The following is a 72,089-nucleotide window of genomic DNA, read 5'->3' on the forward strand; positions in this document are numbered from 1 at the left end:
ACATTGATCTGGTACTTCCTGTACTGTAGATAGATCCACATTGATCTGTACTTCCTGTACTGTAGATAGATCCACATTGATCTGTACTTCCTGTACTGTAGATAGGTCCTCATTGATCTGGTACTTCCTGTATTGTAGATAGCTCCACATTTATCTGGTACTTCCTGTACTGTAGATAGATCCACATTGATCTGGTACTTCCTGTACTGTAGATAGCTATACATTGATCTGTACTTCCTGTACTGTATATAGATCCACATTGATATAGTAGTTTTGATATAGTAGTTCCTGTACTGTAGATAGCACCACATTGATCTGATACTGGTACTTCCTGTTTATAGCTCTACATTGATCTGGTACTTCCTGTACTGTATATAGCTCTACATTGATCTGATACTGGTACTTCCTGTTTATAGCTCTACATTGATCTGGTACTTCCTGTACTGTAGATAGCTCGACATTGATCTGGTACGTCCTGTACTGTAGATAGATCCACATTGATCTGGTACTTCCTGTACTGTAGATAGATCCACATTGATCTGGTACTTCCTGTACTGTAGATAGCTCCACATTGATCTGGTACTTCCTGTACTGTAGATGGCTCTACATTGATCTGGTACTTCCTGTACTGTAGATAGCTCCACATTGATCTGTACTTCCTGTAGATAGATCCACATTGATCTGGTACTTCCTGTACTGTAGATATCTCCACATTGATCTGGTACTTCCTGTACTGTAGATAGCTCCACATTGATCTGTACTTCCTGTACTGTAGATAGATCCACATTGATCTGTACTTCCTGTACTGTAGATTGCTCCACATTGATCTGGTACTTCCTGTACTGTAGATAGCTCCACATTGATCTGGTACTTCCTGTACTGTAGATAGCTACATATTGATCTGGTACTTGTACTTTCAGTCTAAAACTCCACATTGATCTGGTACTTCCTGTACTGTCTATAGATCCACATTGATCTGGTACTTCCTGTACTGTAGATAGCTATACATCTATCCGGTACTTCCTGTACTGTATATAGCTCCAAATTGATCTGGTCCTCCCTGTATATAGCTCCACATTGATCTGGTACTTCCTGTATATATCTCCATAGTGCTCTGCTACTTCCTGTATATACAGTAGCTCCCTAGTGATCTGGTACTTCCTGTAGATAGCTCCATAGTGCTCTGCTACTTCCTGTATATACAGTAGCTCCCTAGTGATCTGGTACTTCCTGTATATATCTCCATAGTGCTCTTGTACTTCCTGGAGTGTAAATAGCTCCATTCTTGTGTATTGTATTCCTCATGTTTTACTATTTGTCTTTTTTTGTTATTTTTTTAACAAAAATCGTTGGGAAGCGCTTGTAAGCAAGCATTTCCCGGTAAAGTCTACACCTGTTGTAGTCGGTGGATGTGACAAATACCATTTTATTCATTTTTATTTGAGAAAGAGAGAGAGAGAGCACCATTCATTGAAGCTGCACAATGCTGGTTTTCTTCCCCAGCTCCTGGATACGTGTTCAGTCTCTCTCTCCTCCCTCCTTCCCTCTCTTTCTGCAGCTGTGGTCTACCGGGTGTCAGCGTCACTCAGCTTGCGCCTTTATAGGAGCAGCAGCAGGAGAAAGAGAAGGAAGAGGAGGACAAGCAACCAAAGGAGTCAGTCAGAGCAGATAGAGAGGAGAGGCAGTACCAATTCAGAGATGTGGCAGTCAGTCAGAGCAGATAGAGAGGAGAGGCAGTACCAATTCAGAGATGTGGCAGTCAGTCAGAGCAGATAGAGAGGAGAGGCAGTACCAATTCAGAGATGTGGCAGTCAGTCAGAGCAGATAGAGAGGAGAGGCAGTACCAATTCAGAGATGTGGCAGTCAGTCAGAGCAGATAGAGAGGAGAGGCAGTACCAATTCAGAGATGTGGCAGTCAGTCAGAGCAGATAGAGAGGAGAGGCAGTACCAATTCAGAGATGTGGCAGTCAGTCAGAGCAGATAGAGAGGAGAGGCAGTACCAATTCAGAGATGTGGCAGTCAGTCAGAGCAGATAGAGAGGAGAGGCAGTACCAATTCAGAGATGTGGCAGTCAGTCAGAGCAGATAGAGAGGAGAGGCAGTACCAATTCAGAGATGTGGCAGACGGACCAGACTCTGCTGAGGACTTAGAAGACGGAGCAGCTACCGGTCCTGTTGCTCCTGTTGTAGCATCCTGACAGGAGGAGAGAGAGCGGCACCATGAAACTACCTGGGGGCAGAGAGACTCAGTGAGACACACACACCCTTTTTCTATTACAAACACAGCGGCCCACGGATCTGAGGAGGAGGACACTCGCTGCATTCAAAGGATTCCCTACAACCCACCACACACACACACACACACACACACACACACACACACACACACACACACACACACACACACACACACACACACACACACTATGATTGGCTTTTCGGGGAGAACTATCTTTTTAGAGGATGACAACAATCCTCTTTTCTTCTGATGTTGTCGTGAGTGGAGCTTCAAACAAGAATAATATGGCGTCTGTATAAACTGAACGGGTCTTTAACATCTCTGATTCAGTCTGACTGCTATGTGGATCATCACTCTCTGGACCCCAACACTGGACTCAGAACCTATAACCACTGGGCTCAGAGGACTCTGAACCTACGACCTTACCACCACTGGGCCTTGAACAGCCCCATGGATGGTAACTATCAGCACAAATGAGCACGAGACAGACAGACACAAGTAAGTAGACAAGTAGCCTGCCTCTCTCTCTCTCTCTCTGTCTCTCTATTTCGCTCTCTCTATTTCGCTCTCTCTCTGTCTCCTCTTTCTCCCTCTCTCTCTCTCTCTCTATTTCTCTCTCTCTCTATTTCGCTCTCTCTCTCTATTCCTCTCTCTATTTCTCTCTCTCTCTATTTCGCTCCCTCTCTGTTTCTCTCTCTATTTCGCTCTCTCTCTGTCTCTCTCTCTATTTTGCTCTCTCTCTGTCTCTCTCTCTCTCTCTCTCTCTCTCTCTCTCTCTCTCTCTCTATTTCGCTCTCTCTCTCTATTTCGCTCTCTCTCTCTATTTCGCTCTCTCTCTCTATTTCGCTCTCTCTCTGTTTCTCTCTCTATTTCGCTCTCTCTCTGTCTCTCTCTATTTCGCTCTCTCTCTGTTTCTCTCTCTATTTTGCTCTCTCTCTGTCTCTCTCTCTCTCTATTTTGCCCTCTCTTGCTCTCTCTCTCTCTCCAGCCACTCACTGCACCCGATAGGAAAACACAACTCAAAAACATTGCAGCACATTTGCAATGTTTATTAACATAAGACTTGGTATTATAATTAAAAGACCAAAACAAGGGAAACTGTTTATCTATTGTGAATATGTGTAGAGGATATTATAGGATATTAGAATACAGTAACTCAGATTGATCACGTTGCCGGTGGTGAGGCATGTTGTTTGTTTACAGACCTCTTGCCAAGCAACACAATTTACTAACTTGGGGTCACTGTGTGTCTGTCTGTAGGTGTCTCTGGCTTCAGCCTCTCGCCCAGGACTGATTGATCTGTGGGAATTAGCAACCTGGCTGTTGACCAAGAGAAGGGGAGTAACACACTCTAACAGTAACAGCCAACACAGGGGAGGGAGTAACACTCTCTAACAGTAACAGCCAACACAGGGGAGGGAGTAACACTCTCTAACAGTAACAGCCAACACAGGGGAGGGAGCACCACACTCTAACAGTAACAGCCAACACAGGGGAGGGAGTAACTCTAACAGTAACAGCCAACACAGGGGAGGGAGCACCACACTCTAACAGTAACAGCCAACACAGGGGAGGGAGTAACACACTCTAACAGTAACATCCATCACAGGGGAGGGAGTAACACTATCTAACAGTAACAGCCAACACAGGGGAGGGAGTAACACTATCTAACAGTAACAGCCAACACAGGGGAGGGAGTAACACTATCTAACAGTAACAGCCAACACAGGGGAGGGAGTAACACTATCTAACAGTAACAGCCAACACAGGGGCGGGAGTAACACACTCTAACAGTAACAGCCAACACAGGGGAGGGAGTAACACTAACAGTAACAGCCAACACAGGGGAGGGAGTAACACTAACAGTTACAGCCAACACAGGGGAGGGAGTAACACTAACAGTAACAGCCAACACAGGGGAGGGAGTAACACAAACTAACAGTAACAGCCAACATGGGGGAGGGAGTAACACTAACAGTAACAGCCAACACAGGGGAGGGAGTAACACTAACAGTAACAGCCAACACAGGGGAGGGAGTAACACTAACAGTAACAGCCAACACAGGGGAGGGAGTAACATGAACAGTAACAGCCAACACAGGGGAGGGAGTAACACTAACAGTAACAGCCAACATAGGGGAGGGAGTAACACACACTAACAGTAACAGCCAACACAGGGGAGGGAGTAACACTAACAGAAACAGCCAACACAGGGGAGGGAGTAACACACTCTAACAGTAACAACCAACATAGGGGAGGGAGTAACACTAACAGCCAACACAGGGGAGGGAGTAACACTAACAGTAACAGCCAACATAGGGGAGGGAGTAACACTAACAGTAACAGCCAACACAGGGGAGGGAGTAACACTAACAGTAACAGCCAACACAGGGGAGGGAGTAACACTAACAGTAACAGCCAACACAGGGGAGGGAGTAACACTAACAGTAACAGCCAACACAGGGGAGGGAGTAACACTAACAGTAACAGCCAACACAGGGGAGGGAGTAACACTAACAGTAACAGCCAACACAGGGGAGGGAGTAACACTAACAGTAACAGCCAACACAGGGGAGGGAGTAACACTAACAGTAACAGCCAATACAGGGGAGGGAGTAACACTAACAGTAACAGCCAACACAGGGGAGGGAGTAACACTAACAGTAACAGCCAACACAGGGGAGGGAGTAACACGAACAGTAACAGCCAACACAGGGGAGGGAGTAACACTAACAGTAACAGCCAACATAGGGGAGGGAGTAACACACACTAACAGTAACAGCCAACACAGGGGAGGGAGTAACACTAACAGTAACAGCCAACACAGGGGAGGGAGTAACACACTCTAACAGTAACAACCAACATAGGGGAGGGAGTAACACTAACAGCCAACACAGGGGAGGGAGTAACACTAACAGTAACAGCCAACACAGGGGAGGGAGTAACACTAACAGTAACAGCCAACACAGGGGAGGGAGTAACACTAACAGTAACAGCCAACACAGGGGAGGGAGTAACACTAACAGTAACAGCCAATACAGGGGAGGGAGCCAGAACACTACAGGGTCTAACAGTAACAACCAGTGATAGAGGAGAATATTAATCTCAGCCAACGGTGCACATCACTCTCAGCCAAAGGCCTCTTTCAAAACATGTAGAACTAAGAACAGATATAGCCCTTGGTTCCCTCCAGATCTGACTGCCCTTGACCAGCACAAAAACATCCTGTGGCGCACTGCATTAGCATCAAACAGCCCCCGTGATATGCAACTTTTCAGGGAAGTCAGGAACCAATATTAACAGTCCAGTTAGGAAAGCTAAGGCCAGCTTTTTCAAACAGAAATTTGCATCCTGTAGTACTAACTCAAAAGTTTTGGGACACTGTAAAGTCCATGGAGAATAACAGCACCTCCTCTCAGCTTCCAACTGCACTGAGGACAGGAAACACTGTCACCACCGATAAATCTACAATAATTGAGAATTTCAATAAGCATTTTTCTACGGCTGGCCATGCTTTCCACCCGGCTACCCCTACCCCGGCCAACAGCTCTGCACCCCCCGCAGCAACTTGCCCAAGCCTCCCCCTTCTCCTTCACCCAAGTCCAGACAGCTGATGTTCTGAAAGAGCTGCAAAATCTGGATCCCTACAAATCAGCCAGGCTAGACAATCTGGACCCTCTCTAAAATTATCCTCCAAAATTGCTGCAACCCTTATTACTAGTTTGTTCAACCTCTCTTTCGTATCCCCTGAGATCCCCAAAGATTGGAAAGTTACCGTGGTCATCCCCCTCTTCACAGGGGGAGAAACTCTAGACCCAAACAGTTACAGACCTATATCCATCCTGCCCTGCCTTTCTAAAGCCAAGTTAACAAACAGATCACCGACCATTTTGAATCCCACCGTATCTTCTCCACTATGCAATCTGGTTTCCGAGCTGGTCATGGGTGCTCCTCAGCCACGCTCAAGGTCCTAAACGATATCATAACCACCATCGATAAAAGACAGTACTTTGTAGCCGTCTTCATCAACCTGGCCAAGGCTTTCGACTCTGTCAATCACCACATTCTTATCGGCAGACTCAATAGCCTTGGTTTCTCAAATGACTGCCTCGCCTAGTTCACCAACTACTTCTCACCAACTACTTCAGTGTGTAAAATCGGAGGGCCTGTTGTCCGGACCTCTGGCAGTCTCTATGGGGGTGCCACAGGGTTCAATTCTCGGGCCCACTCTTTTCTCTGTATACATCAATGATGTCGCTCTTGCTGCTGGTGATTCTCTGATCCACCTCTACGCAGACGACACCATTCTGTATACATCTGGCCCTTCTTTGGACACTGTGTTAACAAACCTCCAGACGAGCTTCAATGCCATACAGCACTCCTTCCATGGCCTCCAACTGCTCTTAAATACAAGTAAAACTAAATGCATGCTCTTCAACCGATCGCTGCCCACACCTGCCCGCCCGTCCAGCATCACTACTCTGGACGGTTCTGACTTAGAATATGTGGACAACTACAAATACCTAGGTGTCTGGTTAGACTGTAAACTCTCCTTCCAGACCCACATCAAACATCTCCAATCCAAAGTCAAATCTAGAATTGGCTTCCTATTTCGCAACAAAGCATCCTTCACTCATGCTGCCAAACATACCCTCATAAAACTGACTATCTTACCGATCTTTGACTTCGCGATGCCATTTACAAAATAGCCTCCAACACTCTACTCAGGAAATTGGATGTAGTCTATCACAGTGCCATCCGTTTTGTCACCAAACCCCCATATACTACCCACCACTGCGACCTGTACGCTCTCGTGGGCTGGCCCTCGCTTCATATTTGTCTCCAAACCCACTGGCTCCAGGTCATCTATAAGTCTTTGCTAGGTAAAGCACCGCCTTATCTCAGATCACTGGTCACCATAGCAACACCCACCCGTAGCACGTGCTCCAGCAGGTATATTTCACTGGTCATCCCCAAAGCCAATTTCTCCTTTGGCCGCCTCTCCTTCCAGTTCTCTGCTGCCAGTGACTGGAACGAATTTCAAAAATCGCTGAAGCTGGAGACTTATATCTCCCTCACTAACTTTAAGCATCAGCTGTCAGAGCAGCTTACCGATCACTGCACCTGTACATAGCCCATCTGTAAATAGCACACCCAACTACCTCATCCCCATATTATTATTATTTTTGCTCCTTTGCACCCCAGTATCTCTACTTGCACATCATCATCTGCACATCTATCACTCCAGGGTTAATCTGCTAAACTGTAATTACTTCGCTACTATGGCCTATTTATTGCCCACCTCCTCACGCCATTTGCACACACTGTACATAGATTTTTCTATTATGTTATTGATTGTGCGTTTGTTTATCCCATGTGTAACTCTGTGTTCTTGTTTTTGCTGCACTGCTTTGCTTTATCTTGGCCAGGTTGCAGTTGTAAATGAGAACTTGTTCTCAACTGGCCTACCTGGTTATATAAAGGTGACATGTATTCTTTAAAAAGCCATGGAGAGGAGCACTACTGTCTAAACTGCCCCCATCCTGGGAGACTAAGGATCTTTGGTGACTCCTTCCTCCACAACCTCACCAAGAGCAGAGCTATACAGCACTACTGTCAAACAGACCAGCCAGCAGGCATTGAGAGAAACACTACTGCCTACTGAAGACGCTCCATACCCCTCCTCCACCTCCATACCCCTCCTCCACAAACCTCCCTCCTTCCACCTCCCTCCTCCTCCTCCACAAATCTCCTCCTACCACTCCCTCCTCCTCCTCCACAAATCTCCTCCTACCCCTCCTTCCACCTCCCTCCTCCTCCTCCACAAATCTCCCACCCCATCCTCCCTCCCCGTGAAAACCCCAGCCATGGAGTGGAACATTTGTTTGATTTATTTAACCTTTATTTAACTAGGCATTACAGTCTACTGTAACAGTCCTGTCTAACCTGCCTTTATTTAGCAGAGGACCACCCTACACCCTCCCTAACATACCTCCTCCTGCCCCAGTCAGGATGGTGCCTCCCCCTCCCACCAACCAGCCCCATGTCTGCCTGTCCACCCTGCTGATCATGAGCAGTATGGCCCTGATCGATGCCTATCTGGTGGAACAGAACCACGGGCCCAGGAAGATAGGTATTATTATGAAACCTTTATTCAGTCAGGGAAGTTCCATTGAGTCCGATGTTTCTTTTACAAGGGTGCACTGTTTACAAATGAAGCATAAAATACATAGGACATAATAATGAATTATTAACACAATTCAGGAGCATGAGAAAGACAAAAAATACAATTCTAAACCAACTTGTACTACCTGTATCATTATTATTATTAATACATTTATCTGGGGAATAGGTATCTGTATCATGGTGATGGTAGGGGACCTGTGCTTCCTCATCGTGTTGCGGTACGTGGCGGTTTGGGTCGGGGCTGAGGTGCGGACCGCCAAGCGAGGTTACGCCATGATACTCTGGTTCCTCTATATCTTTGTCCTGGAGATCAAGGTATTTACAAGGCATTTTACATTTTGCTGTTGATGTTGTCATTTTGTCATTTCCCTTTTTGTTTAATTGGGCTCCCGTGTAAGTGCAGCATCTCAGTGCTAGAGGCGTCACTACAAACCCTGGTTCGATTGCAAGCTGTTTCACAACTGGCCGTGCTTGGGAGTCCCATAGGGCGGCGCACAATTGGCCTTTTGGCATTTGGATGAAAAGCGAGCACAGAGTAAACTGCCTGCTACTCAGTCCCAGTTGCTAATATATGCATATTATCAGTATAAACACTCTGAAGTTTCTAAAACTGTTTGAATGATGTCTGTGAGTATAACAGAACTCATATGGCAGGCAAAAACCTGAGAAAAATCCAACCAGGAAGTGGGAAATCTGAGGTTTGTAGGTTTTCAACTCTTGGCCTATCAAATACACATGTCTATGGGGTCATTTTGCACTTCCTAAGGCTTCCACTAGATGCCAACAGTCTTTGGAACCTTGTTTGATGCTTCTACTTTGAAGTGGGGGCGAATAAGAGGGGAATGAATCAGAGGTCTGCCAGAATGCCTTGAGCTCGTGACGCTCGTTCACGTGAGAGCGAGCTCTGTTCCATTGCTTTTCTACAGACAAAGGAATTCTCCGGTTGGAACATTATTGAAGATTTATGTTAAAAACATCCTAAAGATTGATTCTATACTTCGTTTGACATGTTTCTACGGACTGTAATATGACTTTTTGTTTGAACTTTTGCCTGGACCTGCCCGCGCGAGTTTAGATTGTGTACTGAACGCGCGAACCAAAAGGAGTAATTTGGACATTAATGATGGACTTTATGGAACAAATCAAACATTTATTATGGAACTGGGATTCCTGGGAGTGCATTCTGATGAAGATCATCAAAGGTAAGTGAATATTTCTAATGCTATTTCTGACTTATGTTGACTCCAACATGGCGGATATTTCTTTGGGTTGATTTGTCGTCTGAGCGACGTACTCAGATTATTGCATGGTTTATATTTCCGTAAAGTTTTTTTGAAATCTGACACAGCGGTTGCATTAAGGAGAAGTATATCTTTAAATCTGTGAATAACAAAAACTGAGGTTTTTGGATATAAATATGAACTTGATCGAACAAAACATACATGTATTGTGTACCATGTTGTCCCGGGAGTGTCATCTGATGAAGACTATCAAAGGTTAGTGATTAATTTTATCAATATTTCTGCTTTTTGTGACTCCTCTCTTTGGTTGGAAAATTGCTGTATGACTAGTTGCTGACCTAACATAACATAACATATGTTCTGCTTTCGCCGAAAAGCCTTTTTGAAACCGGACACTGTGGTTGGATTAATGAGAATTTTATCTTTAAAATGGTGTCTAATAATTCTATGTTTGAGAAAATTGAATTATGAGATTTCTCTTGATTGAATTTGGCGCCCTGCAATTTCATTGGCTGTTGGCGAGCTGAAGCCCAGTCCTAGACATGTTAACTGACTTGCCTAGTTAAATAAAGGTTAAATAAATAAAAAAGTATTATCCTTTCTTTAATGTTGTTCTATTATATAAAAAAAAAATAAGGTCGATGTCCGCGCTCCGGCAGAAAACTAAATAGCATAATAAAAACATCACCAACAAAATCTGTCAGTTTAAACTATAAATATGTATATACACTGCTCAAAAAAATAAAGGGAACACTTTAACAACACAATGTAACTCCAAGTCAATCACACTTCTGTGAAATCAAACTGTCCACTTAGGAAGCAACACTAATTGACAATAAATTTCACATGCTGTTGTGCAAATGGAATAGACAACAGGTGGAAATTATAGGCAATTAGCAAGACACCCCCAATAAAGGAGTGGTTCTGCAGGTGGTGACCAGAGACCACTTCTCAGTGTCCAGAGCATAGAGGCGCTACCAGGAGACAGGCCAGTACATCCGGAGACGTGGAGGAGGCCGTAGGAGGGCAACAACCCAGCAGCAGGACCGCTACCTCCGCCTTTGAGCAGGAGGAGCACTGCCAGAGCCCTGCAAAATGACCTCCAGCAGGCCACAAATGTGCATGTGTCTGCTCAAACGGTCAGAAACAGACTCCATGAGGGTGGTATGAGGGCGCGACATCCACAGGTGGGGGTTGTGCTTACAGCCCAACACCGTGCAGGACGTTTGGCATTTGCCAGAGAACACCAAGATTGGCAAATTCGCCACTGGCGCCCTGTGCTCTTCACAGATGAAAGCAGGTTCACACTGAGCACATGTGACAGACGTGACAGAGTCTGGAGACGCCGTGGAGAACGTTCTGCTGCCTGCAACATCCTCCAGCATGACCGGTTTGGCGGTGGGTCAGTCATGGTGTGGGGTGGCATTTCTTTGGGGGGCCGCACAGCCCTCCATGTGCTCGCCAGAGGTAGCCTGACTGCCATTAGGTACCGAGATGAGATCCTCAGACCCCTTGTGAGACCATATGCTGGTGCGGTTAGCCCTGGGTTCCTCCTAATGCAAGACAATGCTTGATCTCATGTTGCTGGAGTGTGTCAGCAGTTCCTGCAAGAGGAAGGCATTGATGCTATGGACTGGCCCGCCGTTCCCCAGACCTGAATCCAATTGAGCACATCTGGGACATCATGTCTCGCTCCATCCACCAACGCCACGTTGCACCACAGACTGTCCAGGAGTTGGTGGATGCTTTAGTCCAGGTCTGGGAGGAGATCCCTCAGGAGACCATCCACCACCTCATCAGGAGCATGCCCAGGCGTTGTAGGGAGGTCATACAGGCACGTGGAGGCCACACACACTACTGAGCCTCATGTTGACTTGTTTTAAGGACATTACATCAAAGTTGGATCAGCCTGTAGTGTGGTTTTCCACTTTAATTGTGAGGGTGACTCCAAATCCAGACCTCCATGGGTTGATAAATTTGATTTCCATTGATCATTTTTGTGTGATTTTGTTGTCAGCACATTCAACTATGTAAAGAAAAAAGTATTTAATAAGAATATTTCATTCATTCAGATCTAGGATGCGTTATTTTAGTGTTGCCTTTATTTTTTTGAGCAGTGTATATATTTTATTTTTTCTTCAATCCACCGTATCCGCCTATGTCGCACTTCCACATCTGCGGTGAAAGGTGACAGAGCTATAGTGGTGTTTGTCCAAGTGCTTTCCTCCCCATCTTAAATAAGCATGCTCCATTCAAAAAATGTAGAACCAGGAACAGATATAGCCCTTGGTTCACTCCAGACCTGACTGCCCTTAACCAACAGAAAAACATCCTGTGGTGTACTGCATTAGCTTCGAATAGTCTCCCCGCGATATTTTCAGGGAAGTTAGCAACCAATATACACAGGCAGTATTTCTACTTGCACAGTCATCTTCTGCACATCTATCACTCCAGTGTTTAATTGCTATATTTGTAATTATTTCGCCACTATGGCCTATTTATTGCCTTACCTCCCTTATCCTACCTCATTTGCACACATTGTATATAGACTTTTTCTATTGTATTATTGACTGTATGTTTGTTTATTCCGTGTGTAACTGTTGTTGTTTGTGTCACACTGCTTTGCTTTATCTTGACCAGGTCGCAGTTGTAAATGAGAACTTCTTCTCAACTGGCCTATCTGGTTAAATAAAAGTGGGAAAAAAACAAAAAACGAGACATCCCGAAAATCATAAAATCGTCTGTAGCATCCGAACGGTTTGGCATACAAACTAATAATAGACCCCTCTATTTTTGTATTTGTATTTATTATGGATCCCCATTTGCTGCTGCCAAGGCAGCATCTACTCTTCTTGGGGTCCAGGAACATGAGACAGTTACATACTGTTTAAAATACTACATGACATTACATAACACATATGAACAGATGACTCGAATGAATACGATGGTGTTCTCCCACACGCGTCTTGGAACTCGTCTGAAGTCAATTTGCCAATTTGCCAACTTCTGTCTAATATGACCCCTCTGTGCAATGGTGAGACTCTCACAAAACACATACAGTACCAGTCAAAGGTTTGGACACACCTACTCATTCAAGGGTCTTCATGGTCGAATTGCTGAAAATAAACCACTGCTAAAGGACACCAATAAGAAGAAGAGACTTACTTGGGAGAATGACCCATTCTAATAAGAAACACGAGCAATGGATATTAGACCGGTGGAAATCTGTCCTTTGGTCTGATGAGTCCAAATATGAGATTTTTGGTTCCAACCACCGTGTGTGAGACGCAGAGTTGGTGCACGGATTATCTCTACATGTGTGGTTCCCACCGTGAAGCATGGAGGAGGAGGTGTGATGGTGTGGGGGTGCTTTGATGGTGACACTGTCTGTGATTTATTTAGAATTCAAGGCACACTCAACCAGCATGGCCACCGCAGCATTCTGCAGCGATACACCATCCCATCTGGTTTGCGCTTAGTGGGACTATCACTTGTTTTTCAATAGGACAATGACCCAAAACATATCTCCAAGCTGTGTAAGGGCTATTTGACCAAGAAGGAGAGTGATGATGCTGCATCAGATGACCTGGCCTCCACAACCACCCGACCTCAACCCAATTGAGATGGTGTGGGATGAGTTGGACAGCAGAGTGAAGGAAAAGCAGCCAACAACTGCTCAGCATATGTGGGAACTCCTTCAAGACTGTTGGAAAAGCATTCATCATGAAGCTGGTTGAGAGAATGCCAAAAGTGTGCAAAGCTGTCAGCAAGGCAAAGGGTGGCTAGTTTGAAGAATCTAAAATATATGTTGATAAACAAATCAGAGAGAGAGACAGAGAGAGACAGAGACAGAGACAGAGACAGAGAGACAGAGAGACAGAGAGACAGAGAGACAGAGAGACAGAGAGACAGAGAGAGAGAGAGAGAGAGAGAGAGAGAGAGAGAGATAATTGTTGTCGAGGTGATGGAGAACGTGGAGGACCTCATCCGTTACCCAGTTGATTCATGGTGTTGACGCAGTAGGTGTTGCTGTTCATATGGGGGATATCCTTAACTTCTGCTGCTTCTATGTTTTCGAGAGGGAGTAACACAGCGAGTCAGGAAGCAGAATGAGTATAATAATAATAAACATGAAGAAACTACAAAACAGAAGCAGCGTACTGAACGTAACCAAAACCAATACTGCCAGATGACAGAAGCTACTGAGGGCTGTATGAAGGGAGAGTAAGCAGGGTGGTGATGACGTCCAGGTGTGTGTAACGATGGGGAGCAAGTGTGCGCAATGATGGTTGCCAGGTGTGCAAAATGTGGTTTGCCAGGACTGGTGGTTAGTAGACAACATTGAGCGCAGGAGGGAGGGAGCAGAAGGAGGCGTGACACTACGTATCTGTCAAGCACTTTGTGACAACTGCTGATGAAAAAAGGGCTGTATATAACACATTTTAATGACTTCCTTTTTGGTTGTTTTCCAGGTGTACTTTGTGTACCAGAACTACAAGGCTGACAGGAAGTCTCTGGATGCTATGGCCCGTAAGGCCCTGACCCTACTCCTCTCAGTCTGTGTCCCAGTGCTGTTTGTAGGTCTAGTGGCCATAGACCATATGGAGTACGTACAGCCGTTCAAGAAGAAAGACGAGCTCCGTAACAGGTACAACTGCCCCTGACCCAGGTACAACTGGTCCTGACCCATTCTAACAGGTACAACTGCCCCTGACCCAGGTACAACTGGTCCTGACCCATTCTAACAGGTACAACTGCCCCTGACCCAGGTACAACTGGTCCTGACCCATTCTAACAGGTACAACTGCCCCTGACCCAGGTACAACTGGTCCTGACCCATTCTAACAGGTAGAACTGGTCCTGACCCATTCTAACAGGTAGAACTGGTCCTGACCCATTCTAACAGGTAGAACTGGTCCTGACCCATTCTAATAGGTAGAACTGGTCCTGACCTATTCTAATAGGTAGAACTGGTCCTGACCCATTCTAATAGGTAGAACTGGTCCTGACCCATTCTAATAGGTAGAACTGGTCCTGACCCATTCTAATAGGTAGAACTGGTCCTGACCCATTCTAACAGGTAGAACTGGTCCTGACCCATTCTAACAGGTATAACTGGTCCTGACCCATTCTAATAGGTAGAACTGGTCCTGACCCATTCAAACAGGTAGAACTGGTCCTGACCCATTCAAACAGGTAGAACTGGTCCTGACCCATTCTAACAGGTAGAACTGGTCCTGACCCAGGTAGAACTGGTCCTGACCCATTCTAACAGGTAGAACTGGTTCTGACCCATTCTAACAGGTAGAACTGGTCCTGACCCATTCTAACAGGTAGAACTGGTCCTGACCCATTCTAACAGGTAGAACTGGTCCTGACCCATTCTAACAGGTAGAACTGGTCCTGACCCATTCTAACAGGTAGAACTGGTCCTGACCCAGGTAGAACTGGTCCTGACCCATTCTAACAGGTAGAACTGGTCCTGACCCATTCTAACAGGTAGAACTGGTCCTGACCCATTCTAACAGGTAGAACTGGTCCTGACCCATTCTAACAGGTAGAACTGGTCCTGACCCATTCTAACAGGTAGAACTGGTCCCGACCCATTCTAACAGGTAGAACTGGTCCCGACCCATTCTAACAGATAGAACTGGTCCCGACCCATTCTAACAGGTAGAACTGGTCCCGACCCATTCTAACAGGAAGAACTGGTCCCGACCCATTCTAACAGGTAGAATTGGTCCTGACCCAGGTAGAACTGGTCCTGACCCAGGTAGAACTGGTCCTGACCCATTCTAACAGGTAGAACTGGTCCTGACCCATTCTAACAGGTAGAACTGGTCCTGACCCAGGTACAACTGGTCCTGACCCATTCTAACAGGTAGAACTGGTCCTGACCCATTCTAACAGGTAGAACTGGTCCTGACCCAGGTACAACTGGTCCTGACCCATTCTAACAGGTAGAACTGGTCCTGACCCATTCTAACAGGTAGAACTGGTCCTGACCCATTCTAACAGGTAGAACTGGTCCTGACCCATTCTAACAGGTAGAACTGGTCCTGACCCATTCTAACAGGTAGAACTGGTCCTGACCCATTCTAACAGGTAGAACTGGTCCTGACCCATTCTAACAGGTAGAACTGGTCCTGACCCATTCTAACAGGTAGAACTGGTCCTGACCCATTCTAACAGGTAGAACTGGTCCCGACCCATTCTAACAGGTAGAACTGGTCCCGACCCATTCTAACAGGTAGAACTGGTCCCGACCCATTCTAACAGGTAGAACTGGTCCCGACCCATTCTAACAGGTAGAACTGGTCCCGACCCATTCTAACAGGTAGAACTGGTCCCGACCCATTCTAACAGGTAGAACTGGTCCCGACCCATTCTAACAGGTACAACTGGTCCCGACCCATTCTAACAGGTACAACTGGTCCCGACCCATTCTAACAGGTACAACTGGTCCTGACCCATTCTAACAGGTAGAACTGCCCCTGACCCATTCTAATAGGTAGAACTGCCCCTGACCCATTCTAATAGGTAGAACTGGTCCTGACCCAGGTACGACTGGTCCTGACCCATTATAACAGGTAGAACTGGTCCTGACCCAGGTAGAACTGGTCCTGACCCATTCTAACAGGTAGAACTGGTCCTGACCCATTCAACAGGTAGAACTGGTCCTGACCCATTCAACAGGTAGAACTGGTCCTGACCCATTCAACAGGTAGAACTGGTCCTGACCCATTCTAATAGGTACAACTGGTCCTGACCCATTCTAACAGGTAGAACTGGTCCTGACCCATTCTAATAGGTAGAACTGGCCCTGACCCATTCTAATAGGTAGAACCGGTCCTGACCCATTCTAACAGGTAGAACTGGTCCTGACCCAGGTAGAACTGGTCCCGACCCATTCTAACAGGTACAACTGGTCCTGACCCATTCTAACAGGTAGAACTGGTCCTGACCCATTCTAACAGGTAGAACTGGTCCTGACCCATTCTAACAGGTAGAACTGGTCCTGACCCATTCTAACAGGTACAACTGGTCCTGACCCATTCTAACAGGTACAACTGGTCCTGACCCATTCTAACAGGTACAACTGGTCCTGACCCAGGTAGAACTGGTCCTGACCCATTCTAACAGGTAGAACTGGTCCTGACCCATTCTAACAGGTAGAACTGGTCCTGACCCAGGTACAACTGGTCCTGACCCATTCTAACAGGTAGAACTGGTCCCGACCCATTCTAACAGGTAGAACTGGTCCCGACCCGTTCTAACAGGTAGAACTGGTCCCGACCCATTCTAACAGGTAGAACTGGTCCCGACCCATTCTAACAGGTAGAACTGGTCCCGACCCATTCTAACAGGTAGAACTGGTCCCGACCCATTCTAACAGGTAGAACTGGTCCTGACCCATTCTAACAGGTACAACTGGTCCTGACCCATTCTAACAGGTACAACTGGTCCTGACCCATTCTAACAGGTACAACTGGTCCTGACCCATTCTAACAGGTAGAACTGCCCCTGACCCATTCTAATAGGTAGAACTGGTCCTGACCCATTCTAACAGGTAGAACTGGTCCTGACCCAGGTACAACTGGTCCTGACCCATTCTAACAGGTACAACTGGTCCTGACCCATTCTAACAGGTAGAACTGGTCCTGACCCAGGTACGACTGGTCCTGACCCATTATAACAGGTAGAACTGGTCCTGACCCAGGTAGAACTGGTCCTGACCCATTCTAACAGGTAGAACTGGTCCTGACCCATTCAACAGGTAGAACTGGTCCTGACCCATTCAACAGGTAGAACTGGTCCTGACCCATTCTAATAGGTACAACTGGTCCTGACCCATTCTAACAGGTAGAACTGGTCCTGACCCATTCTAATAGGTAGAACTGGCCCTGACCCATTCTAATAGGTAGAACCGGTCCTGACCCATTCTAACAGGTAGAACTGGTCCTGACCCAGGTAGAACTGGTCCCGACCCATTCTAACAGGTACAACTGGTCCTGACCCATTCTAACAGGTAGAACTGGTCCTGACCCATTCTAACAGGTAGAACTGGTCCTGACCCATTCTAACAGGTAGAACTGGTCCTGACCCATTCTAACAGGTACAACTGGTCCTGACCCAGGTACAACTGGTCCTGACCCATTCTAACAGGTAGAACTGGTCCTGACCCATTCTAACAGGTAGAACTGGTTCTGACCCATTCTAACAGGTAAAACTGGTCCTGACCCATTCTAACAGGTAGAACTGGTCCTGACCCATTCTAACAGGTAGAACTGGTCCTGACCCATTCTAACAGGTAGAACTGGTCCTGACCCATTCTAACAGGTAGAACTGGTCCTGACCCAGGTAGAACTGGTCCTGACCCATTCTAACAGGTAGAACTGGTCCTGACCCATTCTAACAGGTACAACTGGTCCTGACCCATTCTAACAGGTACAACTGGTCCTGACCCATTCTAACAGGTACAACTGGTCCTGACCCATTCTAACAGGTACAACTGGTCCTGACCCATTCTAACAGGTACAACTGGTCCTGACCCATTCTAACAGGTACAACTGGTCCTGACCCATTCTAACAGGTAGAACTGGTCCTGACCCATTCTAACAGGTACAACTGGTCCTGACCCATTCTAACAGGTACAACTGGTCCTGACCCATTCTAACAGGTAGAACTGGTCCTGACCCATTCTAACAGGTAGAACTGGTCCTGACCCATTCTAACAGGTACAACTGGTCCTGACCCATTCTAACAGGTAGAACTGGTCCTGACCCATTCCCTCTGGGTGTGAGTTTGTGTGTCCTGGGGGTTGTGAGCATTAAGACATGTCCATTCTTTGTAAATTAAGGGACAATAAAGACATCTTCTGTTTTATGATCTTGTTTCTCTCCTGTCTTCAGGTTGTTCTGGGTCGTGGTGGACCTGCTCGATATCCTGGATATTCAGGCTAATCTCTGGGAACCCCTGAAGAAAGGTCTCCCTCTGTGGGCCGAAGGGCTTATGTTCTTCTACTGTTACATCATGTTGCTAGTCCTTCCCTGTGTCTCTCTTAGTGAGATCTCCATGCAGGGCATCAATATAGTCCCACACAAGATGATGCTATATCCTATCCTCAGCCTGGTCACCATTAATATGTTAACCTTGTTGATCAGAGGCTGTAACATGCTGCTGTATAGGGATGCCCGGGTCAGTGGGATCCTGATAGGGAAGAATGTGTTAGCTATCATACTAAAGACCTGTAGCTTCATCCAGTACAGGAGGCAGGTACAGAACGCTCCTCCTGCGTTCGGGTTGGAACGACAGAGGAACTCTGTACCACATCACCATGGTAACCAGGGTCTTGGACGCCCTGTTTCTATAGTGATGACCGCTCATCCGCAGGTGGGCCTCCCGGACCAGACAGCCCTGCCAGAGGTCACAACTACATGTCAACATACATGACTGAGACCCGGATCATACCATGTATGTATGACCCTCAGGATATTATACACGGGACACACAGGAACATCTGACTCTGACCAAAATCTACATGGACGTATCAATATCATGTTTGACCGGCAGGACTCTACAGGTCAACATCATGTGAAAAACCTTGTATGGATATCGTCACTGATCAGCGGGACACAGGATCCTTATGGAGTATAGAGCAGAGACATGGAGAATGTTTATGAAGAACCTTGATACAAAAAAGATTATAATACCAATATGTATATTATCATTGGAACACAGTGGACACTCTCCTTTTGGATAATATGGTGACATGGACAACACCTTCTAGTGTTACGTGTAATAAGTATAAAATACATATTAGTATGTTTAGTGTTAGAGAAAATGTCCATATTTTTTAAAGGTCTCTCTTGATGGAAACGTCGCCCCTGTGACCGTCTCAGAGGAACCAGTTAAAGGTCTCTCTTGATGGAAACGTCGCCCCTGTGACCGTCTCAGAGGAACCAGTTAAAGATCTCTCTTGATGGAAACAGCGCCCCTGTGACCGTCTCAGAGGAACCAGTTAAAGGTCTCTCTTGATGGAAACGTCGCCCCTGTGACCGTCTCAGAGGAACCAGTTAAAGGTCTCTCTTGATGGAAACGTCGCCCCTGTGACCGTCTCAGAGGAACCAGTTAAAGGTCTCTCTTGATGGAAACGTCGCCCCTGTGACCGTCTCAGATGAACCAGTTTCCCTCATGATCGATGTTGGACTTCGTCTTTCAAAAGAATCAGTTGCTCATTTCTTTACTCTTGTTGCTGAAATGTATTTCATGAATTGTTGTGTGTTTAGGCCCAGGGTCCTTGGCTTATTGATGAGCTTTGATGGCACTATGGTGTTGAACGCTGAGCTGTAGTCAGTGATTTAGTCCCAGGGTCCTTAACTTAGTGATGAGATTTCAGGGCACTATGGTGTTGAACGCTGAGCTGTAGTCAGTGATTTAGTCCCAGGGTCCTTGGCTTAGTGATGAGCTTTGAGGGCACTATGGTGTTGAACGCTGAGCTGTAATCAATGAACAGCATTCTCACATAGGTGTTCCTTTTGTCCAGGTGTGAAAGGGCAGTGTGGAGTGAGATAGAGATTGCATCATCTGTGGATCTGTTGGGGCGGTATGCAAATTGGAGTGGGTCTAGGGTTTCTGGGATAATGGTGTTGATGTGAGTCATGACCAGCCTTTCAAAGCACTTCATGGCTACAAATGTGAGTGCTACGGGTCGGTAGTCATTTAGGTAGGTTACCTTAGTGTTCTTGGGCACAGGGATTATGGTGGTCTGCTTGAAACATGTTGGTAATACAGACGCAGTCAGGAAGAGGTTAAAAATGTCAGTGAAGACACTTGCCAGTTGGTCAGCGCATGCTCAGAGTACATGTCCTGGTAATCCATCTGGCCCTGGAGCTTTGTGAATGTTGACCTGTTTAAAGGTCTTACTCACTTCGACTGTGCAGAGCATGGTCACACAGTCGTCCAAAACAGCTGATGCTCTCATGCATGTTTCAGTGTTACTTGCCTCGAAGTGAGCATAGAAGGTATTTAGCTCGTCTGGTAGGCTTGTGTCACTGGGCAGCTCTCGGCTGTGCTTCCCTTTGTAGTCTAATAGTTTGCGTCGGAGCCGATGTAGTACGATTTATTCTTAGTCCTGTATTGACGCTTTTCCTGTTTGATGGTTCGTCGGAGGTCATAGTGAGATTTATTATAAGCTTCCGGGTTAGAGTCCCACTCCTTGAAATCGGCAGCTCTACCCTGTAGCTCAGTGTGGATGTTGCCTGTTTCTGGTTGGGGTATGTACGTACAGTCACTGTGGGGATGACGTTATGGATGCACTTATTGATGAAGCCAGTGACTGATGTGATGTACTCCTCAATGCCATCGGAGAATCCCGGAACCTACACTACCGGTCAAAAGGCACATTTGTACCTTTTCAAAAGCGATCGACTGTATGTAAGAAAGGTACTCTGTACCTACACTACCGGTCAAAAGTTTTAGAACATCTACTCATTCAAGAGTTTTTCTTTATTTTTACTATTTTCTACATTGTAGAATAATAGTGAAAACATCAAAACTATGAAATAACACATATGGAATCATGTAGTAATCAAAAAAGTGTTAAACAAATCAACATATATTTTATATTTGAGATTCTTCAAATAGCCATCTTTTGCCTTGATGACAGCTTTGCACAGTCTTGGCATTCTTCAACCAGCTTCATGAGGGAGTCACCTGGAATGCATTTCAATTAACAGGTGTGCCTTCTTAAAAGTTAATTTGTGGAATTTCTTTCCTTCTTTTGAGCCACTCAGTTGTGTTGTGACAAGGTAGGAGTGGTATACAGAAGATAGCCCTATTTGGTAAAAGACCAAGTCCATATTATGGCAAGAACAGCTCAAATAAGCAAAGAGAAATGACAGTCCATCATTACTTTAAGACATGAAGGTCAGTCAATATGGACCATTTCAAGAACTTTGAACGTTTTTTTAAGTGCAGTCGCAGAAACCAAAACCAAGAGCTATGAAGAAACTGGCTCACATGAGGACCGCCAAAGGAATGGAAGATCCAGAGTTTCCTCAGCTGCAGAGGATAAGTTCATTAGAGTTACCAGAATCAGAAATTGCAGCCCAAATAAATGCTTCACATTTAACAGACACATCTCAACATCAACTGTTCAGAGGAGACTGAGTGAATCAGGCCTCGAATTGCTGCAAAGAAACCACTACTAAAGGACGCCAATAAGAAGAGACTTGCTTGGGCCAAGAAACATGAGCAATGGACATTAGACCGGTGGAAATTTGTCCTTTGGTCTGGAGTCTAAATTGGAGATTTTTGGTTCCAACCGCAGTGTATTTGTGAGACACAGTGTGGGTGAACGGATGGTTAATGATCGCTGCATGAGTATTTCCCACCGTAAACATGGAGGAGGAGGTGTGATGGTGCTTTGCTGGTGACACTGTCTGTGATTTATTTAGAATTCAAGGCACACTTCACCAGCATGGCTACCACAGCATTCTACAGTGATACGCCATCCCATCTGGTTTATGCTTAGTGGGACTATCATTTGTTTTTCAATAGGACAATGACCCAACACACCTCCAGGCTGTATAAGAGCTATTTTACCAAAAAGGAGAGTGATGGAGTGCTGCATCAGATGACCTGGCCTCCACAATCACCCGACCTCAACCAAAACCTTTGAACGGTGTTCCAGCCGGTGCTGCAAAACAGTCCTGTAGCTTAGCAACTGCTTTATCTGACCACTTTTTTATTGACCGAGTCACTGGTACTTCCTGCTTTCGTTTTTGCTTGTAAGCGGGAATCAGGAGGATATAATTATGGTCAGATTTGCCAAATGGAGGGCGAGGGAGAGCTTTGTACGCGTCTCTGAGTAAAGGTTGTCTAGAGTTGTTTTCCCTCTGGTTGCACATTTAGCTGGTAGAAATGAGGTAAAACTGATAGAGTGCTAAGGATAACACAATGTTATTTCCGGTCACAACTCGTGGACTTGTTTACGTGCTGCTGTGCGGTTTGTTGCTAACGTTACTTTGCTACCTGCCAACTTTACGGTTTTTAATTACCGTTTTATATTTAAAAATTTTCCTCTCGCTCAACTTTTTCATCATCATCTGCACACCTATCACTCCAGTGGTAATATGAAATTGTAATTATTTCGCCACTATGGCATATTTATTCCCTTACCTCCCTAATCTTGCTACATTTGCACACACTGTACATACATTTTTCTATTGTGTTATTGACTGTCCGTTTGTTAATGTGTAACTCTGTGTTCTTGTTTATGTCGCACTGCTTTGCTTTATCTTGACCAGGTCGCAGTTGTAAATGAGAACTAGTTCTCAACTGGCCTACCTGGTTAAATAAAGGGTTAGGGTTGTAAATGAGAACTAGTTCTCAACTGGCCTACCTGGTTAAATAAAGGTGAAATAAAAATGTAAAAAAAAATTACAACTTTTTCACTCTGGACGCTTTATCTGGACGTGGTTCATCAGGACCTCCACCAGCCGAAGCTAAGCAGTAACATTATCAGGATGCCTTCTAATTGCAGTTGCTGTACTCATAATATACAGGAGAACGATCGCCTTATGGCGAGGGTAGCTGTGCTGCAAGCCCAGCTTCAGACGCAATCGTTAGGCAAGGGTAATTTCAGTGTAGGAAAGGATGAAACAGCATCTGTGCCACCAGTAAGTACAGATAGTAGTATAAATCCCCTCGCACAGTCCCCACAGCCGGACAACTTTCTCATGACTTCTGGAGGCACAGTCCCCGCAGCCGGACAACTTTCTCATGGCTTCTGGAGATACGGTCCCCGCAGACGGACATCTTTCTCATTGCTTCTGGAGGCACAGTCCCCGCAGCCGGACAACTTTCTCATGGCTTCTGGAGATACGGTCCCCGCAGACGGACATCTTTCTCATTGCTTCTGGAGGCACAGTCCTCGCAGCCAGACAACTTTCTCATGGCTTCTGGAAGGAAATGCTGTAGGAATGCTCAACCGGTGTCACTCATTCAGCCGATATAAACTTTAATCCAGTTCTCCCCATTAAGCAACGAGTCGGAGTCAGAGGCCGAGCCTTCTCTGGTCTCTCCTCCATCCGTTACAGGGTCTGAGATGCTGAAGCCTCCCACCATTAGCTCTGACAAATTGAAAAGCCTAGTCATTGGTGACTCCATTACCCGCAGTATTAGACAAAAAATAAAATAATAATAATTATCCAGTGATCATACACTGTTTACCAGGGGGCAGGGCTACCGTTGTTAAGGCTAATCTGAAGATGGTGTTGGCTAAGGCTAAAACTGGCGAGTGTAGAGAGTATAGAGATATTGTTGTCCACGTCGGCACCAACGATGTTAGGATGAAACAGTCAGAGGTCACCAAGCGCAACATAGCTTCAGCGTGTAAATCAGCTGGAAAGATGTCGGCATCAAGTAATTGTCTCTGGCCCCCTCCCAGTTAGGGGGAGTGATGAGCTCTACAGCAGAGTCTCACAACTCAATCGCTGTAGAGTTGTGAAATGATGTTATGATATCGTTTAGGACCTTGAGCGTGGCTGAGGTGCACCCATGACCAGCTTTGAAGCCAGATTGCACAGCGGAGAAGGTACGGTGGGATTCGAAATGGTTGGTAATCTGTTTGTTAACTTGGCTTTCGAAGACCTTAGAAAGGCAGGGCAGGATGGATATAGGTCTGTAACTGTTAGGGTCAAGAGTGTCCCCCCCTTTGAAGAGGGGGATAACCATGTGCAGTTTTCCAATCTTTGGGAATCTCAGACGATACAAAAGAGAGGTTGAACAGGCTAGTAATAGAGGTTGCAACAATTTTGGCTGATAATTTTAGAAAGAGAGGGTCCAGATTGTCTAGCCCGGCTGATTTGTACGGGTCCAGGATTTGCAGCTTTTTCAGAACATCAGCTATCTGGTTTGGGGGAGGTTTGGGCGAGTTGCTGTGGGGAGCGCAGGGCTGATGACCGGGGTAGGGGTAGCCAGGTGGAAAGCATGGCCAGTCGTAGAAAAATGCTTATTGAAATTCTCAATTATTGTGGATTTATCGATAGTGACAGTGTTTCCTGGCCTCAGTGCAGTAGGCAGCTGGGAGGAGGTGCTCTTATTCTTCATGGACTTTAGTTTCCCAGAACCTTTTTGAGTTTGTACTAAAGGATGCAAATTTCTGTTTGAAAAAGCTTGCCTTAGCTTTCCTAACTGCCTGTGTATATTGGTTCCTAACTTCCCTGAAAAGTTGCATATCATGGAGGCTATTCGATGCTAATGCAGAACGCCACAGGATGTTTTTGTGCTGGTCAAGGGCAGTCAGGTCTGGAGAGAACCAAGGGCTATATCAATACCTGGTTCTAATTTTTTTGAATGGAGCATGGTTATTTAAGATGGTGAGGAAGGCACTTTTAAAGAATATCTAGGCATCCTCTACTGACGGGTTGAGGTCAATGTCATTCCAGGATACCCCGGCCAAGTCGATTAGAAATGCCTGTTCGCTGAAGTGTTTTAGGGAGCGTTTGACAGTGATGAGTGGAGGTTGTTTGACCGCTGACCCATTACGGATGCAGGCAATGAGGCAGTGATCGCTGAGATCTTGGTTGAAAACAGCAGAGGTGTATTTGGAGGGCGAGTTAGTTAGGATGATATCTATGAGGGTGCCCGTGTTTACGGATTTGGGGTTGTACCTGGTAGGTTCATTGATAATGTGTGAGATTGAGGGCATCAAGCTTAGATTGCAGGATGGCCGGGGTGTTAAGCATGTCCCAGTTCAGGTCACCTAGCAGCACGAGCTCAGAAGATAGATGGGGGCAATCAATTCACATTTGGTGTCCAGGGTACAGCTGGGGGCAGAGGGTGGTCTATAACAAGCGGCAACGGTGAGAGACTTGTTTCTGGAAAGGTGAATTTTTAGAAGTAGAAGCTCGAATTGTTTGGGTACAGACTTGGATACTAAGACAGAACTCTGCAGGCTATCTCTGCAGTAGATTGCAACACCGCCCCCTTTGGCAGTCCTTGGCGGAAAATGTTATAGTTAGGGATGGAAATTTCAGGGTTTTTGGTTTTTGGCAGCTAAGACATCCGGGTTAGCAGTTAGCAGACCGGGGCTAGCAAGCTAGCATAAGGGCCTTAAAGGACGTCGCGAAGAGGGAAAGTCTGTTTTTGCCTCCTTGTTCGGTGACGTCGATAGAACAGTCGTGGAATTAGTAGGGTTCCAAGTAGCAGATGGTTCCAATTGGTAAAATGGGTATAGTGGTCCAAGAAACTGGCCGATGGATCAGCTGACAGTACAACTAACAGCACAATATGCTCTAGATAGCTAGCAGGCCGTGGTTAGAAGAATGGGCCTTCAGGGGACGTCGAGCCTGAGGGGCCTGTTGGGATCCTCGGGCAGATTCTGTTGGTATTCCAGTCGTGAAGGATCGGCGGGGTCCCGTGTCCCGTACCGGCAGTAGAAGGGGTCCGGATTTTGTTGCCGAGGAGTGGGCTTCAGGAGGAGCCCTAGCCGGGAGATGGGTCTAGCATGGGCTAGCTCCAGGACAGAAACATTAGCCAGGAGTAGTCAACCTGGGTTGTGGTTCGCTAGCTGCGATGATCCAGATGAAAAGGTTTAGAGTTTGCAGTAGGAATCAGGGGATATGGAGAGAAAAATAGGTCCGGTATGCTCTGGTTTGAAACGCGTTGTACAAACTGGCGAAAGCTTTCCGAGCTTAAGGTTAGCTGATGACAGTTAGCAGTGGTTAGCTGACTAATAGCTGGTAGCTAGTTAGCTAGCTAGCTTCAGTTGAGGTATTCCAGTTCGGAGGTAAATAGAAATACTTTAGGAAAAAAACAGATCCACACCACATTGGGTGAGGCGGGTTGCAGGAGAGTATTTTGAAGTTGAAGTTTAGGAAAAATATAAAAAAGAATGCGAAGAAAAATATATAAAAATATATATACATGGGACAAGACAAAGACAAAGACGTCTGACTGCTACGCCATCTTGGATTTTTATTTAAATATTGACTGGCTATCATCAAGCTGCCCACTCAAGAAAAAGCTTCAAACTGTAACCAGTGGCTGCTACCTGGTTCAGGTTATCAGTCAACCTACCAGGGTATTTACAAACAGCACAGGAGTTATCAGTCAACCTACCAGGGTATTTATAAACAGCACAGGGGTTATCAGTCAACCTACCAGGGTCGTTACAAACAGCACAGGAATGAGATCATCAACATGTATTGATCACATCTTTACAACAGGAAGTGTTGTAGTAATTCCTGTTACTGATGTAGAGAAAATCAACACACCTCCAAAGAAGATCTGTTGCTCCGTGTAATGAGGACCAGACACGGCACTTGACACATTCATGAAAATGCTTATTCCAGTTGCTAATAAGCATGTGCACCCATTAAGAAAATGACATGAAATGAAATCACATCCAAGTATACCAAATTATGAAAGACAAGCATTGTGATTTTAAATTCCGTAAAGTTAGTGTGGAAGCGGTGAAAAAATTACTTAGGATAATAGCGGAAAATATCACCACTCCTATTTGCCATATTTTCAATTTAAGCTAGAATGTGTGTACCCTAAGGCCTGGAGGGAAGCAAAAGTCATCTCACTACCTAAGAATAGTAAAGCCCCATTTACTGGCTCAAATAGCTGACCAATCAGCCTGTTACTAATCCTTAGTAAACTTTTGAAAAAAAATTGTGATACAATGCTATTTTACAGTAAAGAATTTGACAACACTTTCAGCATGCTTATAGAGAAGGACATTCAACAAACACCGCACTTACACAAATGACTGATGATTGGCTGAGAGAAATTGATGATAAAAAGAGGCTGTTTTGTTAGACTTCAGCGCGACGTTTCATTATCGATTATAGTCTGCTGCTGGAAAAACTTGTGTTATGGTTTAAAAACGTAATATGGCTGCAATCACGGTAACGGGATCGATATGACAACAGCCAGTGGAAGTGCAGAGTCACCAAATTCAAACAACAGAAATCTCATAATTAAAATTCCTCAAACATACATGTGTCTTATACCATTTTAAAGGTAATCTTGTTGTTAATCCCACCAAAGTGTCCGATTTCAAATAGGCTTTTCAGCGAAAGCACCACAAACGATTATGTTAGGTCACCACCAACTCAAAGAAAAATTCTGTCATTTTTCCAGCCAAAGAGAGGAGCCACAAATAGCACAAAGAGATAAAATAAATCACTAACCTTTGATGATCTTTATCAGATGACACTCATAGGACTTCATGTTACACAATACATGCATGTTTTGTTTGATAAAGTTAATATTTATATAAAAAAATCTGAGTTTACATTGGCGCGTTACATTCACTAGTTCCAAAAACATCCAGTGATAGTGCATAGCCACATCGTTTCAACAGAAATACTCATCATAAATGTAGATGATAATACAAGTTATAGACATGGAATTATAGATATACCTCTCCTTAATGCAACCGCTGTGTCAGATTTAAAAAAAACTTTACGGAAAAAGCAAACCATGCAATAATCTGAGACGGAGCTCAGATGAATAGCCAAATTAGCCGCCATGTTGGACTCAACAGAAACCAGAAAATACATGATAAATGTTTCCTTACCTTTGATGAACTTCATCAGAATGCAGTCCTAGGAATCCCAGGTCCACAATAAATGTTTGATTTGTTCGATAATGTCCGTTATTTATATCCAATTAGCTACTTTTGTTAGCGGTTTGGTAAACAATTCCAAAGTCACAAAGTGCGTCTACTATAACGTGACGAAATGTCCAAAAGTTCCGTAACAGTCAGTACATTTGTAGCCTGCTGGAGGTCATTTTGCAGGGCGCTGGCAGTGCACTTCCTTGCACAAAGGCGGAGGTAGCGGTCCTGCTGCTGGGTTGTTGCCCTCCTACGGCCTCCTCCACGTCTCCTGATGTACTGGCCTGTCTCCTGGTAGCGCCTCCATGCTGTGGACACTACGCTGACAGACACAGCAACCCTTTTTGCCACAGCTCGCATTGATGTGCCATCCTGGATGAACTGCACTACCTGACCCACTTGTGTGGGTTGTAGACTCCGTCTCATGCTACCACTAGAGTGAGAGCACCGCCAGCATTCAAAAGTGACCAAAACATCAGCCAGGAAGCATAGGAACTGAGAAGTGGTCTGTGGTCACCACCTGCAGAATCACTCCTGTTTTGGGGGGTGTCTTGCTAATTGCCTATAATTTCCACCTTTTGTCTATTCCATTTGCACAACAGCATGTGAAATGTATTGTCAATCAGTGTTGCTTCCTAAGTGGACAGTTTGATTTCACAGAAGTGTGATTGACTTGGAGTTACATTGTGTTGTTTAAGTGTTCCCTTTATTTTTTTGAGCAGTGTATTTATATATTCTTATTCATTCCTTTAGATTTGTGTGTATAAGGTAGTTGTTGTGAAATTGTTAGATTACTTGTTAGATATTACTGCATGGTCGGAACTAGAAGCACAAGCATTTCACTACACTCGCATTAACATCTGCTAACCATGTGTATGTGACCAATAAAATGTGATTTGATTTAAGATGGGGAGAAGTCTGTCTATAATAAAGCGATGCTCTGCCTTAACACTGTCAACAAGGTCCTACAGACTAGTCTTGTCACACCTGGACTACTGTTCAGTCGTGTGGTCAGGTGCTACAAAAAAAGACTTGTGAAAATTGCAATTGGTTCAGAACAGGGCAGCCTGGCTGACCCTTGGCTGTACACAGAGAGCTAATATTAATAATATGCATGTAAATCTCTCAAAGTGGAGGAGAGATTGACTTCATCACCGCTTGTATTTATGAGAGGTATTGACATGTTGAATGCACCGAGCTGTCTGTCTAAACTACTGGCACACAGCTCAGACACCCATCCATACCCCACAAGACATGCCACCAGAGGTCTCTTCACTGTCCCCAAGTCCAGAACAGACTATGGGAGGTACACAGTACTACATAGAGCCATGACTACATGGAACTCTATTCCACAGTACTACATAGAGCCATGACTACATGGAACTCTATTCCACAGTACTACATAGAGCCACGACTACATGGAACTCTATTCCACAGTACTACATAGAGCCATGACTACATGGAACTCTATTCCACAGTACTACATAGAGCCATGACTACATGGAACTCTATTCCACAGTACTACATAGAGCCATGACTACATGGAACTCTATTCCACAGTACTACATAGAGCCATGACTACATGGAACTCTATTCCACAGTACTACATAGAGCCATGACTACATGGAACTCTATTCTACAGTACCACATAGAGCCATGACTACATGGAACTCTATTCCACAGTACTACATAGAGCCATGACTACATGGAACTCTATCCCACAGTACTACATAGAGCCATGACTACATGGAACTCTATTCCACAGTACTACATAGAGCCATGACTACATGGAACTCTATTCCACAGTACTACATAGAGCCATGACTACATGGAACTCTATTCCACAGTACTACATAGAGCCATGACTACATGGAACTCTATTCTACAGTACCACATAGAGCCATGACTACATGGAACTCTATTCCACAGTACTACATAGAGCCATGACTACATGGAACTCTATTCCACAGTACTACATAGAGCCATGACTACATGGAACTCTATTCCAAAGTACTACATAGAGCCATGGCTACATGGAACTCTATTCCACATCAGGTAACTGATGCAGCAGGAGAATCAAATTTAAAAAACGTTTAAAAAAAGACCTTATGGAACAGCGGGGACTGTGAAGCAACACAAACATCGGCACAGACACATCCATACACACACAGTAGCATATGCACTATACACACACGTACACATGGATTTTGTACTGTATATATGTGGTGGAGGAGGGGCCTGAGGGCACACAGTCTATGCATGTATTGTAATGTTTTTGAAATTTTATAAACTGCCTTAATTTTGCTGGACCCCAGGAAGAGTAGCTGCTGCCTTGGCAGGAACTAATGGGGATCCATAATAAACCCCAGGAAGAGTAGCTGCTGCCTTGGCAGGAACTAATGGGGATCCATAATAAACCCCAGGAAGAGTAGCTGCTGCCTTGGCAGGAACTAATGGGGATCCATAATAAACCCCAGGAAGAGTAGCTGCTGCCTTGGCAGGAACTAATGGGGATCCATAATAAACCCCAGGAAGAGAAGCTGCTGCCTTGACAGGAACTAATGGTGATCCATAATAAACCCCAGGAAGAGTAGCTGCTGCCTTGGTAGGAACTAATGGGGATCCATAATAAACCCCAGGAAGAGTAGCTGCTGCCTTGGCAGGAACTAATGGGGATCCATAATAAACCCCAGGAAGAGTAGCTGCTGCCTTGGCAGGAACTAATGGGGATCCATAATAAACCCCAGGAAGAGTAGCTGCTGCCTTGGCAGGAACTAATGGGGATCCATAATAAACCCCAGGAAGAGTAGCTGCTGCCTTGGCAGGAACAAATGGGGATCCATAATAAACCCCAGGAAGAGTAGCTGCTGCCTTGGCAGGAACTAATGGGGATCCATAATAAACACCAGGAAGATTAGCTTTAACCCGTTAGATGTTAATGAAGCCAACGATACCAACCCTGATAACATGACCTTTAACCCGTTAGATATTAATGAAGCCAACGATACCAACCCTGATAACATGACCTTTAACCCGTTAGATATTAATGAAGCCAACGATACCAACCCTGATAACATGACCTTTAACCCGTTAGATATTAATGAAGCCAAGGATATCAACCCTGCTGAAAGTCCGCATTGCCCAGCGACAGCCCCGAAACCTGAAGGATCTGGAGAAGGTCTGTATGGAGGAGTGGGCCAAAATCCCTGCTGCAGTGTGTGCAAACCTGGTCAAGAACTACAGGAAACGTATGATCTCTGTAATTGCAAACAAAGGTTTCTGTACCAAATATTAAGTTCTGCTTTTCTGATGTATCAAATAATTATGTCATGCAATAAAATGCAAATTAATTACTTAAAAATCATACAATGTGATTTTCTGGATTTTTGTTTTAGATTCCATCTCTCACAGTTGAAGTGTACCTATGATAAAAATTACAGACCTCTACATGCTTTGTAAGTAGGAAAACCTGAAAAATCGGCAGTGTATCAAATACTTGTTCTCCCCACTGTATCTCTCAACATCATCCATTTTGGATTTCTATTTGCCATATATTTTTCAACTGTGCTGTGATGCTTCACAAAACTATTGAACCTTTCTATTCTCATAGCATCTACAGATTGTAAATAAAAAATTAACATTTTTGCTAAAATAATTATAATATTATTGATTGATTGACTATGGCTTTTCAAATCATCCAGTATTGCTATCTGCAGCGTTAGTTCTAGGCAAATGTTGCAATTCTTCAGCCATTCCTGGACCTGTGACCAAAAACGAGCTACATATGGACAATACCAAAATAAATGATCTAATGACTCGGTCTCCTCACAGCAGAATCTGCAGAGCTGGGAAGATTGTATCCCCCATATATACGTAACGGCAGTCTAAGTCGTCCTCCTCCTCAGACGAGGAGAGGTGAGAAGGATCCGAGGACCAATGTGCAGCGTGGTAATTTTCCATTATTTAATAAACACAAAACAAGACACTCTACAAAATGACAAAACAAACTAACCGTCACAGTCCTAGCTGGTGCAGACAAAACACAGAGACAGGAAACAACCACCCACAATCCCCAACACAAAACAAGCCACCTATATATGATTCTCAATCAGGGACAACGATTGACAGCTGTCTCTGATTGAGAACCATATTAGGCTGAACACAGAAACAGACGAACTAGACACACAACATAGAATTCCCACCCAGCTCACGTCCTGACCAACACTAAACAAGCAAAACACATAAGAACTCTGGTCAGGACGTTACAATATATAACATTCTATTGGTTGCAATAATTTTTTATAGTAATTTAAATTAAAAAAAATAGAAGTTTTGAATCCGGCGTTGTTTTGCGTATCAATTCATAAACCATGTGCCATGGAATGGGTACATCGAAAATCTCTTCCCAACTATTTTGCAATTCATATGGCACAGCTGTAAGTTTTTGGTCCTTAAATGAAATTGGTATATGTTTTTATTTATCACACTTTTCTTTAACCATTTATGTTCTTTAATATAAGGCCGACAAACAAGTTCCTTACTTTTATCCCCTTCCACTTGCCTCTTCCATTTTTGTGGTAATGCTGCAATTAATTGGTGGTAATTTTGGGTAGAGCAGACATTTCCATATGTCTGTGTTAACCACAATATTTGTGGTATTATTTGTCTTTTCAGGTGGATTAAACTGAAATTGCAACCAACGTTCTAAGTCTTGTTTAAAAAATAAGGATTTTTTGGAGATTATTTCCTTTTCAAACAACTGAAAGTGAGCAGTTGTAATCTGAATAAAGGGAAAAAGGCCCTTCTTGAACATAGGATGAGACATTCGTACCAATTTACTAGAGAACCAGTTTGGATTTAAGTATAACTTTTGTATGACTGATGCCTTTAGTGAGAGGTCTAATGCTTTAATATTAAATCATTTCTGCCCTCCGAATTCATATTCGTTATATAAATAGGCCCTTTTAATTTTGTCTGGCTTGCCGTTCCAAATAAAATGGAATATTTTTTGTTCATATAATTTAAAATGCAGGTCACTAGGTGTAGGCAAAACCATAAGCAAATAGGTAAACTGTGATATGACTAGAGTTAATCAGTGTGATTTTTCCACAAATAGACAGGTATTTTCCTTTCCGTGGTAGCAAGATCTTATCTATTTTTGCTAAATTACTATCCATTTTTTGGGGAGTGAGATCATTTCTTTCTTTTGGGATTTGTATACCGAGTATGTCCACATCTCCGTCAGACCATTTAATTGGTAAACTACATGGTAATGTAATTTGTCATACTTATCACACTTATCATAATTTGTTTTTAATCCAAAGAGGATAGCAAAAGTATCTAGATCCTCTAAGAGGTGGAGATTCTAATTGTGGCTTTAAAAGAAAACATGAATCAACAGCGTACAATGACACCTTAGTTTTTAAGCCACGGATTTCTATTCCCTTATTATTATTATTTCCATCACTTATCTTGAGGCTTACCTTCAACTCTTTTATATCGTTACTGACTAATTCAAGTATACCCAGTATGTCATTTATTGATTTTAACAGATCGGTTTCGACCTTTACCATTCCCGGTGGTGAAAATATTAAATCATCAGTGTCTGTAGAAGAGTCACGTTTGCGTTTTGAAATCAGTTCCCCTATCTTACTCTCCGTCATGTTTGGATGTTGCTTGTCTTCGTAATATTTGTCGATAAATGTCTCTCGTCTTAAGATTTGTTTTGTGTTATTATCCAGATTGAAAGTTATCACCCACCAGATTGTTTAGCACTAATATTTTAGTCTAACGTTCCGATATTGAATATTACGTTTTTATCTTGAGGTGCTCTACATACCTTCATTTCAGTCCACCATTACCTGTCTCAGTCCCGCCATTACCTGTCTCAGTCCACCATTACCTGTCTCAGTCTCGCCATTACCTGTCTCAGTCCCGCCATTACCTGTCTCAGTCCCGCCATTACCTGTCTCAGTCCCGCCATTACCTGTCTCAGTCCCGCCATTACCTGTCTCAGTCCCGCCATTACCTGTCTCAGTCCCGCCATTACCTGTCTCAGTCCCGCCATTACCTGTCTCAGTCCCGCCATTACCTGTCTCAGTCCCGCCATTACCTGTCTCAGTCTCGCCATTACCTGTCTCAGTCCCGCCATTACCTGTCTCAGTCCCGCCATTACCTGTCTCAGTCCCGCCATTACCTGTCTCAGTCCACCATTACCTGTCTCAGTCCCGCCATTACCTGTCTCAGTCCCGCCATTACCTGTCTCAGTCCCGCCATTACCTGTCTCAGTCCATCATTACCTGTCTCAGTCCCGCCATTACCTGTCTCAGTCCACCATTACATGTCTCAGTCCACCATTACCTGTCTCAGTCCCTCCATTACCTGTCTCAGTCCCTCCATTACCTGTCTCAGTCCACCATTACCTGTCTCAGTCCCGCCATTACCTGTCTCAGTCCACCATTACCTGTCTCAGTCCCTCCATTACCTGTCTCAGTCCACCATTACCTGTCTCAGTCCCGCCATTACCTGTCTCAGTCCACCATTACCTGTCTCAGTCCACCATTACCTGTCTTAGTCCACCATTACCTGTCTCAGTCCCGTCTCCAAAGAATACATCTTTGCTTGTGTTTGAGTAAGAGCAAACATTCAACAACAATGAAACATTCCCTGTCTTGGTCAGTTAGGATCACCACTTTATTGTAAGAATGTGAAATGTCAGAATAATAGAAGACAGAATCATTTATTTCAGCTTTAATTTCTTTCATCATATCCCCAGTGGGTTAGAAGTTTACATACACTCAATTAGTATTTGGAAGCATTGCCTTTAAATGGTTTAACTTGGGCGTACAAGCTTACCACAATAAGTTGAGTGAATTTTGGCTCATTCCTCCTGACAGACCTGGTGTAACTGAGTCAGGTTTGTAGGCCTCCTTGTTCGCACACGCTTTTCCAGTTCTGCCCACAACTTTTCGATGGGGTTGAGGTCAGGGTTTTGTGATGGCCACTACAATACCTTGACTTTGTTGTCCTTAAGCCATTTTGCCAAAACTTTGAAAGTATGCTTGTGGTCATTGTCCATTTGGAAGACCCATTGGCGACCAAGCTTTAACTTCCTGACTGATGTCTTGAGATGTTGCTTCAATATATCCACATCATTTTCCTCCATCCTGATGCCATCTATTTTGTGAAGTGCACCAGTCCCTCCTGCAGCAAAGCACCTCCTCAACATGATGCTGCTACCCCCTTGCTTCACGGTTGGGATGGGCTTGCAAGCCTCCCCCTTTTTCCTCCAAACATAACGATGGTCATTATGGCCAAACAGTTGTATTATTGTTTCATCAGACCAAAGGACATAGATACTTTTGTACCTGTTTCCTCCAGCATCTTCACAAGGTCATTTGCTGTTGTTCTGGGATTGATTTGCACTTTTTGCACCAAAGTACGTTCATCTCTAGGAGACAGCATGCGTCTCCTTCCTGAGCGGTATGACGGCTGTGTGGCCCCATGGTGTTTAAACTTGCATACTATTGTTTGTACAGATGAACGTGGTACCTTCAGCCGTTTGGAAATTGCTCTCAAGGATGAACCAGGTTTTTGTAGGTCTCAATTTTTTTCCTGAGGTTTCGTCTGATTTTGCTGTGTCTTCTACCATTCCATACTAATCTATATCAATAACCTGACTGCTGTGTCTTCTACCATTCCTTACTAATCTATATCAATAACCTTACTGCTGTGTCTTCCACCATTCCATACTAATCTATATCAATAACCTTGTTGCTGTGTCTTCTACCATTCCTTACTAATCTATATCAATAACCTGACTGCTGTGTCTTCTACCATTCCATACTAATCTATATCAATAACCTTGTTGCTGTGTCTTCTACCATTCCATACTAATCTATATCAATAACCTGACTGCTGTGTCTTCTACCATTCCATACTAATCTATATCAATAACCTTGTTGCTGTGTCTTCTACCATTCCATACTAATCTATATCAATAACCTTACTGCTGTGTCTTCTACCATTCCATACTAATCTATATCAATAACCTTACTGCTGTGTCTTCTACCATTCCTTACTAATCTATATCAATAACCTTACTGCTGTGTCTTCTACCATTCCATACTAATCTATATCAATAACCTGACTGCTGTGTCTTCTACCATTCCAAACTAATCTATATCAATAACCTTGTTGCTGTGTCTTCTATCTTTCCATACTAATCTATATCAATAACCTTGTTGCTGTGTCTTCTACCATTCCATACTAATCTATATCAATAACCTGACTGCTGTGTCTTCTACCATTCCATACTAATCTATATCCTTGTTGCTGTGTCTTCTATCTTTCCATACTAATCTATATCAATAACCTTGTTGCTGTGTCTTCTACCATTCCATACTAATCTATATCAATAACCTGACTGCTGTGTCTTCTACCATTCCTTACTAATCTATATCAATAACCTTACTGCTGTGTCTTCTACCATTCCATACTAATCTATATCAATAACCTGACTGCTGTGTCTTCTACCATTCCAAACTAATCTATATCAATAACCTTGTTGCTGTGTCTTCTATCTTTCCATACTAATCTATATCAATAACCTTGTTGCTGTGTCTTCTACCATTCCATACTAATCTATATCAATAACCTGACTGCTGTGTCTTCTACCATTCCATACTAATCTATATCCTTGTTGCTGTGTCTTCTAGCATTCCATACTAATCTATATCAATAACCTTACTGCTGTGTCTTCTACTGTACTTCTCATTGTCTTTGCTGATGACACCAATTAGATTTTATAACACAATAATTTTGAATCACTAATTAATAAAGCTCACTCAGGCATTGACAAATTTTCTGAATGGTTCCAAATACACAATTCATCTTTACATGTTAAAAAATCCTACATTATTGTATTCACCAGTAAGAATAAGAAATATTGTTAAAAAAAGAGCCAGAATCTCAATTGGTTGGAATGAAATGGAACACGTCACATCCACTAGATTCCTCTGAGTTTTAATAGATGAACAGTTATCCTGGAAAGATCCCATTCAGTCTGCAGTAAAGTGATGAAGTGTGTTGATATCAGATAGATGAGTGGTTTGGTTCATCAGGCCTCCTAACTCTATACTAGAGCTTCATTTACCCATATCTCATTTATTGTAATATTGTCTGGGCCAGTAGATATGCCTTCTACCTACACAAATTACTCATCATACAAAATAAATCTACAAGACTAGCCACCTCCTCTAATTACCTGGCTCCATCTGCACCTTTGTTTAAGAAACTCAATATCTTGTCTATTTAGGACATTAATGTACGCCAATTATGCACTTTCATCAATACTCTCCCAGACAGTTTACTTAAACCCTTCAATGGATTCTTCCAGATCCCAGTTTACCTAAACCCTTCAATGGATTCTTCCAGATCCCAGTTTACCTAAACCCTTCAATGGATTCTTCCAGATCCCAGTTTACCTAAACCCTTCAATGGTTTCTTCCAGATCCCAGACAGTTTACCTAAACCCTTCAGTGGATTCTTCCAGATCCCAGACAGTTTACCTAAACCCTTCAATGGATTCTTCCAGATCCCAGTTTACCTAAACCCTTCAATGGATTCTTCCAGGTTAATTCTGAAATCCATCTATATAACACAGCGATAACGTTCAACCTCCCCACTGTCGCATCTCATTTAGTCAATTCTCTATCAGATAGAGGTACCATACTCTGGAATTCTTATCTTCACATTGCCAAAACACCATCATCCCTCAATAACTTCAAGTGAAGACTGGGGATCAGCCTGATGAACCAAACTACTCAGTAATGTCCTCCATGAAGACTGGGGATCAGCCTGATGAACCAAACTACTCAGTAATCTCCTCCATGAAGACCGGAGGTCAGCCTGATGAACCAAACTACTCAGTAATCTCCATGAAGACTTGGGGTCAGCCTGATGAACCAAACTACTCAGTAATCTCCTCCATGAAGACTGGGGGTCAGCCTGATGAACCAAACTACTCAGTAATCTCCTCCATGAAGACTGGGGATCAGCCTGATGAACCAAACTACTCAGTAATCTCCTCCATGAAGACTGGGGATCAGCCTGATGAACCAAACTACTCAGTAATCTCCTCCATGAAGACTGGGGGTCAGCCTGATGAACCAAACTACTCAGTAATCTCCTCCATATAGACTGGGGGTCAGCCTGATGAACCAAACTACTCACTAATCTCCTCCATGAAGACTGGGGGTCAGCCTGATGAACCAAACTACTCAATAATCTCCTCCATGAAGACTGGGGATCAGCCTGATGAACCAAACTACTCAGTAATCTCCTCCATGAAGACTGGAGGTCAGCCTGATGAACCAAACTACTCAGTAATCTCCTCCATATAGACTGGAGGTCAGCCTGATGAACCAAACTACTCAGTAATCTCCTCCATGAAGACTGGAGGTCAGCCTGATGAACCAAACTACTCACTAATCTCCTCCATATAGACTGGGGGTCAGCCTGATGAACCAAACTACTCAATAATCTCCTCCATGAAGACTGGGGATCAGCCTGATGAACCAAACTACTCAGTAATCTCCTCCATGAAGACTGGGGGTCAGCCTGATGAACCAAACTACTCAGTAATCTCCTCCATGAAGACTGGAGGTCAGCCTGATGAACCAAACTACTCAGTAATCTCCTCCATGAAGACTGGGGATCAGCCGGATGAACCAAACTACTCATTAATCTCCTCCATATAGACTGGGGATCAGCCGGATGAACCAAACTACTCAGTAATCTCCTCCATGAAGACTGGGGATCAGCCTGATGAACCAAACTACTCAGTAATCTCCATATAGACTGGGGATCAGCCTGATCTCATCCATATAGACTGGGGATCAGCCTGCTCTCCTCCACATAGACTGGGGATCAGCCTGATCTCCTCCATATAGACTGGGGAGCAGCCTGATCTCCTCCATATAGCCTGGGGATCAGCCTGATCTCCTCCATATAGCCTGGGGATCAGCCTGATCTCCTCCATATAGACTGGGGATCAGCCTGATCTCCTCCATATAGCCTGGGGATCAGCCTGATCTCCTCCATATAGACTGGGGATCAGCCTGATCTCCTCCATATAGACTGGGGATCAGCCTGATCTCCTCCATATAGACTGGGGATCAGCCTGATCTCCTCCATATAGACTGGGGATCAGCCTGATCTCCTCCATATAGACTGGGGATCAGCCCGATCTCCTCCATATAGACTGGGGATCAGCCTGATCTCCTCCATATAGCACAACTCTGACATGCACATTTAAACAAAACAACTATATGTATGTATATGTGTATGTATGTATGTACATTCATAATTAGTAGGTTTTGTGATCTGCTTAATTGTTCTACTTCTGTATTGTATATTATTTTTGGGAGGTGTGGTTCTTAAACCAGCCCTTCCAACCTGCACACCATTTATTATTGGGTTCATCTGTATTGTTGTCTGTCACTTGTTTTCTTTGGTATAAATCAATGAAACCTAAAGAAGTAGGGTGGAGGGTGGTCAGGTAGGGTGGTCAGGTAGGGTGGAGGGTGGTCAGGTAGGGTGGAGGGTGGTCAGGTAGGGTGGTCAGGTAGGGTGGTCAGGTAGGGTGGTCAGGTAGGGTGGAGGGTGGTCAGGTAGGGTGGAGGGTGGTCAGGTAGGGTGTAGGGTGGTCAGGTAGGGTGGTCAGGTAGGGTGGAGGGTGGTCAGGTAGGGTGGAGGGTGGTCAGGTAGGGTGGCCAGGTAGGGTGGTCAGGTAGGGTGGTCAGGTAGGGTGGAGGGTGGTCAGGTAGGGTGTAGGGTGGTCAGGGAGGGTGGTCAGGTAGGGTGGAGGGTGGTCAGGTAGGGTGGAGGGTGGTCAGGTAGGGTGGAGGGTAGGGTGGAGGGTGGTCAGGTAGGGTGGCCAGGTAGGGTGGAGGGTGGTCAGGTAGGGTGGAGGGTGGTCAGGTAGGGTGGTCAGGTAGGGTGGAGGGTGGTCAGGTAGGGTATAATAGGGTCAGGTAGGATGGTCAGGTAGGGTGGAGGGTGGTCAGGTAGGGTGGAGGGTGGTCAGGTAGGGTGGCCAGGTAGGGTGGTCAGGTAGGGTGGTCAAGTAGGGTGGTCAGGTAGGGTGGTCAGGTAGGGTGGTCAGGTAGGGTGGAGGGTGGTCAGGTAGGGTGGAGGGTGGTCAGGTAGGGTGGCCAGGTAGGGTGGTCAGGTAGGGTGGAGGGTGGTCAGGTAGGGTGGTCAGGTAGGGTGGAGGGTGGTCAGGTAGGGTGGAGGGTGGTCAGGTAGGGTGGAGGGTGGTCAGGTAGGGTGGTCAGGTAGGGTGGAGGGTGGTCAGGTAGGGTGGAGGGTGGTCAGGTAGGGTGGTCAGGTAGGGTGGTCAGGTAGGGTGGTCAGGTAGGGTGGAGGGTGGTCAGGTAGGGTGGTCAGGTAGGGTGGAGGGTGGCCAGGTAGGGTGGAGGGTGGTCAGGTAGGGTGGAGGGTGGTCAGGTAGGGTGGTCAGGTAGGGTGGGGGGTGGTCAGGTAGGGTGGAGGGTGGTCAGGTAGGGTGGAGGGTGGTCAGGTAGGGTGGGGGGTGGTCAGGTAGGGTGGAGGGTGGTCAGGTAGGGTGGTCAGGTAGGGAGGAGGGTGGTCAGGTAGGGTGGTCAGGTAGGGTGGTCAGGTAGGGTGGTCAGGTAGGGTGGTCAGGTAGGGTGGAGGGTGGTCAGGTAGGGTGGAGGGTGGTCAGGTAGGGTGGTCAGGTAGGGTGGAGGGTGGTCAGGTAGGGTGGAGGGTGGTCAGGTAGGGTGGTCAGGTAGGGTGGTCAGGTAGGGTGGTCAGGTAGGGTGGAGGGTGGTCAGGTAGGGTGGAGGGTGGTCAGGTAGGGTGGTCAGGTAGGGTGGAGGGTGGTCAGGTAGGGTGGAGGGTGGTCAGGTAGGGTGGTCAGGTAGGGTGGTCAGGTAGGGTGGAGGGTGGTCAGGTAGGGTGGAGGGTGGTCAGGTAGGGTGGTCAGGTAGGGTGGTCAGGTAGGGTGGAGGGTGGTCAGGTAGGGTATAATAGGGTCAGGTAGGGTGGTCAGGTAGGGTGGAGGGTGGTCAGGTAGGGTATAATAGGGTCAGGTAGGGTGGTCAGGTAGGGTGGAGGGTGGTCAGGTAGGGTATAATAGGGTCAGGTAGGGTGGTCAGGTAGGGTGGAGGGTGGTCAGGTAGGATGGTCAGGTAGGGTATAATATAGTCAGGTAGGGTATTGACCAGCAGGGGCTGAAGGTAAAAAATCTTCATCAAAATCTTCACCTGTTGCATGAGTGACAGTTAAAGACTAACCAGGAGATGGAACTTGTTAAGCTTATTCTAACGTCTAGTGTCAGCTGTAAGCAGTGAGCAGCACAGCCGGGTTCTGTGGTGGTTGGCTGTGACGGATGCATTCTGGAGGCTTTCTCTCAGCTGGTACAGCGGGGTGTCACGTCTTTCACTTCCACAGAGAGAGGTTAGTTATCCACTCAGGACATTCAGAGCTTCTGTCCCTGATGAGCTGTTAAACAAAACCAGTGGTGGGGGGGGACCACTTTCCTGTTTTAGGAACCCTGCATTGCCCCTTTAAATACATGGTAATCATCACAGACATTTGATCAGTCAAGAGAGAGAACGGAGCAGAGAAAACTAAATGTCAAAATGTCAGCATTCACTTCTGCAACTCTTTCAAAGAAGACAAATCAGTGTTGAGTGGAGAATGTTCTGCTCATTGTAATAGTGGTAAAACATTCAGGGAGAAAATGTTCTGCTCATTGTAATAGTGGTAAAACATTCAGGGAGAAAATGTTCTGCTCATTGTAATAGTGGTAAAACAATCAAAGTGATTCACATTGAGTTGTAATAGAGCAACACAAACCCAGATACTAAAGCACCATTCAGCACCAGTACAACCCCCTCCTGATAGTGTCCAGGCAGGACAACAAGAGAAGAGAGAGAGCGAGAGAAAAAGAGCGATAGATAGACAAACCAAGGGAGAAGAAAACTCCAATCTAGACCAGAACAAAATGTTCCTGTAAAAACAGACAGGCAGACAGGTCTTCAGGTCCAGTAGATTCAAACAGCCCTGGCAGGTAGAGAACCAGACCTAGGACAACCAGACAGGTTCTGATCTAGAACTAAGAGAAACATGGTTTTACTGACAGGACTTCAGAGCGTTAAGGTTCTGGTGGAGTCAGCCCTGATACTGCTGGAGCTCTGTGCTGTTGGTTAAGGTCTGACCGTAGGGTTCTCTGCCTGGTTCTAGTAGTGTCAAAGGCCAGCTCAGAAGGTGGATCATCTTCTGGTACTATGACAGCCCAGCTAGCTCTGGGTCAGTTCAGCCCTGGTACTGTGGTATCTCTGGGTCAGTTCAGCCCTGGTACTGTGGTATCTCTGGGTCAGTTCAGCCCTGGTACTGTGGTATCTCTGGGTCAGTTCAGCCCTGGTGTTCTGGTACTGTGGTATCTCTGGGTCAGTTCAGCCCTGGTGTTCTGGTACTGTGGTATCTCTGGGTCAGTTCAGCCCTGGTGTTCTGGTACTGTGGTATCTCTGGGTCAGTTCAGCCCTGGTGTTCTGGTACTGTGGTATCTCTGGGTCAGTTCAGCCCTGGTGTTCTGGTACTGTGGTATCTCTGGGTCAGTTCAGCCCTGGTGTTCTGGTACTGTGGTATCTCTGGGTCAGTTCAGCCCTGGTGTTCTGGTACTGTGGTAGCTCTGGGTCCAGTCCAGATTAGCCGTGAGAGGAGAAGATAGGTCTGCTGATGTTACTGTTGGTGGTCATGGCGTTCAGCTCCCACCTTAAAAAGAGACAGTGACAGTTAGAGACAGGCTGTCCTGCTGTGGGACTGAGGGTTAGGACCAAGGAGGGAGTGTTTTAGGAATGAGGGTTAGGACCAAGGAGGGAGTGTTTTAGGACTGAGGGTTAGGACCAAGGAGGGAGTGTTTTAGGACTGAGGGTTAGGACCAAGGAGGGAGTGTTTTAGGACTGAGGGTTAGGACCAAGGAGGGAGTGTTATAGGACTGAGGGTTAGGACCAGGGAGGGAGTGTTTTAGGACTGGGGGTTAGGACCAGGGAGGGAGTGTTTTAGGACTGAGGGTTAGGACCAAGGAGGGAGTGTTATAGGACTGAGGGTTAGGACCAAGGAGGGAGTGTTTTAGGACTGGGGGTTAGGACCAAGGAGGGAGTGTTTTAGGACTGGGGGTTAAGACCAAGGAGGGAGTGTTTTAGGACTGGGGGTTAGGACCAAGGAGGGAGTGTTTTAGGACTGGGGGTTAGGACCAAGGAGGGAGTGTTATAGGACTGAGGGTTAGGACCAGGGAGGGAGTGTTTTAGGACTGGGGGTTAGGACCAAGGAGGGAGTGTTTTAGGACTGAGGGTTAGGACCAGGGTGGGAGTGTTTTATGACTGAGGGTTAGGACCAAGGAGGGAGTGTTTTAGGACTGGGGGTTAGGACCAAGGAGGGAGTGTTTTAGGACTGAGGGTTAGGACCAAGGAGGGAGTGTTTTAGGCTGAGGGTCCTGCTTTATGGCTGAGGGTCCTGTTGTATGGCTGAGGGAGGTTGAAACATGAGAAGCAGAGAGCAGGCTGACGACGTAGACGAGACTAGAGGGGCTGAGGGCCATCGAGGGACGCTGATGGAGACTGATGTACAGGAAGGGAAGCTTATGGAGACTAGAGGGGCTGAGGGTTACAGAGGAAGAGTGGATGGTCTTAGGGTTAGAGAGGAAGAATGATAGAGACTAGAAGGGTTGAGGGTCACAGAGGGAGACTGATGGAGAAAAGAGGGGTTGAGGGTCACAGAGGGAGTCTGATGGAGACTAGAGGAACTGAGGGTTAGAGAGGGAGAATGATGATTAGAACATTAGTAGTAGTGGTAACAGCTGACATGCAGAACATTATCAGAACATTATCAGAACATTAGTAGTAGTGGTAGCAGCTGACATGCAGGACATTATCAGAACATTAGTAGTAGTGGTAGCAGCTGACATGCAGCACATTATCAGAACATTATCAGAACATTAGTAGTAGTGGTAGCAGCTGACATGCAGAACATTATCAGAACATTAGTAGTAGTGGTAACAGCTGACATGCAGGACATTATCAGAACATTAGTAGTAGTGGTAGCAGCTGACATGCAGGACATTATCAGAACATTATCAGAACATTAGTAGTAGTGGTAGCAGCTGACATGCAGGACATTATCAGAACATTATCAGAACATTAGTAGTAGTGGTAGCAGCTGACATGCAGAACATTATCAGAACATTATCAGAACATTAGTAGTAGTGGTAGCAGCTGACATGCAGAACATTATCAGAACATTAGTAGTAGTGGTAGCAGCTGACATGCAGGACATTATCAGAACATTAGTAGTAGTGGTAACAGCTGACATGCAGGACATTATCAGAACATTAGTAGTAGTGGTAGCAGCTGACATTCAGAACATTATCAGAACATTAGTAGTAGTGGTAGCAGCTGACATGCAGAACATTATCAGAACATTAGTAGTAGTGGTAACAGCTGACATGCAGAACATTATCAGAATATTAGTAGTAGTGGTAAGAGCTGACATGCAGAACATTATCAGAACATTATCAGAACATTAGTAGTAGTGGTAGTAGCTGGCATGCAGGACATTATCAGAACATTAGTAGTAGTGGTAGCAGCTGACATGCAGGACATTATCAGAACATTAGTAGTAGTGGTAACAGCTGACATGCAGGACATTATCAGAACATTAGTAGTAGTGGTAGTAGCTGGCATGCAGGACATTATCAGAACATTAGTAGTAGTGGTAGCAGCTGACATGCAGGACATTATCAGAACATTAGTAGTAGTGGTAGCAGCTGACATGTAGAACATTATCAGAACATTATCAGAACATTAGTAGTAGTGGTAACAGCTGACATGCAGAACATTATCAGAACATTATCAGAACATTAGTAGTAGTGGTAGCAGCTGACATGCAGGACATTATCAGAACATTATCAGAACATTAGTAATAGTGGTAGCAGCTGACTTGCAGAACATTATCAGAACATTATCAGAACATTAGTAGTAGTGGTAACAGCTGACATGCAGAACATTATCAGAACATTAGTAGTAGTGGTAGCAGCTGACATGCAGAACATTATCAGAACATTATCAGAACATTAGTAGTACTGGTAACAGCTGACATGCATAACATTATCAGAACATTATCAGAACATTAGTAGTAGTGGTAGCAGCTGACATGCAGGACATTATCAGAACATTAGTAGTAGTGGTAGCAGCTGACATGCAGAACATTATCAGAACATTATCAGAACATTAGTAGTAGTGGTAACAGCTGACATGCAGAACATTATCAGAACATTAGTAGTAGTGGTAACAGCTGACATGCAGAACATTATCAGAACATTATCAGAACATTAGTAGTAGTGGTAGCAGCTGACATGCAGGACATTATCAGAACATTAGTAGTAGTGGTAGCAGCTGACATGCAGGACATTATCAGAACATTAGTAGTAGTGGTAGCAGCTGACATGCAGAACATTATCAGAACATTAGTAGTAGTGGTAGCAGCTGACATGCAGGACATTATCAGAACAATAGTAGTAGTGGTAGCAGCTGACATGCAGGACATTATCAGAACATTAGTAGTAGTGGTAGTAGCTGACATGCAGGACATTATCAGAACATTAGTAGTAGTGGTAGCAGCTGACATGCAGGACATTATCAGAACATTAGTAGTAGTGGTAGCAGCTGACATGCAGGACATTATCAGAACATTAGTAGTAGTGGTAGCAGCTGACATGCAGAATTAGCAGAACATTAGCAGAACATTAGTAGTAGTGGTAGCAGCTGACATGCAGAATATTATCAGAACATTATCAGAACATTAGTAGTAGTGGTAGCAGCTGACATGCAGGACATTATCAGAACATTAGTAGTAGTGGTAGCAGCTGACATGCAGAACATTATCAGAACATTAGTAGTAGTGGTAGTAGCTGACATGCAGAACATTATCAGAACATTATCAGAACATTAGTAGTAGTGGTAGCAGCTGACATGCAGAACATTATCAGAACATTAGTAGTAGTGGTAGCAGCTGACATGCAGGACATTATCAGAACATTAGTAGTAGTGGTAGTAGCTGACATGCAGGACATTATCAGGACATTATCAGAACATTAGTAGTAGTGGTAGCAGCTGACATGCAGGACATTATCAGAACATTAGTAGTAGTGGTAGCAGCTGACATGCAGAACATTATCAGAACATTAGTAGTAGTGGTAGCAGCTGACATACAGAACATTATCAGAACATTAGTAGTAGTGGTAACAGCTGACATGCAGAACATTATCAGAACATTAGTAGTAGTGGTAGCAGCTGACATGCAGAACATTATCAGAACATTAGTAGTAGTGGTAGCAGCTGACATGCAGAACATTATCAGAACATTAGTAGTAGTGGTAGCAGCTGACATGCAGGACATTATCAGAACATTATCAGAACATTAGTAGTAGTGGTAGCAGCTGACATGCAGGACATTATCGGAACATTAGTAGTAGTGGTAGCAGCTGACATGCAGGACATTATCAGAACATTATCAGAACATTAGTAGTAGTGGTAACAGCTGACATGCAGAACATTATCAGAACATTATCAGAACATTAGTAGTAGTGGTAGCAGCTGACATGCAGGACATTATCAGAACATTAGTAGTAGTGGTAGCAGCTGACATGCAGAACATTATCAGAACATTAGTAGTAGTGGTAGCAGCTGACATGCAGAACATTATCAGAACATTAGTAGTAGTGGTAGCAGCTGACATGCAGGACATTATCAGAACAATAGTAGTAGTGGTAGCAGCTGACATGCAGGACATTATCAGAACATTAGTAGTAGTGGTAGTAGCTGACATGCAGGACATTATCAGAACATTAGTAGTAGTGGTAGCAGCTGACATGCAGGACATTATCAGAACATTAGTAGTAGTGGTAGCAGCTGACATGCAGGACATTATCAGAACATTAGTAGTAGTGGTATCAGCTGACATGCAGAACATTAGCAGAACATTAGCAGAACATTAGTAGTAGTGGTAGCAGCTGACATGCAGAACATTATCAGAACATTAGTAGTAGTGGTAGCAGCTGACATGCAGGACATTATCAGAACAATAGTAGTAGTGGTAGCAGCTGACATGCAGGACATTATCAGAACATTAGTAGTAGTGGTAGTAGCTGACATGCAGGACATTATCAGAACATTAGTAGTAGTGGTAGCAGCTGACATGCAGGACATTATCAGAACATTAGTAGTAGTGGTAGCAGCTGACATGCAGGACATTATCAGAACATTAGTAGTAGTGGTAGCAGCTGACATGCAGAACATTATCAGAACATTAGTAGTAGTGGTAGCAGCTGACATGCAGGACATTATCAGAACATTAGTAGTAGTGGTAGTAGCTGACATTCAGGACATTATCAGAACATTAGTAGTTGTGGTAGCAGCTGACATGCAGGACATTATCAGAACATTAGTAGTAGTGGTAGCAGCTGACATGCAGAACATTATCAGAACATTAGTAGTAGTGGTAGCAGCTGACATACAGAACATTATCAGAACATTAGTAGTAGTGGTAACAGCTGACATGCAGAACATTATCAGAACATTATCAGAACATTAGTAGTAGTGGTAGCAGCTGACATGCAGAACATTATCAGAACATTAGTAGTAGTGGTAGCAGCTGACATGCAGAACATTATCAGAACATTAGTAGTAGTGGTAGCAGCTGACATGCAGGACATTATCAGAACATTATCAGAACATTAGTAGTAGTGGTAGCAGCTGACATGCAGGACATTATCGGAACATTAGTAGTAGTGGTAGCAGCTGACATGCAGGACATTATCTGAACATTAGTAGTAGTGGTAGCAGCTGACATGCAGGACATTATCAGAACATTAGTAGTAGTGGTAACAGCTGACATGCAGAACATTATCAGAACATTAGTAGTAGTGGTAGCAGCTGACATGCAGAACATTATCAGAACATTATCAGAACATTAGTAGTAGTGGTAGCAGCTGACATGCAGAACATTATCAGAACATTAGTAGTAGTGGTAGCAGCTGACATGCAGGACATTATCAGAACATTATCAGAACATTAGTAGTAGTGGTAGCAGCTGACATGCAGGACATTATCGGAACATTAGTAGTAGTGGTAGTAGCTGACATTATCAGAACATTAGTAGTAGTGGTAGCAGCTGACATGCAGGACATTATCGGAACATTAGTAGTAGTGGTAGCAGCTGACATGCAGAACATTATCAGAACATTAGTAGTAGTGGTAGCAGCTGACATGCAGAACATTATCAGAACATTATCAGAACATTAGTAGTAGTGGTAACAGCTGACATGCAGAACATTATCAGAACATTATCAGAAAATTAGTAGTAGTGGTAGCAGCTGACATGCAGGACATTATCAGAACATTAGTAATAGTGGTAGCAGCTGACTTGCAGAACATTATCAGAACATTATCAGAACATTAGTAGTAGTGGTAGCAGCTGACATGCAGGACATTATCAGAACATTAGTAGTAGTGGTAACAGCTGACATGCAGGACATTATCAGAACATTATCAGAACATTAGTAGTAGTTGTACCAGCTGACATACAGAACATTATCAGAACATTATCAGAACATTAGTAGTAGTGGTAGCAGCTGACATGCAGGACATTATCAGAACATTAGTAGTAGTGGTAACAGCTGACATGCAGAACATTATCAGAACATTAGTAGTAGTGGTAGCAGCTGACATGCAGAACATTATCAGAACATTATCAGAACATTAGTAGTAGTGGTAGCAGCTGACATGCAGAACATTATCAGAACATTAGTAGTAGTGGTAGCAGCTGACATACAGAACATTATCAGAACATTAGTAGTAGTGGTAACAGCTGACATGCAGAACATTATCAGAACATTAGTAGTAGTGGTAGCAGCTGACATGCAGAACATTATCAGAACATTATCAGAACATCAGTAGTAGTGGTAGCAGCTGACATGCAGAACATTATCAGAACATTATCAGAATATTAGTAGTAGTGGTAGCAGCTGACATGCAGGACATTATCAGAACATTATCAGAACATTATCAGAACATTAGTAGTTGTGGTAACAGCTGACACGCAGAACATTATCAGAACATTAGTAGTAGTGGTAACAGCTGACATGCAGAACATTATCAGAACATTAGTAGTAGTGGTAGCAGCTGACATGCAGGACATTATCAGAATATTAGTAGTAGTGGTAGTAGCTGACATGCAGGACATTATCAGAACATTATCAGAACATTAGCAGTAGTGGTAAAAGCTGACATGCAGAACATTATCAGAACATTATCAGATCATTAGTAGTAGTGGTAGCAGCTGACATGCAGAACATTATCAGAACATTAGTAGTAGTGGTAGCAGCTGACATGCAGGACATTATCAGAACATTAGTAGTAGTGGTAGCAGCTGACATGCAGGACATTATCAGAACATTATCAGAACATTAGTAGTAGTGGTAGCAGCTGACATGCAGAACATTATCAGAACATTATCAGAACATTAGTAGTAGTGGTAACAGCTGACATGCAGGACATTATCAGAACATTAGTAGTAGTGGTAGCAGCTGACATGCAGGACATTATCAGAACATTATCAGAACATTAGTAGTAGTGGTAACAGCTGACATGCAGAACATTATCAGAACATTATCAGAACATTAGTAGTAGTGGTAGCAGCTGACTTGCAGAACATTATCAGAACATTAGTAGTAGTGGTAACAGCTGACATGCAGAACATTATCCGAACATTATCAGAACATTAGTAGTAGTGGTAGCAGCTGACATGCAGCACATTATCAGAACATTATCAGAACATTAGTAGTAGTGGTAGCAGCTGACATGCAGGACATTATCAGAACATTATCAGAACATTAGTAGTAGTGGTAGCAGCTGACATGCAGAACATTATCAGAACATTAGTAGTAGTGGTAACAGCTGACATGCAGGACATTATCAGAACATTATCGGAACATTAGTAGTAGTGGTAGCAGCTGACATGCAGGACATTATCAGAACATTAGTAGTAGTGGTAACAGCTGACATGCAGAACATTATTAGAACATTAGTAGTAGTGGTAGCAGCTGACATGCAGGACATTATCAGAACATTATCAGAACATTAGTAGTAGTGGTAACAGCTGACATGCAGAACATTATCAGAACATTAGTAGTAGTGGTAGCAGCTGACATGCAGAACATTATCAGAACATTAGTAGTAGTGGTAACACCTGACATGCAGAACATTATCAGAACATTAGTAGTAGTGGTAGCAGCTGACATGCAGAACATTATTAGAACATTAGTAGTAGTGGTAGTAGCTGACATGCAGAACATTATCAGAACATTAGTAGTAGTGGTAGCAGCTGACATGCAGAACATTATCAGAACATTAGTAGTAGTGGTAGTAGCTGACATGCAGAACATTATCAGAACATTATCAGAACATTAGCAGTAGTGGTAGCAGCTGACATGCAGGACATTATCAGAACATTAGTAGTAGTGGTAACAGCTGACATGCAGGACATTATCAGAACATTATCAGAACATTACTAGTAGTTGTACCAGCTGACATACAGAACATTATCAGAACATTATCAGAACATTAGTAGTAGTGGTAGCAGCTGACATGCAGGACATTATCAGAACATTAGTAGTAGTGGTAACAGCTGACATGCAGAACATTATCAGAACATTAGTAGTAGTGGTAGCAGCTGACATGCAGAACATTATCAGAACATTATCAGAACATTAGTAGTAGTGGTAGCAGCTGACATGCAGAACATTATCAGAACATTAGTAGTAGTGGTAGCAGCTGACATACAGAACATTATCAGAACATTATCAGAACATTAGTAGTAGTGGTAACAGCTGACATGCAGAACATTATCAGAACATTAGTAGTAGTGGTAGCAGCTGACATGCAGAACATTATCAGAATATTATCAGAACATCAGTAGTAGTGGTAGCAGCTGACATGCAGAACATTATCAGAACATTATCAGAACATTAGTAGTAGTGGTAGCAGCTGACATGCAGGACATTATCAGAACATTATCAGAACATTATCAGAACATTAGTAGTTGTGGTAACAGCTGACACGCAGAACATTATCAGAACATTAGTAGTAGTGGTAACAGCTGACATGCAGAACATTATCAGAACATTAGTAGTAGTGGTAGCAGCTGACATGCAGGACATTATCAGAACATTAGTAGTAGTGGTAGTAGCTGACATGCAGGACATTATCAGAACATTAGTAGTAGTGGTAAAAGCTGACATGCAGAACATTATCAGAACATTATCAGATCATTAGTAGTAGTGGTAGCAGCTGACATGCAGAACATTATCAGAACATTAGTAGTAGTGGTAGCAGCTGACATGCAGGACATTATCAGAACATTAGTAGTAGTGGTAGCAGCTGACATGCAGGACATTATCAGAACATTATCAGAACATTAGTAGTAGTGGTAGCAGCTGACATGCAGAACATTATCAGAACATTATCAGAACATTAGTAGTAGTGGTAACAGCTGACATGCAGGACATTATCAGAACATTAGTAGTAGTGGTAGCAGCTGACATGCAGGACATTATCAGAACATTATCAGAACATTAGTAGTAGTGGTAACAGCTGACATGCAGAACATTATCAGAACATTAGTAGTAGTGGTAGCAGCTGACATGCAGGACATTATCAGAACATTATCAGAACATTAGTAGTAGTGGTAGCAGCTGACTTGCAGAACATTATCAGAACATTAGTAGTAGTGGTAACAGCTGACATGCAGAACATTATCCGAACATTATCAGAACATTAGTAGTAGTGGTAGCAGCTGACATGCAGCACATTATCAGAACATTATCAGAACATTAGTAGTAGTGGTAGCAGCTGACATGCAGGACATTATCAGAACATTATCAGAACATTAGTAGTAGTGGTAGCAGCTGACATGCAGAACATTATCAGAACATTAGTAGTAGTGGTAACAGCTGACATGCAGGACATTATCAGAACATTATCGGAACATTAGTAGTAGTGGTAGCAGCTGACATGCAGAACATTATCAGAACATTAGTAGTAGTGGTAACACCTGACATGCAGAACATTATCAGAACATTAGTAGTAGTGGTAGCAGCTGACATGCAGAACATTATCAGAACATTAGTAGTAGTGGTAGTAGCTGACATGCAGAACATTATCAGAACATTAGTAGTAGTGGTAGCAGCTGACATGCAGAACATTATCAGAACATTAGTAGTAGTGGTAGTAGCTGACATGCAGAACATTATCAGAACATTATCAGAACATTAGTAGTAGTGGTAGCAGCTGACATGCAGAACATTATCAGAACATTATCAGAACATTAGTAGTAGTGGTAGCAGCTGACATGCAGGACATTATCAGAACATTAGTAGTAGTGGTAACAGCTGACATGCAGAACATTATCAGAACATTAGTAGTAGTGGTAACAGCTGACATGCAGAACATTATCAGAACATTATCAGAACATTAGTAGTAGTGGTAGCAGCTGACATGCAGAACATTATCAGAACATTAGTAGTAGTGGTAACAGCTGGCATGCAGAACATTATCAGAACATTAGTAGTAGTGGTAGTAGCTGGCATGCAGAACATTATCAGAACATTATCAGAACATTAGTAGTAGTGGTAGCAGCTGACATGCAGAACATTATCAGAACATTAGTAGTAGTGGTAGCAGCTGACATGCAGGACATTATCAGAACATTATCAGAACATTAGTAGTAGTGGTAGCAGCTGACATGCAGAACATTATCAGAACATTAGTAGTAGTGGTAACAGCTGACATGCAGGACATTATCAGAACATTATCGGAACATTAGTAGTAGTGGTAGCAGCTGACATGCAGGACATTATCAGAACATTAGTAGTAGTGGTAGTAGCTGGCATGCAGAACATTATTAGAACATTAGTAGTAGTGGTAACAGCTGACATGCAGGACATTATCAGAACATTATCAGAACATTAGTAGTAGTGGTAACAGCTGACATGCAGGACATTATCAGAACATTAGTAGTAGTGGTAGCAGCTGACATGCAGGACATTATCAGAACATTATCAGAACATTAGTAGTAGTGGTAACAGCTGACATGCAGGACATTATCAGAACATTAGTAGTAGTGGTAGTAGCTGACATGCAGAACATTATCAGAACATTAGTAGTAGTGGTAACAGCTGACATGCAGAACATTATCAGAACATTATCAGAACATTAGTAGTAGTGGTAGCAGCTGACATGCAGAACATTATCAGAACATTATCAGAACATTAGTAGTAGTGGTAGCAGCTGACATGCAGGACATTATCAGAACATTAGTAGTAGTGGTAACAGCTGACATGCAGAACATTATCAGAACATTAGTAGTAGTGGTAACAGCTGACATGCAGAACATTATCAGAACATTATCAGAACATTAGTAGTAGTGGTAGCAGCTGACATGCAGAACATTATCAGAACATTAGTAGTAGTGGTAGCAGCTGACATGCAGAACATTATCAGAACATTATCAGAACATTAGTAGTAGTGGTAGCAGCTGACATGCAGAACATTATCAGAACATTATCAGAACATTAGTAGTAGTGGTAACAGCTGACATGCAGGACATTATCAGAACATTATCAGAACATTAGTAGTAGTGGTAGCAGCTGACATGCAGGACATTATCAGAACATTAGTAGTAGTGGTAGCAGCTGACATGCAGGACATTATCAGAACATTATCAGAACATTAGTAGTAGTGGTAACAGCTGACATGCAGGACATTATCAGAACATTAGTAGTAGTGGTAGTAGCTGACATGCAGAACATTATCAGAACATTAGTAGTAGTGGTAACAGCTGACATGCAGAACATTATCAGAACATTATCAGAACATTAGTAGTAGTGGTAGCAGCTGACATGCAGAACATTATCAGAACATTATCAGAACATTAGTAGTAGTGGTAGCAGCTGACATGCAGGACATTATCAGAATTTTAGTAGTAGTGGTAACAGCTGACATGCAGAACATTATCAGAACATTAGTAGTAGTGGTAGCAGCTGACATGCAGGACATTATCAGAACATTAGTAGTAGTGGTAGCAGCTGACATGCAGGACATTATCAGAACATTATCAGAACATTAGTAGTAGTTGTAGCAGCTGACATGCAGAACATTATCAGAACATTAGTAGTAGTGGTAGTAGCTGACATGCAGGACATTATCAGAACATTATCAGAACATTAGTAGTAGTGGTAGCAGCTGACATGCAGAACATTATCAGAACATTATCAGAACATTAGTAGTAGTGGTAGCAGCTGACATGCAGGACATTATCAGAACATTAGTAGTAGTGGTAACCGCTGACATGCAGGACATTATCAGAACATTAGTAGTAGTGGTAGCAGCTGACATACAGAACATTATCAGAACATTATCAGAACATTAGTAGTAGTGGTAGCAGCTGACATGCAGGACATTATCAGAACATTAGTAGTAGTGGTAACAGCTGACATGCAGAACATTATCAGAACATTAGTAGTAGTGGTAGCAGCTGACATGCAGGACATTATCAGAACATTAGTAGTAGTGGTAACCGCTGACATGCAGGACATTATCAGAACATTAGTAGTAGTGGTAGCAGCTGACATACAGAACATTATCAGAACATTAGTAGTAGTGGTAGCAGCTGACATGCAGAACATTATCAGAACATTAGTAGTAGTGGTAGCAGCTGACATGCAGGACATTATCAGAACATTATCAGAACATTAGTAGTAGTGGTAGCAGCTGACATGCAGAACATTATCAGAACATTAGTAGTAGTGGTAACAGCTGACATGCAGGACATTATCAGAACATTATCGGAACATTAGTAGTAGTGGTAGCAGCTGACATGCAGGACATTATCAGAACATTAGTAGTAGTGGTAGTAGCTGGCATGCAGAACATTATCAGAACATTATCAGAACATTAGTAGTAGTGGTAGTAGCTGGCATGCAGAACATTATTAGAACATTAGTAGTAGTGGTAACAGCTGACATGCAGGACATTATCAGAACATTATCAGAACATTAGTAGTAGTGGTAACAGCTGACATGCAGGACATTATCAGAACATTAGTAGTAGTGGTAGCAGCTGACATGCAGGACATTATCAGAACATTATCAGAACATTAGTAGTAGTGGTAACAGCTGACATGCAGGACATTATCAGAACATTAGTAGTAGTGGTAGTAGCTGACATGCAGAACATTATCAGAACATTAGTAGTAGTGGTAACAGCTGACATGCAGAACATGATCCAAATCAGTCAGGTTTCAAGACTAGTCACTCAACTGAGACTGCTCTTCTCTGTATCACGGAGGCGCTCCGCACTGCTAAAGCTAACTCTCTCTCCTCTGCTCTCATCCTTCTAGACCTATCGGCTGCCTTCGATACTGTGAACCATCAGATCCTCCTCTCCACCCTCTCCGAGTTGGGCATCTCCGGCGCGGCCCACGCTTGGATTGCGTCCTACCTGACAGGTCGCTCCTACCAGGTGGCGTGGCGAGAATCTGTCTCCTCACCACGCGCTCTCACCACTGGTGTCCCCCAGGGCTCTGTTCTAGGCCCTCTCCTATTCTCGCTATACACCAAGTCACTTGGCTCTGTCATAACCTCACATGGTCTCTCCTATCATTGCTATGCAGACGACACACAATTAATCTTCTCCTTTCCCCCTTCTGATGACCAGGTGGCGAATCGCATCTCTGCATGTCTGGCAGACATATCAGTGTGGATGACGGATCACCACCTCAAGCTGAACCTCGGCAAGACGGAGCTGCTCTTCCTCCCGGGGAAGGACTGTCCGTTCCACGATCTCGCCATCACGGTTGACAACTCCATTGTGTCCTCCTCCCAGAGCGCTAAGAACCTTGGCGTGATCCTGGACAACACCCTGTCGTTCTCCACCAACATCAAGGCGGTGGCCCGTTCCTGTAGGTTCATGCTCTACAACATCCGCAGAGTACGACCCTGCCTCACACAGGAAGCGGCGCAGGTCCTAATCCAGGCACTTGTCATCTCCCGTCTGGATTACTGCAACTCGCTGTTGGCTGGGCTCCCTGCCTGTGCCATTAAACCCCTACAACTCATCCAGAACGCCGCAGCCCGTCTGGTGTTCAACCTTCCCAAGTTCTCTCACGTCACCCCGCTCCTCCGCTCTCTCCACTGGCTTCCAGTTGAAGCTCGCATCCGCTACAAGACCATGGTGCTTGCCTACGGAGCTGTGAGGGGAACGGCACCTCAGTACCTTCAGGCTCTGATCAGGCCCTACACCCAAACAAGGGCACTGCGTTCATCCACCTCTGGCCTGCTCGCCTCCCTACCACTCAGGAAGTACAGTTCCCGCTCAGCCCAGTCAAAACTGTTCGCTGCTCTGGCACCCCAATGGTGGAACAAACTCCCTCACGACGCCAGGACAGCGGAGTCAATCACCACCTTCCGGAGACACCTGAAACCCCACCTCTTCAAGGAATACCTAGGATAGGATAAAGCAATCCTTCTGCCCCCCCCTTAAAAGATCTAGATGCACTATTGTAAAGTGGCTGTTCCACTGGATGTCATTAGGTGAATGCACCAATTTGTAAGTCGCTCTGGATAAGAGCGTCTGCTAAATGACTTAAATGTAAATTATCAGAACATTATCAGAACATTAGTAGTAGTGGTAGCAGCTGACATGCAGAACATTATCAGAACATTATCAGAACATTAGTAGTAGTGGTAGCAGCTGACATGCAGGACATTATCAGAATTTTAGTAGTAGTGGTAACAGCTGACATGCAGAACATTATCAGAACATTAGTAGTAGTGGTAGCAGCTGACATGCAGGACATTATCAGAACATTAGTAGTAGTGGTAGCAGCTGACATGCAGGACATTATCAGAACATTATCAGAACATTAGTAGTAGTTGTAGCAGCTGACATGCAGAACATTATCAGAACATTAGTAGTAGTGGTAGTAGCTGACATGCAGGACATTATCAGAACATTATCAGAACATTAGTAGTAGTGGTAGCAGCTGACATGCAGAACATTATCAGAACATTAGTAGTAGTGGTAGTAGCTGACATGCAGAACATTATCAGAACATTAGTAGTAGTGGTAGTAGCTGACATGCAGGACATTATCAGAACATTAGTAGTAGTGGTAACAGCTGACATGCAGGACATTATCAGAACATTATCAGAACATTAGTAGTAGTGGTAGCAGCTGACATACAGAACATTATCAGAACATTATCAGAACATTAGTAGTAGTGGTAGCAGCTGACATGCAGAACATTATCAGAACATTAGTAGTAGTGGTAGCAGCTGACATGCAGGACATTATCAGAACATTATCAGAACATTAGTAGTAGTGGTAGCAGCTGACATGCAGAACATTATCAGAACATTAGTAGTAGTGGTAACAGCTGACATGCAGGACATTATCAGAACATTATCGGAACATTAGTAGTAGTGGTAGCAGCTGACATGCAGGACATTATCAGAACATTAGTAGTAGTGGTAGTAGCTGGCATGCAGAACATTATCAGAACATTATCAGAACATTAGTAGTAGTGGTAGTAGCTGGCATGCAGAACATTATTAGAACATTAGTAGTAGTGGTAACAGCTGACATGCAGGACATTATCAGAACATTATCAGAACATTAGTAGTAGTGGTAACAGCTGACATGCAGGACATTATCAGAACATTAGTAGTAGTGGTAGCAGCTGACATGCAGGACATTATCAGAACATTATCAGAACATTAGTAGTAGTGGTAACAGCTGACATGCAGGACATTATCAGAACATTAGTAGTAGTGGTAGTAGCTGACATGCAGAACATTATCAGAACATTAGTAGTAGTGGTAACAGCTGACATGCAGAACATGATCCAAATCAGTCAGGTTTCAAGACTAGTCACTCAACTGAGACTGCTCTTCTCTGTATCACGGAGGCGCTCCGCACTGCTAAAGCTAACTCTCTCTCCTCTGCTCTCATCCTTCTAGACCTATCGGCTGCCTTCGATACTGTGAACCATCAGATCCTCCTCTCCACCCTCTCCGAGTTGGGCATCTCCGGCGCGGCCCACGCTTGGATTGCGTCCTACCTGACAGGTCGCTCCTACCAGGTGGCGTGGCGAGAATCTGTCTCCTCACCACGCGCTCTCACCACTGGTGTCCCCCAGGGCTCTGTTCTAGGCCCTCTCCTATTCTCGCTATACACCAAGTCACTTGGCTCTGTCATAACCTCACATGGTCTCTCCTATCATTGCTATGCAGACGACACACAATTAATCTTCTCCTTTCCCCCTTCTGATGACCAGGTGGCGAATCGCATCTCTGCATGTCTGGCAGACATATCAGTGTGGATGACGGATCACCACCTCAAGCTGAACCTCGGCAAGACGGAGCTGCTCTTCCTCCCGGGGAAGGACTGTCCGTTCCACGATCTCGCCATCACGGTTGACAACTCCATTGTGTCCTCCTCCCAGAGCGCTAAGAACCTTGGCGTGATCCTGGACAACACCCTGTCGTTCTCCACCAACATCAAGGCGGTGGCCCGTTCCTGTAGGTTCATGCTCTACAACATCCGCAGAGTACGACCCTGCCTCACACAGGAAGCGGCGCAGGTCCTAATCCAGGCACTTGTCATCTCCCGTCTGGATTACTGCAACTCGCTGTTGGCTGGGCTCCCTGCCTGTGCCATTAAACCCCTACAACTCATCCAGAACGCCGCAGCCCGTCTGGTGTTCAACCTTCCCAAGTTCTCTCACGTCACCCCGCTCCTCCGCTCTCTCCACTGGCTTCCAGTTGAAGCTCGCATCCGCTACAAGACCATGGTGCTTGCCTACGGAGCTGTGAGGGGAACGGCACCTCAGTACCTTCAGGCTCTGATCAGGCCCTACACCCAAACAAGGGCACTGCGTTCATCCACCTCTGGCCTGCTCGCCTCCCTACCACTCAGGAAGTACAGTTCCCGCTCAGCCCAGTCAAAACTGTTCGCTGCTCTGGCACCCCAATGGTGGAACAAACTCCCTCACGACGCCAGGACAGCGGAGTCAATCACCACCTTCCGGAGACACCTGAAACCCCACCTCTTCAAGGAATACCTAGGATAGGATAAAGCAATCCTTCTGCCCCCCCCTTAAAAGATCTAGATGCACTATTGTAAAGTGGCTGTTCCACTGGATGTCATTAGGTGAATGCACCAATTTGTAAGTCGCTCTGGATAAGAGCGTCTGCTAAATGACTTAAATGTAAATTATCAGAACATTATCAGAACATTAGTAGTAGTGGTAGCAGCTGACATGCAGAACATTATCAGAACATTATCAGAACATTAGTAGTAGTGGTAGCAGCTGACATGCAGGACATTATCAGAATTTTAGTAGTAGTGGTAACAGCTGACATGCAGAACATTATCAGAACATTAGTAGTAGTGGTAGCAGCTGACATGCAGGACATTATCAGAACATTAGTAGTAGTGGTAGCAGCTGACATGCAGGACATTATCAGAACATTATCAGAACATTAGTAGTAGTTGTAGCAGCTGACATGCAGAACATTATCAGAACATTAGTAGTAGTGGTAGTAGCTGACATGCAGGACATTATCAGAACATTATCAGAACATTAGTAGTAGTGGTAGCAGCTGACATGCAGAACATTATCAGAACATTAGTAGTAGTGGTAGTAGCTGACATGCAGAACATTATCAGAACATTAGTAGTAGTGGTAGTAGCTGACATGCAGGACATTATCAGAACATTAGTAGTAGTGGTAACAGCTGACATGCAGGACATTATCAGAACATTATCAGAACATTAGTAGTAGTGGTAGCAGCTGACATACAGAACATTATCAGAACATTATCAGAACATTAGTAGTAGTGGTAGCAGCTGACATGCAGGACATTATCAGAACATTAGTAGTAGTGGTAACAGCTGACATGCAGAACATTATCAGAACATTAGTAGTAGTGGTAGCAGCTGACATGCAGAACATTATCAGAACATTATCAGAACATTAGTAGTAGTGGTAGCAGCTGACATGCAGAACATTATCAGAACATTAGTAGTAGTGGTAGCAGCTGACATGCAGGACATTATCAGAACATTATCAGAACATTAGAAGTAGTGGTAGCAGCTGACATGCAGAACATTATCAGAACATTAGTAGTAGTGGTAACAGCTGACATGCAGGACATTATCAGAACATTATCGGAACATTAGTAGTAGTGGTAGCAGCTGACATGCAGGACATTATCAGAACATTAGTAGTAGTGGTAACAGCTGACATGCAGGACATTATCAGAACATTAGTAGTAGTGGTAGTAGCTGGCATGCAGAACATTATCAGAACATTAGTAGTAGTGGTAGTAGCTGGCATGCAGAACATTATTAGAACATTAGTAGTAGTGGTAACAGCTGACATGCAGGACATTATCAGAACATTATCAGAACATTAGTAGTAGTGGTAACAGCTGACATGCAGAACATTATCAGAACATTAGTAGTAGTGGTAACAGCTGACATGCAGGACATTATCAGAACATTAGTAGTAGTGGTAGCAGCTGACATGCAGGACATTATCAGAACATTAGTAGTAGTGGTAACACCTGACATGCAGAACATTATCAGAACATTATCAGAACATTAGTAGTAGTGGTAGCAGCTGACATGCAGAACATTATCAGAACATTAGTAGTAGTGGTAGTAGCTGACATGCAGGACATTATCAGAACATTATCAGAACATTAGTAGTAGTGGTAGCAGCTGACATGCAGAACATTATCAGAACATTAGTAGTAGTGGTAGTAGCTGACATGCAGAACATTATCAGAACATTATCAGAACATTAGTAGTAGTGGTAGCAGCTGACATGCAGAACATTATCAGACCATTATCAGAACATTAGTAGTAGTGGTAGCAGCTGACATGCAGGACATTATCAGAACATTAGTAGTAGTGGTAACAGCTGACATGCAGAACATTATCAGAACATTAGTAGTAGTGGTAACAGCTGACATGCAGAACATTATCAGAACATTATCAGAACATTAGTAGTAGTGGTAGCAGCTGACATGCAGAACATTATCAGAACATTAGTAGTAGTGGTAGCAGCTGACATGCAGAACATTATCAGAACATTAGTAGTAGTGGTAGCAGCTGACATGCAGAACATTATAAGAACATTATCAGAACATTAGTAGTAGTGGTAGCATCTGACATGCAGAACATTATCAGAACATTATCAGAACATTAGTAGTAGTGGTAGCAGCTGACATGCAGAACATTATCAGAACATTATCAGAACATTAGTAGTAGTGGTAGCAGCTGACATGCAGAACATTATCAGAACATTATCAGAACATTAGTAGTAGTGGTAGCAGCTGACATGCAGGACATTATCAGAACATTAGTAGTAGTGGTAGTAGCTGACATGCAGGACATTATCAGAACATTAGTAGTAGTGGTAGCAGCTGACATGCAATACATTATCAGAACATTAGTAGTAGTGGTAACAGCTGACATGCAGGACATTATCAGAACATTATCAGAACATTAGTAGTAGAGCGTGGAATATAAAAGGATGACCATATTATCGGACGAGACACTGGCAAGGCTATGCAATAGTAACAAGAATATAAAGGCTGTGCTATAGTAACAAGAATATAAAGGCTGTGCAATAGTAACAAGAATATAAAGGCTGTGCAATAGTAACAAGAATATAAAGGCTGTGCAATAGTAACAAGAATATAAAGGCTGTGCAATAGTAACAAGAATATAAAGGCTGTGCAATAGTAACAAGAATATAAAGGCTGTGCAATAGTAACAAGAATATAAAGGCTGTGCAATAGTAACAAGAATATAAAGGCTGTGCAATAGTAACAAGAATATAAAGGCTGTGCAATAGTAACAAGAATATAAAGGCTGTGCAATAGTAACAAGAATATAAAGGCTGTGCTATAGTAACAAGAATATAAAGGCTGTGCAATAGTAACAAGAATATAAAGGCTGTGCAATAGTAACAAGAATATAAAGGCTGTGCAATAGTAACAAGAATATAAAGGCTGTGCTATAGTAACAAGAATATAAAGGGGTGATAAAACAACACACATGAGTACTGGTTGGGGGAAGAAGAGAGAAGAGAGAAGGATGAGAAGAAGAGGATAAATGAAATAAGAAGAAGAGATATGGAGTGATGAACAGGAGAGAAGAGATATGAGATGAGAGATGGCGAGAAGAAGAAGAGGAGAGATGGCGAGGAGAAGAAGAAAAAGAGAGATGGAGAGAAGAAGACGAGAGATGGGGAGAAGGAGAGGAGAAGGACAAGAAGAGATCATATGTCTGGTTTCATGAGGAATGGGAGATAAGAGGAAGAGAGGGAAGATGAGGAAGAGGAAGAAGGAGGATAAAATGAAGGGTAGGAGAGAGAAGAGAGGAGGACAAAAGGAAGGAGAGAGAGAGAGGAGGACAAAAAGAAGAAGAGTAGGAAAGAAAATAAAGCATTACCTGATGTCGTGTGGTAGACCACCCTGGTCAAGACTGTAGTTAATAACAGCTAGCTTGCATAATGTCTTCAGATTAGGACCTGGAACAGGAGACATAAACACCTTTAAGATGATGAGTCACAGGAGGTATCATGGGGTTAGGAGGAGGAGGTATCATAGGGTTAGGAGGAGGAGGAGGTATCATAGGGTTAGGAGGAGGAGGAGGTATCATAGGGTTAGGAGGAGGAGGTATCATGGGGTTAGGAGGAGGTATCGTGGGGTTAGGAGGAGGAGGTATCATAGGGTTAGGAGGAGGAGGTATCATAGGGTTAGGAGGAGGAGGTATCATAGGGTTAGGAGGAGGAGGTATCATAGGGTTAGGAGGAGGTATCGTGGGGTTAGGAGGAGGAGGTATCATAGGGTTAGGAGGAGGAGGAGGTATCATAGGGTTAGGAGGAGGAGGTATCATGGGGTTAGGAGGAGGTATCGTGGGGTTAGGAGGAGGAGGTATCATAGGGTTAGGAGGAGGAGGTATCCTAGGGTTAGGAGGAGGAGGTATCATAGGGTTAGGAGGAGGAGGTATCATAGGGTTAGGAGGAGGAGGTATCATAGGGTTAGGAGGAGGAGGTGTCATAGGGTTAGGAGGAGGAGGTATCATAGGGTTAGGAGGAGGAGGAGGTATCATAGGGTTAGGAGGAGGAGGTATCATAGGGTTAGGAGGAGGAGGTATCATAGGGTTAGGAGGAGGAGGTATCATAGGGTTAGGAGGAGGAGGAGGTATCATAGGGTTAGGAGGAGGAGGAGGTATCATAGGGTTAGGAGGAGGAGGTATCATAGGGTTAGGAGGAGGAGGTATCATAGGGTTAGGAGGAGGTATCATAGGGTTAGGAGGAGGAGGTATCATAGGGTTAGGAGGAGGAGGTATCATAGGGTTAGGAGGAGGAGGTATCCTAGGGTTAGGAGGAGGAGGTATCATAGGGTTAGGAGGAGGAGGTATCATAGGGTTAGGAGGAGGAGGTATCATAGGGTTAGGAGGAGGAGGTATCATAGGGTTAGGAGGAGGAGGTATCATAGGGTTAGGAGGAGGAGGTATCATAGGGTTAGGAGGAGGAGGTATCCTAGGGTTAGGAGGAGGAGGTATCATAGGGTTAGGAGGAGGAGGTATCATGGGGTTAGGAGGAGGAGGTATCATAGGGTTAGGAGGAGGAGGAGGTATCATAGGGTTAGGAGGAGGAGGTATCATAGGGTTAGGAGGAGGAGGTATCATAGGGTTAGGAGGAGGAGGTATCGTGGGGTTAGGAGGAGGAGGAGGTATCATAGGGTTAGGAGGAGGAGGTATCATAGGGTTAGGAGGAGGAGGTATCATAGGGTTAGGAGGAGGAGGTATCATAGGGTTAGGAGGAGGAGGTATCATAGGGTTAGGAGGAGGAGGTATCATGGGGTTAGGAGGAGGAGGTATCGTAGGGTTAGGAGGAGGAGGAGGTATCATAGGGTTAGGAGGAGGTATCGTAGGGTTAGGAGGAGGAGGTATCATAGGGTTAGGAGGAGGAGGTATCGTAGGGTTAGGAGGAGGAGGAGGTATCATAGGGTTAGGAGGAGGAGGAGGTATCATAGGGTTAGGAGGAGGAGGAGGAGGTATCGTAGGGTTAGGAGGAGGAGGAGGTATCATAGGGTTAGGAGGAGGAGGAGGAGGTATCATAGGGTTAGGAGGAGGAGGTATCATAGGGTTAGGAGGAGGAGGTATCGTAGGGTTAGGAGGAGGAGGTATCATAGGGTTAGGAGGAGGAGGTATCGTAGGGTTAGGAGGAGGAGGTATCATAGGGTTAGGAGGAGGAGGTATCGTAGGGTTAGGAGGAGGAGGAGGAGGTATCATAGGGTTAGGAGGAGGAGGTATCGTAGGGTTAGGAGGAGGAGGAGGTATCATAGGGTTAGGAGGAGGTATCATAGGGTTAGGAGGAGAAGGAGGTATCATAGGGTTAGGAGGAGGAGGTATCATAGGGTTAGGAGGAGGAGGAGGTATCATAGGGTTAGGAGGAGGAGGTATCATGGGGTTAGGAGGAGGAGGTATCATAGGGTTAGGAGGAGGAGGAGGTATCATAGGGTTAGGAGGAGGAGGTATCATAGGGTTAGGAGGAGGAGGTATCATAGGGTTAGGAGGAGGAGGTATCATAGGGTTAGGAGGAGGAGGTATCATAGGGTTAGGAGGAGGAGGTATCATAGGGTTAGGAGGAGGAGGTATCATAGGGTTAGGAGGAGGAGGAGGTATCATGGGGTTAGGAGGAGGTATCGTGGGGTTAGGAGGAGGAGGTATCATAGGGTTAGGAGGAGGAGGTATCATAGGGTTAGGAGGAGGAGGTATCGTAGGGTTAGGAGGAGGAGGTATCATAGGGTTAGGAGGAGGAGGTATCATAGGGTTAGGAGGAGGAGGAGGTATCATGGGGTTAGGAGGAGGTATCGTGGGGTTAGGAGGAGGAGGTATCATAGGGTTAGGAGGAGGAGGTATCATAGGGTTAGGAGGAGGAGGTATCATAGGGTTAGGAGGAGGAGGTATCATAGGGTTAGGAGGAGGAGGAGGTATCATAGGGTTAGGAGGAGGAGGTATCATAGGGTTAGGAGGAGGAGGTATCATAGGGTTAGGAGGAGGAGGTATCATAGGGTTAGGAGGAGGAGGTATCATAGGGTTAGGAGGAGGAGGTATCATAGGGTTAGGAGGAGGAGGTATCATAGGGTTAGGAGGAGGAGGAGGTATCATAGGGTTAGGAGGAGGTATCATAGGGTTAGGAGGAGGTATCGTGGGGTTAGGAGGAGGAGGTATCATAGGGTTAGGAGGAGGAGGTATCATAGGGTTAGGAGGAGGAGGTATCATAGGGTTAGGAGGAGGAGGTATCATAGGGTTAGGAGGAGGAGGTATCATAGGGTTAGGAGGAGGTATCATAGGGTTAGGAGGAGGAGGTATCATGGGGTTAGGAGGAGGAGGAGGTATCATAGGGTTAGGAGGAGGTATCATAGGGTTAGGAGGAGGAGGTATCATAGGGTTAGGAGGAGGAGGAGGTATCATAGGGTTAGGAGGAGGTATCATAGGGTTAGGAGGAGGAGGTATCACAGCTCTAATATAATTCACACAAAGACACACAGAGAGATTATTTATTTGAGCTATTAACATCATTCAGTAGAAGGTCAGAGGGGGGGGGGGGTAGAGTTCAGACTGATTCAGTAGAAGGTCAGAGGGGGGGGGGGGTAGAGATCAGACTGATTCAGTAGGTCAGAGGGGGGGGTGTAGAGTTCAGACTGATTCAGTAGAAGGTCAGAGGGGGGGGGGGGGTAGAGTTCAGACTGATTCAGTAGAAAGTCAGAGGGGGGTAGAGTTCAGACTGATTCAGTAGAAGGTCAGAGGGGGGGGGGTAGAGTTCAGACTGATTCAGTAGAAAGTCAGAGGGGGGTAGAGTTCAGACTGATTCAGTAGAAGGTCAGAGGGGGGGGGGGGGTAGAGTTCAGACTGATTCAGTAGAATGTCAGATGGGGGGCAGAGTTCAGACTGATTCAGTAGAAGGTCAGAGGGGGGGGGTAGAGTTCAGACTGATTCAGTAGAAGGTCAGAGGGGGGGGGGGTAGAGTTCAGACTGATTCAGTAGAAGGTCAGAGGGGGGGTAGAGTTCAGACTGATTCAGTAGAAGGTCAGATGGGGGGGGTAGAGTTCAGACTGATTCAGTAGAAGGTCAGGGGGGGGGTAGAGTTCAGACTGATTCAGTAGAAGGTCAGAGGGGGGGGGGGTAGAGTTCAGACTGATTCAGTAGAAGGTCAGAGGGGGGGGGGGGTGGAGTTCAGACTGATTCAGTAGAAGGTCAGAGGGGGGGGTAGAGTTCAGACTGATTCAGTAGAACGTCAGAGGGGGGTAGAGTTCAGACGGATTCAGTAGAAGGTCAGAGGGGGGGGGGGGGGGGGGGTAGAGTTCAGACTGATTCAGTAGAAAGTCAGAGGGGGGTAGAGTTCAGACTGATTCAGTAGAAGGTCAGAGTGGGGGGGGGGTAGAGTTCAGACTGATTCAGTAGAAGGTCAGAGGGGGGTGGGTAGAGTTCAGACTGATTCAGTAGAAGGTCGGGGGGGGGGTAGAGTTCAGACTGATTCAGTAGAAAGTCAGAGGGGGGGGGGTAGAGTTCAGACTGATTCAGTAGAAAGTCAGAGGGGGGTAGAGTTCAGACTGATTCAGTAGAAGGTCAGAGTGGGGGGGGGGGGTAGAGTTCAGACTGATTCAGTAGAAGGTCAGAGGGGGGTGGGTAGAGTTCAGACTGATTCAGTAGAAGGTCGGGGGGGGGGTAGAGTTCAGACTGATTCAGTAGAAAGTCAGAGGGGGGTAGAGTTCAGACTGATTCAGTAGAAAGTCAGAGGGGGGTAGAGTTCAGACTGATTCAGTAGAAGGTCAGAGTGGGGGGGGTAGAGTTCAGACTGATTCAGTAGAAGGTCAGAGGGGGGGGGTAGAGTTCAGACTGATTCAGTAGGTCAGAGGGGGGGTAGAGTTCAGACTGATTCAGTAGAAGGTCAGAGTGGGGGGGGGTAGAGTTCAGACTGATTCAGTAGGTCAGAGGGGGGGTAGAGTTCAGACTGATTCAGTAGAAAGTCAGAGGGGGGTAGAGTTCAGACTGATTCAGTAGAAGGTCAGAGTGGGGGGGGGGTAGAGTTCAGACTGATTAAGTAGAAGGTCAGAGGGGGGGGGGGGTAGAGTTCAGACTGATTCAGTAGAAAGTCAGAGGGGGGGTAGAGTTCAGACTGATTCAGTAGAAGGTCAGAGTGGGGGGGGGTAGAGTTCAGACTGATTCAGTAGAAGGTCAGAGGGGGGGGGGGTAGAGTTCAGACTGATTCAGTAGAAAGTCAGAGGGGGGTAGAGTTCAGACTGATTCAGTAGAAGGTCAGAGGGGGGGTAGAGTTCAGACTGATTCAGTAGAAGGTCAGAGTGGGGGGGGGTAGAGTTCAGACTGATTCAGTAGAAGGTCAGAGGGGGGGGGGTAGAGTTCAGACTGATTCAGTAGAAGTCAGAGGGGGGGTAGAGTTCAGACTGATTCAGTAGAAGGTCAGAGGGGGGGGTAGAGTTCAGACTGATTCAGTAGAAGGTCAGAGTGGGGGGGGGTAGAGTTCAGACTGATTCAGTAGAAGGTCAGAGGGGGGGGGTAGAGTTCAGACTGATTCAGTAGAACGTCAGAGGGGGGGTAGAGTTCAGACTGATTCAGTAGAAGGTCAGAGGGGGGGGGGTAGAGTTCAGACTGATTCAGTAGAAGGTCAGAGGGGGGGGGGTAGAGTTCAGACTGATTCAGTAGAAGGTCAGAGGGGGGGGGGGTAGAGTTCAGACTGATTCAGTAGAAGATCAGAGGGGGGGGGTAGAGTTCAGACTGATTCAGTAGAAGGTCAGAGGGGGGGGGTAGAGTTCAGACTGATTCAGTAGAAGGTCAGAGGGGGGGGGTAGAGTTCAGACTGATTCAGTAGAAGGTCAGAGGGGGGTAGAGTTCAGACTGATTCAGTAGAAGGTCAGAGTGGGGGGGGGGGTAGAGTTCAGACTGATTCAGTAGGTCAGAGGGAGGGGTAGAGTTCAGACTGATTCAGTAGAAGGTCAGAGGGGGGGGGGGTAGAGTTCAGACTGATTCAGTAGAAGGTCAGAGGGGGGGTGGTTCAGACTGATTCAGTAGAAGGTCAGAGGGGGGGGGGGGGGGTTCAGACTGATTCAGTAGAAGGTCAGAGGGGGGGGTAGAGTTCAGACTGATTCAGTAGGTCAGAGGGGGGGGTAGAGTTCAGACTGATTCAGTAGAAGGTCAGAGGGGGGTAGAGTTCAGACTGATTCAGTAGAAGGTCAGAGGGGGGGGGTAGAGTTCAGACTGATTCAGTAGAAGGTCAGAGGGGGGGGGGGGTAGAGTTCAGACTGATTCAGTAGAAGGTCAGAGGGGGGGGGTAGAGTTCAGACTGATTCAGTAGAAGGTCAGAGGGGGGGGTAGAGTTCAGACTGATTCAGTAGAAGGTCAGATGGGGGGGGGTAGAGTTCAGACTGATTCAGTAGAAGATCAGAGGGGGGGGGTAGAGTTCAGACTGATTCAGTAGAAGGTCAGAGGGGGGGGGTAGAGTTCAGACTGATTCAGTAGAAGGTCAGAGGGGGGGGGTAGAGTTCAGACTGATTCAGTAGAAGGTCAGAGGGGGGTAGAGTTCAGACTGATTCAGTAGAAGGTCAGAGTGGGGGGGGGGGTAGAGTTCAGACTGATTCAGTAGGTCAGAGGGAGGGGTAGAGTTCAGACTGATTCAGTAGAAGGTCAGAGGGGGGGGGGGGTAGAGTTCAGACTGATTCAGTAGAAGGTCAGAGGGGGGGGGTTCAGACTGATTCAGTAGAAGGTCAGAGGGGGGGGGGGGGGGTTCAGACTGATTCAGTAGAAGGTCAGAGGGGGGGGGTAGAGTTCAGACTGATTCAGTAGGTCAGAGGGGGGGGTAGAGTTCAGACTGATTCAGTAGAAGGTCAGAGGGGGGTAGAGTTCAGACTGATTCAGTAGAAGGTCAGAGGGGGGGGGTAGAGTTCAGACTGATTCAGTAGAAGGTCAGAGGGGGGGGGGGGTAGAGTTCAGACTGATTCAGTAGAAGGTCAGAGGGGGGGTAGAGTTCAGACTGATTCAGTAGAAGGTCAGAGGGGGGGGGGGGGGGTTCAGACTGATTCAGTAGAAGGTCAGAGGGGGGGGTAGAGTTCAGACTGATTCAGTAGAAGGTCAGAGGGGGGGGTAGAGTTCAGACTGATTCAGTAGAAGGTCAGAGGGGGGGGGTAGAGTTCAGACTGATTCAGTAGAAGGTCAGAGGGGGGGGGGTAGAGTTCAGACTGATTCAGTAGAAGGTCAGAGGGGGGGGTAGAGTTCAGACTGATTCAGTAGAAGGTCAGAGGGGGGGGGGTAGAGTTCAGACTGATTCAGTAGAAGGTCAGAGGGGGGGGGGGTAGAGTTCAGACTGATTCAGTAGAAGGTCAGAGGGGGGGTAGAGTTCAGACTGATTCAGTAGAAGGTCAGAGGGGGGGGTAGAGTTCAGACTGATTCAGTAGAAGGTCAGAGGGGGGGGGGTAGAGTTCAGACTGATTCAGTAGAAGGTCAGAGGGGGGGGGTAGAGTTCAGACTGATTCAGTAGAAGGTCAGAGGGGGGGTAGAGTTCAGACTGATTCAGTAGAAGGTCAGAGGGGGGGGGTAGAGTTCAGACTGATTCAGTAGAAGGTCAGAGGGGGGGGGTAGAGTTCAGACTGATTCAGTAGAAGGTCAGAGGGGGGGGGGGTAGAGTTCAGACTGATTCAGTAGAAGGTCAGAGGGGGGGTAGAGTTCAGACTGATTCAGTAGAAGGTCAGAGTGGGGGGGGGGTAGAGTTCAGACTGATTCAGTAGAAGGTCAGAGGGGGGGGTAGAGTTCAGACTGATTCAGTAGAAGGTCAGAGGGGGGGGTAGAGTTCAGACTGATTCAGTAGAAGGTCAGAGGGGGGGGGTAGAGTTCAGACTGATTCAGTAGAAGGTCAGAGGGGGGGGGGTAGAGTTCAGACTGATTCAGTAGAAGGTCAGAGGGGGGGGGGTAGAGTTCAGACTGATTCAGTAGAAGGTCAGAGGGGGGGTAGAGTTCAGACTGATTCAGTAGAAGGTCAGAGGGGGGGGGGGTAGAGTTCAGACTGATTCAGTAGAAGGTCAGAGGGGGGGGTAGAGTTCAGACTGATTCAGTAGAAGGTCAGAGGGGGGGGGGTAGAGTTCAGACTGATTCAGTAGAAGGTCAGAGGGGGGGGTAGAGTTCAGACTGATTCAGTAGAAGGTCAGAGGGGGGGGGGTAGAGTTCAGACTGATTCAGTAGAAGGTCAGAGGGGGGGGGGTAGAGTTCAGACTGATTCAGTAGAAGGTCAGAGGGGGGGTAGAGTTCAGACTGATTCAGTAGAAGGTCAGAGGGGGGGGGGTAGAGTTCAGACTGATTCAGTAGAAGGTCAGAGGGGGGGTAGAGTTCAGACTGATTCAGTAGAAGGTCAGAGGGGGGGGGTAGAGTTCAGACTGATTCAGTAGAAGGTCAGAGGGGGGGGGTAGAGTTCAGACTGATTCAGTAGAAGGTCAGAGGGGGGGGGGGTAGAGTTCAGACTGATTCAGTAGAAGGTCAGAGGGGGGGGGGTAGAGTTCAGACTGATTCAGTAGAAGGTCAGAGGGGGGGGTAGAGTTCAGACTGATTCAGTAGAAGGTCAGAGGGGGGGGGTAGAGTTCAGACTGATTCAGTAGAAGGTCAGAGGGGGGGGGGTAGAGTTCAGACTGATTCAGTAGAAGGTCAGAGGGGGGGGGTAGAGTTCAGACTGATTCAGTAGAAGGTCAGAGGGGGGGGTAGAGTTCAGACTGATTCAGTAGAAGGTCAGAGGGGGGGGGGGTAGAGTTCAGACTGATTCAGTAGAAGGTCAGAGGGGGGGGTAGAGTTCAGACTGATTCAGTAGAAGGTCAGAGGGGGGGGGGGTAGAGTTCAGACTGATTCAGTAGAAGGTCAGAGGGGGGGTAGAGTTCAGACTGATTCAGTAGAAGGTCAGAGTGGGGGGGGGTAGAGTTCAGACTGATTCAGTAGAGTCAGAGGGGGGGGTAGAGTTCAGACTGATTCAGTAGAAGGTCAGAGGGGGGGGGGTAGAGTTCAGACTGATTCAGTAGAAGGTCAGGGGGGGTAGAGTTCAGACTGATTCAGTAGAAGGTCAGATGGGGGGGGGTAGAGTTCAGACTGATTCAGTAGAAGATCAGAGGGGGGGGGTAGAGTTCAGACTGATTCAGTAGAAGGTCAGAGGGGGGGGGTAGAGTTCAGACTGATTCAGTAGAAGGTCAGAGGGGGGGGGTAGAGTTCAGACTGATTCAGTAGAAGGTCAGAGGGGGGGGGTAGAGTTCAGACTGATTCAGTAGAAGGTCAGAGGGGGGGGGTAGAGTTCAGACTGATTCAGTAGAAGGTCAGAGGGGGGGGGGGTAGAGTTCAGACTGATTCAGTAGAAGGTCAGAGGGGGGGGGGGGTAGAGTTCAGACTGATTCAGTAGAAGGTCAGAGGGGGGGGGGTAGAGTTCAGACTGATTCAGTAGAAGGTCAGAGGGGGGGTAGAGTTCAGACTGATTCAGTAGAAGGTCAGAGGGGGGGGGTAGAGTTCAGACTGATT

The 72,089-nt window shown here is 45.1% G+C and overlaps 2 protein-coding genes across 2 annotated transcripts; one reads left to right on the plus strand and one right to left on the minus strand.

Annotated features, from left to right (window-relative positions):
• Nucleotides 1–4,965: 4,965 nt before the first annotated feature.
• Nucleotides 4,966–29,204, plus strand: LOC129845459 (transmembrane protein 121). The gene is made up of 4 exons (XM_055913404.1): nucleotides 4,966–8,371; nucleotides 8,591–8,739; nucleotides 14,138–14,313; nucleotides 18,578–29,204. Exons 1-4 carry the CDS (start codon nucleotides 8,251–8,253, stop codon nucleotides 19,116–19,118), a joined length of 987 nt encoding a protein of 328 aa, XP_055769379.1. The 5' UTR covers nucleotides 4,966–8,250; the 3' UTR covers nucleotides 19,119–29,204.
• Nucleotides 29,205–37,307: 8,103 nt separating this feature from the next.
• LOC129845462 (basic proline-rich protein-like) lies at nucleotides 37,308–65,604 on the minus strand. Its single transcript, XM_055913407.1, has 2 exons — nucleotides 62,970–65,604; nucleotides 37,308–43,104 (listed from the first exon to the last, which is right to left on the minus strand). Exon 1 carries the CDS (start codon nucleotides 65,598–65,600, stop codon nucleotides 63,042–63,044), a length of 2,559 nt encoding a protein of 852 aa, XP_055769382.1. The 5' UTR covers nucleotides 65,601–65,604; the 3' UTR covers nucleotides 37,308–43,104; nucleotides 62,970–63,041.
• Nucleotides 65,605–72,089: the final 6,485 nt, after the last annotated feature.

This window comes from Salvelinus fontinalis, unplaced genomic scaffold (assembly GCF_029448725.1).
Source record: "Salvelinus fontinalis isolate EN_2023a unplaced genomic scaffold, ASM2944872v1 scaffold_0311, whole genome shotgun sequence".
Lineage (NCBI taxonomy): Eukaryota > Metazoa > Chordata > Actinopteri > Salmoniformes > Salmonidae > Salvelinus > Salvelinus fontinalis.

What these genes read in the sequence shown, in the direction of transcription:
- LOC129845459 (XM_055913404.1), top strand. Translation starts at nt 8,251, where the DNA reads ATGGTGCCTCCCCCTCCCACCAACCAGCCCCATGTCTGCCTGTCCACC. An exon ending in CCACGGGCCCAGGAAGATAG is followed by an intron (nt 8,372 to 8,590) that starts GTATTATTATGA and finishes TCTGGGGAATAG; the next exon opens with GTATCTGTATCATGGTGATG. An exon ending in AAAGACGAGCTCCGTAACAG is followed by an intron (nt 14,314 to 18,577) that starts GTACAACTGCCC and finishes TCCTGTCTTCAG; the next exon opens with GTTGTTCTGGGTCGTGGTGG.
- LOC129845462 (XM_055913407.1), bottom strand. Translation starts at nt 65,600, where the DNA reads ATGATACCTCCTCCTCCTAACCCTATGATACCTCCTCCTCCTAACCCT.